The sequence below is a fragment of the Microcebus murinus genome, chromosome 10 (genome assembly GCF_040939455.1).
Source record: "Microcebus murinus isolate Inina chromosome 10, M.murinus_Inina_mat1.0, whole genome shotgun sequence".
NCBI classification, from domain to species: domain Eukaryota; kingdom Metazoa; phylum Chordata; class Mammalia; order Primates; family Cheirogaleidae; genus Microcebus; species Microcebus murinus.
This window is the reverse complement of record NC_134113.1, coordinates 89,189,716-89,260,048: the sequence shown is the minus strand read 5'-3', so window position 1 is coordinate 89,260,048 and position 70,333 is coordinate 89,189,716. Positions and strand designations below refer to the sequence as shown.

Here is a 70,333-nt window from a genome sequence, read left to right as displayed (position 1 = left end):
CCCTCAAGGCGGACAACCCGACCTACCGCGCCGCGCCCCACGCGCTCAGGCGCGTCTCCGAGAGTACGGGCGTGTCGGCGACGTCTACATCTCGCGGGACCGCTACACCAAGGAGTCTCGCGGCTTCGCCTTTGTCCGCTTCTGCGACAAGCACGACGCCGAGGACGCCATGAAACGCCATGGACGCCATGGATGGGGCCGTGCTGGACGGCCGCGAGCTGCGGGTGCAGATGGCGCGCTACGGCCGCCCCCGGGTTTCGCACCACAGCCACAGGGGCCCGCCACCCCAGAGGTACAGGGGCGGCGGCTACGGACGCCGCAGCCGATCCCGGAGTCGCAGTCGTTCCAGGTCCCGCAGCCGGTGGCGCCACCGCCGCTCGAAGTCTCCATCCCGCGCTCGCTCTCGCTCCAGGACGTCCAAGTCCAAGTCTTCGTCGGTGTCCAGGTCTCTCGCTCGCGGTCCAGGTCCCGCCCTAGGGTCCAGGAGTCCTCCCCCCGTGTCCAAGGGGAAATCCACGTTCAGGTCGCGATCCAAGAGTCCCCCCAAGTCACCTGAAGAGGAAGGAGCCGTGTCCTCTTAAGAGCGAGATGTATCGGCGAGCAACGTAATGGCGGACTTGGGGAAAAGGACCGCATTCTCAGTCCGTCAAAGAAGAGTCCTTGGAACAAGCAACTGGCTATTGAAAAGGTTATTGTGTGACATTTGTCTAGCTTTTTACTTGTTTTAAGCTTTGCCTCAGGTGGCAAACTTCATTTTATGTGTCATTTTGTTGCTGTTATTCAAATTTCTTATAATTTAGAGAGGTGAACGACTTCAGATTTCATTATTGGATTTGAATATTTTAGGTAAAGTTTCATTTTTGTTACATAGTGCTGACTTTTTTTTTTTTTTTTTTTTTTTTTTTTTTTGAGACAGTGTCTCACTTTGTTGCCCGGCTAGAGTGAGTGCCATGGTGTCAGCCTGGCTCACAGCAACCTCAAACTCCTGGGCTCAAGCCTGCCTCAACCTCCCAATTAGCTGGGACTACAGGCATGCGCCACCATGCCCGGCTAATTTTTTCTGTATATACTAGTTGCCAATTAATTTCTTTCTATTTTTGGTAGAGACGGGTCTCGCTCTTGCTCAGGTTGGTTTCGAACTCCGAGCTCAAACGATCCACCCGCCTCGGCCTTCCAGAGAGCTAGGATTACAGGCGTGAGCACCGCGCCCGGCCGACTTTTTTTGTTTGAAGTTAAACTGATTGGTAACCTAAAAAAACAAAAACAAACAAACAAAAAAACGAACCCAACTCCTGATCTCCCCTTCCCATCCCACTGCCCCTCAGTCTTCCCCTTCTCTGGTCTTGCAGTTGCTAGGCCAAAAGAATCAACATTTGATTCCTCTTTCTCTCACACCTCACATTCAATTCATCTGCAAATCCTGTGGGCTCTGCCTTCAAAGTAAGTTAAGAATCCTACCACTTCTCCTCACCTCCAGTGCCAGCACCCTAGTCCAAGCCATCATGGATTCTTGCTTGGATCATTGCAGTAGCCAAAAGCTATTCACCACCTCCACAGTCTGTTCTCAGAATAACGAAGTGAGCCCAAGGGACCCTTTTAATATCTAAGTTGAATCAACACTTCTGTGCCCAAAAGCTTTTAAAGTCTTCCTGTTTAACCTAGACTAAAAACCTCTACCAAGTCTACAGAATCTGTTTCTGCTCTGGTCATATGTGACCTCATCTAATCTCCCGCTAGAACCATCCTTTCCAACAATCTTCTTGCTGGTGTTTAAGCAGACAAGGCATGCTTCTGCCTCAAGGCTCTTCACAGCATGCTTTTCATGCTGCCTCCATTAGCTCTTTGCTCGAATATTACCCTGTTACTGAGGCCTTCTCCAACTATCTTATTTAAAATTGGACACCCTGCCCCCCCACTGCCTGTAACTTCCACCCTTCATTTCCCCTCTCCTGTTCTGTTTTTCTCTATAACAGTGATCACTGTCGGACACAGCATACATTTATATATTTTGCTTATCTATTTATCTATCTACTGGTATCTGCTCCCCTGTGTGGCCCACCGATCCCACAAAGACATACACCACGAGGACAAGGATTTTGTCTGTTTTGTCTAAGCTATAATCTCCAGCATCTAGAATAGGGCCTTTCAGTAATGGTCACTAAAATATTTGTTGATGAATAATTTAAAAAGAGAATGGATGAGTGAGTCCCGGAGGGGAAGCAGCTGCACTAGGCACGCCTGCCTTCGCCTTCTGAACTCACTAGTCGGAAAACTCTCAAGATACTCTGGTGCAAATCCCTCCACATGGTGATCTGAAGGTTGGGGAATAAGTGTTCCCCCCAAAAAGGGGAAAATGTAAAAACTTGTTACAAAATGTCTCCTCAGGCCGGGCGCTGTGGCTCACGCCTGTAATCCTAGCTCTTGGGAGGCCGAGGCGGGCGGATTGCTCAAGGTCAGGAGTTCGAAACCAGCCTGAGCAAGAGCGAGACCCCGTCTCTACTATAAATAGAAAGAAATTAATTGGCCAACTGATATATATATAAAAAAATTAGCCGGGCATGGTGGCGCATGCCTGTAGTCCCAGCTACCCGGGAGGCTGAGGCAGAAGGATCACTCGAGCCCAGGAGTTTGAGGTTGCTGTGAGCTAGGCTGACGCCACGGCACGCACTCACTCTAGCCTGGGCAACAAAGCGAGACTCTGTCTCAAAAAAAAAAAAAAAAAAAAAAAAAAAAATGTCTCCTCAGATAAGAGCAGTGTTGGTCTTAAAGATTGGGGAAGTATGGCCGGGTGCAGTGGCGCACGTAATTCTAGCACTCTGGGAGGCCGAGGCAGGAGGATCGCTTGAGCTCAGGAGTTCAAGACCAGCCTGAGCAAGAGTGAGACCCTGTCTCTACTTAAAACAGAAAAATTAGCTGGCCATTGTCATTTGTGCCTATAGTCCCAGCTACTCGGGAGGCTGAGGCAAGGGGATCGCTTGAGCCCAGGTGTTTGAGGTTGCTGTAAGCTATCATGATGTCACTGCCCTTTACCTGGGACAAGGCAGGGAGACTCTGTCTCAAAAAAAAAAAAAAAAAAAAAAGATTGGGGAAGTAGAGGGAAGACTAGTTTCATGTAAAACTCAGAAAAAGAAATAAAGTGAGATGATGATCTGTGTTAAGCAAAATCTCATCTCTAAACAATCCACTTTTAGTCATTAATGCTGTAATAAAGGAAGAAAAAGTAATAACTTGGTAAAAGAATAAAATTCTCAGATCATGAAAACTAAGATATCAAAGAAGAATATTTATGGTAAGAAAGAGGAAAAAAGAAATAAATGAGATTTTATGACCTAGACAAATATAATAAAAAGTAGCTTTTCATATGTAGTTTCTTGAAAAATTTCCCAGAGCCTTCAGTTCTTTAAGGACAATCTCTTGGAAGGAAAAAATAAATAAATAGAAATGAAGGAATGAAAATATTTGTGGTTGCAAAGATAGGGTAATTTTATCTCTCTTGAAATTCTCCCTAGTTTGTGGCTGCATACATCCTATTTGCTCTGCCACTGTGATTACTCTGTTGAAAACTTCAAATATCATCCTAGAGAAGAAAGTAATTCTCACATCAAGCACTGTGTCCTATCAAACCCCAGCTTGACAAACTGAGCTTGCTGCCAAATTCAGAAAGCTGCCAGAAGTTAACAGTGATGAGGTCTTATTAGCTTATCTTGGAGTTAAGATTATAATGCAACATACTTAAGAAATAGTTCTTAAGTCATTCACAAAATGACATTATAGCAATGTGCTTCAAATAAGGAAAGCTGGAGTGTGAATTCTGTAGGAATTAGAAGAATGGATAGTATTTAGCGTGACTGTGTGTTAGGGAGAATTTACTTTTATATAGCATCTCTCTCTCTTTTTTTGAGACAGTCTCACTCTGTTGCCCGGGCTAGAGTGGTGTGCCCTGTTATTCGCTTTTCATGTGACCAACTTCTACCTATTCTCCAGGCCTCAGCTAAACCATCAGTTTCTCATAGAGCCATTTCTTCACTCCCCAGCTTAATGTATGTTCTTTCTGTAATTTTTTTCTCATGGTACTAGGTTCATTTCCTTCATAGTGCTCGCTGGGGTTTGTAATGATATATTTATTTATTGCTGGTTTAATGTCTGTCTCCCCCACCAGACTGCAAGGTCTTTGAAGGCAAGGAACTTGCTGGCTTTGTTTTTTATTTTATTTAGTGGCAGGGCTGCTCTTGAACTCTTGGGCACAAGCAACCCTCCTGCCTCAATCTCCCAACGTGCTGGGATTATAGGCATGAGCCACCACACCTGGCCCTTGTTTATTATCTTGCATCCAGTTCTGTGGAGGGAATGGCCAGGAATGGCCCTGTGAGAAGGCTATAGCCAGAGGACTCCCAGAGTAGGGCACTTGATAGCAAGTGTCAACATTTCCTATTCTGTGCTACAATTCTTTATGGAGATGCAGAGATGAGGTGGCCAGAGGTAATTACTAGAAATGCCAAGTCCACCTAACTGGAGGGATGGGGAAAAGTGACAGGCATAAGGGGTATGTGGAGCATGTACCTACTGCTAAGGGATTCACATGCAGAGGGACTGGGATTCCTGAAGTCCTGCAGCCTGGGTGCTTAGACCATGGCATTGGTATGAAGAGCAGTGGTGAAAGGACTTGAGAATATTTGGATTACATGAATCAAGGAATATGAGCTTAGGAAAAAAGTTTTATTAATTATAAAGCCCCCCCCCTTCTTTTTTCTTTTTGTCTTTTTGCCTAAATGGACTTCATTCTTTTCTCATAACATGATAGTTGTTTATTCTTTTTTTTTTTTTTTTTTTCCTGAGACAGAGTCTCACTCTGTTGCCTGGGCTAGAGTGCTGTGGTGTCAGCCTAGCTCACAGCAACCTCAAACTCCTGGGCTCAGGTGATCCTCCTGCCTCAGCCTCCTGAGTAGCTGGGACTACAGGCATGCGCCACCATGCCTGGCTAATTTTTTCTATATATTTTTAGTTGGCCAATTAATTTGTTTCTATTTTTAGTAGAGACGGGGTCTCGCTCTTGCTCAGGCTGGTTTTGAACTCCTGACCTTGAGCGATCCTCCCTCCTAGGCCTCCCAGAGTGCTAGGATCACAGGCGTGAGCCACCGCACCCGGCCAGTTGTCCATTCTTGAATTTACATTTATACCATAAACATCTAGGGCCATTGTGTAGAGCTAAAAAGATACAAAATTTCACTTTCATTCTTTAAGAACTCAACATTTAGTATGAGAGTTTTAATACAGTAGACATATTTAAAATTAATACGTTAGACATATATTCAAATTTAATATGGTAGATATATTCATATTACAACACATAGCTGCCTATGATAAATACTCTAAGATAGGCAGAAAAATGAAGTGTTTTAGTATTTCAGTTATATAATCGGTGGTACCCTGATTTACGGGCTTTTGGAGCATTACTTAGGATTTAACCAGTGAGCTAGACAAGTAGGACTAAAAAGGCTCAACTGGGGTATATCTAAATATGGAAAACACCTATACTGCATAGGTCCTGACTAATCAGAGCATGTCTGAGTAATCAGCTAGGACTCCCAACCAATTAGAACAAATGTTGGCCGAATATCCCCTACATTTAACACTGAACACCTATCATGAATCAAGTACTGTCTTAAAGGGGTTTATAGTTTGGTTACGATGCGATAGTGAGGCTGGGATTACAAATAGTTCTCAATTTTTAGGCCGAATCAAACTGGCTCCCTGGACAGCAGGGGGCTGTGTCCAAACTCCTGGGAAGGGATGCGATGATTGACATGAGCTGTGGATGAAGAGAGGACAGATTGCAGCACACGTGCAGTGTATTTGATGTTCTTGCTTGTGATTAAAAGACAGAAAAACCCACATCCAAATCCTCCTTCCAGTACTTAGGAATTGTGTAACTTTGAGCAAGTGGCTTTATCTACTTAAGGCTTATTTCTCCTCACTAAAAGATTGAGGTAGTAATTCCTATCACATAGGATTGTTGTGAGACTTAAACAAGATATCTTTGAAGGGGCGACATGGAGAACCCTGTGTGAGAATTCCATTGTGTGGAGTGACAGCTTCTGTAGGATGGAGGTCAGACTCCAGCTCACATCACAGCTGAAGGCAGCGGAGGGCAGGGAAGAAGGGACGAGGAGAAAGCCTAGGAGAGGAACAGACCCAAGCAGGTCATAGTAGTGGGATGACACAGTGATGGGGCCAGAAGCAGAAATCTGGGAGAAGAGATGCATCTAACAGAATTTTCTGTTTTGATGAAACTCCTGACACCTGAATCTTCAAGAAAACTACCCAAGTCACAATAGGCTTGGTCCATTGGATTTTTTTTTGGAAGCTGGCGAAGGGGCTGAGTTTTGGATCAAGATTGGCAAGGGTCCAAAACCGTGCCTTTTCTTGTGGATGGTAAGTGCCCAGTGAAGGGGGCTGTCACCATCCACATTGCTATTACAGGTGCTCTGGCCAACTTACAAACAAGCTAGGATGAGGGCCAAGAGGAAGGGGAGCTCAGCTGGCCTGGCAGGGTCTGTCCTTAATTACACTGTTGTTCTCAAACACATGTTCCAGCCAGAGACTTGTTAAGAAGCCTTTGTTTCACTCTCAGGGCCCAGAAAGCATTTTATACTCTAGACTCTATAAAGTTTTGTAGGCTGGAAGCCTGTGTGAATCTGAGCTGGATGAGCACTTGTGACTTTATCTTTCCCCACATGACACTCTGGGGAAAGATGAACCTGTTTGTCTGCAAGACAAAGTCATGCAAACCCCTGGTCAGCGTTGGGAAGTGAATATACCACTGGTGCACACCCTTCTGGAACGTCCTGATCCAAATGCAAGATTGATTTCACAGGCTCCTAGACATTTGCATTTAACCCCTAAATATTCTTTGCTGGGCACCTCTTTTGCTTTTCTCAATCTCACTGTTCTTGTTATTTGCTACAATATTTTCTTTTTGCTTTTCAAATCTCATACTTATTACTGCTACCTGATCCTATCTCGTTGGCACCACTGTAGCAGAGGGTACTACTCTGAGCTTGAGATAGGTCCACCAGCTAGTTCAGACTTGTCCACACTTTGCTGACAGATGTAGGAACGGCCTCCAGAAATCCATCTGAGGAGGGAGTGAGGAGCCTTGGGGGGGGGGGGGAACTTTACCTTAAACACAGTGGAAAGGCCCTAAGTCAGGACAAGAAGCTCAGTTCGGGAACAAAGCTTTTGTTCCTAGAGGAGAAAGGCAATTCTAAGAGAGCAGTGCCTAACCTCTCTCCCCACCATCAAGAATGCAGGTCTGTAATTATAAAGGCACGGGGTGACTAGCATAGCAGAGGTTGGCCAGACCTTCCCCAAACTCATTTCCTTTTCTTTCCGGGCTCACACCTTGACATACACATCCTATGTCTGAGTTCTAACAAACTCAATGTGAGTAAAACTCTAGGGCTGGCTCATAAAACTTCCTGCATGATCTGGGATGCAAATGATTCGGGGGGAGGACTCCAAGGCCCCAAGGATGAAGAAGCCCTAGACAGGAGTAACCTGGGTCCCTGAATGGCTGGGAGGAATAGAGCACCTGTAATAGCAATGAGAATGGTGACAGCCCCCATTCACTGGGCACTTACCATCCACAAGAGAAGGCACGGTTTTGGACCCCAGCGCAGCCTACCTGCACACCCACCCTGACTGTGACACAGCAGAAATAAGCTATCCCTCTCTAAAATCACTGAAATTTTGAGGTTGTTTGTTATAGCAATGACCTTGCCCTGATTGGCTAAGTAAAAATAGAAGCTCTGTCTAATGAAAATACTTCATTTGACCTTGAGGAATAGGCAGCATAGGTAATTTTCTAATAAATTGTGACACGGAAAGAAGAGGGAGGCAATCTTCCCAAGTTTCCATTGCATTGCACAGCTTTGACATTTTTTTTTTTTTTGAGACAGAGTCTCGCTTTGTTGCCCAGGCTAGAGTGAGTGCCGTGGCGTCAGCCTAGCTCACAGCAACCTCAAACTCCTGGGCTCAAGCAATCCTGCTGCCTCAGCCTCCCGAGTAGCTGGGACTACAGGCATGTGCCACCATGCCCGGCTAATTTTTTCTATATATATTAGTTGGCCAATTAATTTCTTTCTATTTATAGTAGAGACAGAGTCTCGCTCTTGCTCAGGGTGGTTTTGAACTCCTGACCTGGAGCAATCCGCCCGCCTTGGCCTCCCAGAGTGCTAGGATTACAGGCGTGAGCCACCACGCCCGGCTAGCTTTGACATTTTATTTATTTATTTAGACAGACTCTCACTCTGTTGCCCCAGCTAGAATGCTGTGGCATCTGCCTAGCTCACAGCAACCTCGAATTCTTGGGCTCAAGGGATCCTTCTGCCTCAGCCTCCCAAGTAGTTGGGACTATAGGCATGCACCACTGTGCCCAGCTAATTTTTTTCTATTTTTGGTAGAGACAGGGTCTCACTCTTGCTCAGGGTGGTCTCAAACTCCTGAGCTCAAACAATCCGCCCACCTCGGCCTCCCAGAGTGCTAGGATTATAGGCATGAGCCACCGCTCCAGGCCAGCTTTGGCATTTTAACAACACTAAGATACAAGGTGGCATTGACTATGGGAGATACAGTAAGTAGTAGCAGTTTTTGAGAGGCAGCAGAGATAGCCCTGAGCACAGGGAGAGAGGAAAGGCCATGAAGATCAAGCATTGAGATCTGAGGGGCCACAGATGCCATCTACACATGTGCATACGCTGACACGCGTTTATTTATGTGTACACACATGCGTGTGTGTATGCACACAGGCAGTTTCCGCAACTATACAGTTGGAAGTAGTTTTTAATCAAACTTTCAATTGTACAATTTTATTTTACTACAATCACAGAAGAAGGGACTCTCCTGGAATATACTTTTTTGCTAAGAAAAGCAGCCAGATTTCTCTCCTTTCCTACCCCATGTGACCTGGCTGTTCTAGTCTACCCAGACCTTCTCTCCGAAACTCAAGACCCTGTTGTTCTGCAAGTAAAATGGACGTTTTCTACATCATTGTCTCACTTAGAGGTTATTTTTCTTAGTCTTCATGTCTCAACAATGAGCTCCATTTAGCTAATCTGGTATCAGGCAGGCTACTACTGGCTCATTGTGACTTGTAGTGTTCCTTCTAGATGACCTATATAGATGTAAAGTATGGTTTTTAATCAAGCCTCCAGGGACGTGGCAAACAGTTTGGGTATTGTAGAATGCCGAAAGAATTAATTAATTAATTACTAAATCATGAAATTATTGCTAAATGTATTATTATTCGTTACTAAGTTAAAAATTTGAAGTTGTTAAAACATTAATAAATTATTAATAACAAGAAATGTGAAACCTTATAAAACACTAGGTGCCAAGCACTGTTCTAAGTGCTTTCTATGTATACATTTAATTCTCATGACAACTCTGTGGAATAGTAAATGTTTTATCCCCATTGTGCAGATGAGGAAATTGAGGCAGGGAGAGATTAAGTCACCAGCCTCTTGGTCTGGCAGCTGGGAAATAATGGAGTCAGTATTTGAACTCATGATGTCTGGCTCCTGGCTCCAGAGCCAGTGCTCTGTCAGATTGTTGACATTTTTTCTGTGGGAAAAAGGGAGGTGGGGCTGGTTGCTACAGTCTCTCAGATTACTCCCACAGGACAATCCTATCTGCAGTGAGAGGTATGTTGGAACTTTTGTGCTGACACTAAGAAAGCGTGTCACCTTTCTGATCTCAGTTTTCTCTTCAATACAATAAGGAGAATGGAACTAGATAGCCTTTGGTATCTGTTCCAGTTCTAAGACGATACAACATCTTTAGCTTTCCTGCACTAAGATGCTGATCTCTTGGTGACAGTGGGGAAGAAACAAGTCAGTTCCTGCTTCCTAGATCCTTCAAGTTAGTAGTTGCCGGGTAGGGTGCTGAGCAGACACCTAGAAAGAACAGGGAGCAAGAAAAGAAATTTCAGCCTGTACATAACAAACGGTGCCCACTGTGTGCCGAGTTTTAAACAGATCATATAAGTTAGTTCTTACAGCAAGCTTGTGAAGTAGGTAGTATTGTCTCCAGTTCCAAAAAGAAGCTGAAGTTCTTATTGGCCGGGGGCGGTGGCTCATGCCTGTAATCCTAGCACTCTGGGAGGCTGAGGCTGGCGCTCAAGGTCAGGAGTTCGAGACCAGACTAAGCAAGAGTGGGACCCCCGTCTCTACTAAAAATAGAAAAATTAGCCGGGCATGGTGGTGCATTCCTGTAGTCCCAGCTACTTTAGAGGCTGAGGCAGAAGGATCGCTTGAGCCCAGGAGTTTGAGGTTGCTGTGAGCTAGGCTGACGCCACGGCGGCATTCACTCTAGCCTGGGCAAGAAAGTGAGACTCTGTATCCAAAAAAAAAAAAAAAAAAAAAAGAAGAAGAAGCTGAGGCCTCCGGGTAGTGGCTAATGTCTGTCATCCCAGCACTTTGGGAAGCCAAGGCGAAAGGATCGCTTGAGGCTAGAGCTGGAGACCAGCTTGGACAACATAGGGAGACCTCGTCTGTACAAAAAATAAAAAAAATTAGCTGGGTTTGGTGACATGCATCTGTAGTCCCACCTTACTTGGGAGGCCAAGGCAGGAGGATCACTCGAGCCCAGGAGTTGGAGGCTGCAGTGAGCTATGATGAAGCGTCTGCACTCTAGGCTGGGTGACAGAGCAAGACTCTGTTTCTAAAAAAAAATCTGAAGCTTAGACACACCAAGTAACTTGCTCAAAGCTGGGCCAGCTAGTAAGTGATGCAGGCAGGATTCTAATCCAGTCTGGTTTCAGAGCCCACGCGCATTTCACAACCCGCCCCCTTAAATATCTCATTCCATTTTTCACTGCAAGTCTGCGGCGGTAGATAGCATCTCCCTTATTTGGCTGATGAGGCAAGCGAGACTCACTGGCGATGTGACTTGCCAGGGCCAGGTTAGGGCAGAAGAGGCCGCGGCGCGCGCACGTGGGCGTGGCTCCTGCGGCAGGTCGCCTCCCCCCGGCTGCGCGCCCCGGCGGGTCCCACCTTCCCAGGTCGCAGCCCCGCGCGCCGCGCGCTGCGGACTACACTTCCCGGCAGGACGCGGGCGCGCGCACGCGCACCGGGGCCTCCACCATGGCGACCGTGCTGTCCAGGGCGCTCAAGCTCCCGGGTAAGGAGTCGCAGGCTCGCGCCCACCCTGCCCCGCCGGGCCTAGGGAGACCCGGAGACCAGGCTCTGGGGGCGAGGCCTGTCGAGGCCGGCCGGGGCCTGGCCCCAGCCCCAGCGGAGCTGCAGGCGCCCGGGGGCGAGGCGGGCGCAGCCCCGGTGGGCTGGGGGTCCGCGCTCCGCCGGGGGGCGGGAGGGGCGCCCCGCGGGCAGGCGTCGCCGGCGAACCCGGAGCCTCCAGGGGACGGGCCGAGCGCGCGGGGCAGGTGTCCGGGAGCGGGCGGGCGCCGCCGCGGCGGTGAGTGTCGGAGCGAGGCGCCGCCGTCCCAGCGGGAGGGATGGTGAGGGGAGCATCCTTGCCCGAGCGCCGCGGGGACGCCCGCGCCTTCCGTCCCGGGCTGGACCTGGGCGGTGCGTGGGCAGCCGGACGGCGAGTGAGCGGCCCCGCCACTTAATGACAGCAGCGACGCAGCGGGGCAGGTGGGACAGGTATTTCCCTTCCTAGTTTACAGTAGAGGAAAACGGGAGTTATTTGGCTAATTGAATTGTCCAAGGTCACACAAACAGCATTGGGAAAGCCTGGCCTTGGACGTCGGGGGTCCTAGAGTGCTAGATCCATAGCGTTCGATACCTCTTGGTCAGTCTCCGGCTGTCGAGACTGAGCTTGAGAAATGATTTGGCACCTGTAAGTTGCAGATAACGTATGGAATATTCTTTAAGGAAGCTCTGGTGGCGATGACAACTTCAAGAGCTGATTCAGTACTTTGGGCAGCAGCTCCAATTTTCTCTCTCTCTCTCTCTCTCTCTCTCAAATCTCCAGAATGAGACTGTACTGTTAGAAACTTGCTACCTTAATAGAAGTACATTTATTCTGCCCAAGTAAATTTTAAACATTAAGGCCTTAGAAAAATTTATGGCCCTACCTACCAAAGTAAAGTTTAAGCATTAAGCTATAAACATTTGTTTGCTGATAACTTGTAATAGAGGGAAAAGCAGTTGCTTTCGCTGGCATGGTTAGAAAGGGGCAGTTGGCTGTTGGGTGGATAGCCAGTATGGGTTGCAGGGGATTGCTGCAGGGTCCTTGATCTCAGGGAGTTTCCAGTCTGCTACGCTGAAGGAAGCCTTGTGCCTTGGAATGCACTGGGTTGGGTATGAATTTGCGTTCCTGTCCCAGACTTCATCACCTTAGATTACCCCCCCCCCATGGGACATTAGAACATTGGAAGAAACACTGATAATATCTGTCTTGGAATATGTGTTTAGCATTGAGATTAAATGGGAGAGATGTCCCCTTACCTGCAGGATTAATTTACTTTGAAAAGAGTAGCCTTGTATATCCTTTGTGTAGAGTGATATCCTCCCAAAGGGGTAATGAAGTGTCAGACATACTTAGCTTTCTTTCTTTCTTTTTTTTCTTTTAGTGTCCTTGTTTTATTTCAGCATAGGTCATTGCTATTCCCTGAGGATGAGAATGCTAGAAAATCTTGCTTTAAAAACTCTTGAGCTCTTTTGTGTCCTCTTGTCCCGAGGGTGTGGCAATATTACTCCCTGGTGGATTCAGGTGTAGTAACTTGGTCAGCTGATAGGATAGATAAAGGATTCCCACAGCCCAGTCCTTGGGCCTTTTTGGAAGGCAGCTTGGTCCTGAGCAATGAAGTATGCTTGACACTTTTTTAAGCCCAGAAACAGTAAGCATATGTTTTTTTGTGTGTTGTGGGTTCTTTTTTTTTTTTTTTTCCACCACTTGCACTTTTTCTTGTCTCCCTCTTGCCCTTTCTCTTCTCCACCCAAAATATAATTTTTAGCTTTTATATTAGGTAGAAGTGTAATTGGGGCTGTGAGACTGTTATCCTGTTTGGGCTACTGTGTCATGTTCCCTTAGTTAACAGCCTTGCTATTTTCATGAGTGAGGAAAGCAGAATGGAGTGGTGGCTAAGAGCATGAGTCAGGCTCGGGTTCAAATCCAGTCTTCACCTGATTAGTTACCGATCTGTAATAATAGTATTATTATGGAACATTCACTATATGACATACACTCTACTACGTATTTACCACCTAGGATTATTTGGAATAGTAAAAGAGATGGATGGACTAAAGAGGTCTATTAATCTCTGACATGTGAATTATTATCAATAAGTGTTAGCTGTTTCTATCAGTAGCACCATGATCATCTATGAATGTGATACCTGAAGGAAGGCCTGATGTAATAGTGAGCTAATGACAGATCTCAACAACCTGGTGATGAAAGAGCAGTTGCTAGGAATGCATTTTCTTTTTCCCCAAACCCTTTCACTAAGCTCAGGATGGAAAGATATTTGGCTCAGGTACATAAAATGAGGTTAATTAGTAACAAAAGGACAATGTGACATTCATAAAGCCTGTCGTACTTCTTGTCTTGTAATTATGTTTTTTGGGCTGTTTTAAAGTTTGAATGTCAAACACCGAAGAGCTATCAAGAGCATAATGATTTGTTATGGTTTGTTTTATGATGTGTAACTTAGAGTAATTATGTGCTCCTGGATAAACTGATCCATGATATGAATTATTTCCCTTTAGTTGTATAGTGTATAGTATATGCTATAGTATAGTATATGTTTTAGTATATTTTCCTGGAAAAATGTGGGAATGGTATAATTGCATCACTTTCCTATTTGTTTTCCTCTATACCATGTTGGAAATGCCATTTAATCCTCAGTCTTCCTAAGAGGAAAAGTAATAGCTGTGGAAAGCTCATTTATATTGATGTACTATGAAATCAGTGCCTTCTTCCTTATTCTTTGAAAACTTTTCATTAATTAAATATCTTTGGGTAGCAGCTGATGCCCCAAGCTTAGAAGCATGGATTTGGTGTCTAGCTCCTCAGCCTGAATATAACTTAAGGCAGATTGGTGGACTTCTTTATATTTTACTATCTTCTTGTTGTCTTTCTATGAATAGATAGAAAAAAATATATATCATTCAGGATTTCTCTAATCAAAACTAGCAATCTGTAATAATTAAGCTTAGGTTTGTTTTTGCACCATCTGAAAAAATATGTATTAGTGTAGAAGTATTTATTTATTCTCAAAATGTTGGTCAAGAACTGGCCCTAATCTTCCATGATTTAAAGTAAGGCACAGGAGTATGATGGCTCTGAGTTCTTGCATGCTTACCTTGTACTTCCAAGATATCATGACCAGATTAGTCTTGGACTTCACGCCAAATGTTCTTTCTTGGAGGACTTTTTAGACATTGCTCCATTGTCTTTTAGTATTATATGCTACTGTGAAGAAGTCAGCCTGATTTTTGTTCCCATCATCAGTGACTTGATTCTTTGTCCTTTGGCCTGGCTGCTCATAGAATTTCTTTCAAGTCCAGAGCCTGTTCTGGATATGTTCCAGTGTTGATCATTCTCTATCAGTTTTTCCTGGGACTCTGTGTACCCATTTTTCTGCAGTGTTAGGTTTTGCTTTATTGTAAGAACTTTTTGTGTATATCTTTTCTTTCTTTTTTTTTTTTTGAGACAGTCTGACTCTGTTGCCTGGGCTAGAGTGCCGTGGCATCATCCTAGCTCACAGCAACCTCAAACTCCTGGGCTCAAGTGATCCTACTGCCTCAACCTCCCGAGTAGCTGGGACTACAGGCATGCGCCACCATGCCTGGCTAATTTTTTCTATATATTTTTAGTTGTCCAGCTAATTTCTTCCTATTTTTAGTAGAGACGGGGTCTTGCTCTTGCTCAGGCTGGTCTCAAACTCTTGACCTTTAGCGATGATCCACCCACCTGGGCCTCCCAGAGTGGTAGGATTACATGCGGGAGGAACCACGCCTGGCCTATCTTTTAAATATTGTTTTGGGTTCCCTTTTCTCTTCTGTTCTCTTTGGTTATGCATATATTAGCTCACCTTTGTTCTCTAGGTATCTGGCACTTTGTTTCTAGTCTTTTTTAAAGACTTGATTTTTTCCATGGCAGGCACATAGGTACAGACTTTGGAGCCAGATTGGCTTTGAATCCTTGCATGTCAGTTACTCTCTGTGTAACTATGGGTCAGTTCTTGAAGTTCCAAGCCTCAGCTTCCTTGTTTTGAAAATGAAGGTGATAATGTGTCTACCTCAAAGAATTGTTATGAAGATTTACTGAGACAAAACATTAAAAGACAAAACATAATAAGTACTCAACCCTTTTATTTTCATTTTGCTTAATTTTCACTAGTCTGTCCTTTTTGTCTCTATGCTTTCAGCAGTGTTATTCATTTTGCTGATTCCAATAGGATTTGTTTTCTAAAAAATTGTTTTATTATTTTCTTCCCTTTTCTGGAGCCTTTATTTTAGAGAAGACTATTTTCTTGAATTTCTCGGACTCCATCATGAAGTGTCTGTTCATTATTGCTTCTGTCTCGTGGTATAATTTGTCCAGCATTTGTTTTTCTTGAGACAGAGTGTCACTCTTGTCCGGGCTAGAGTGCCGTGACATCAGCCTAGCTCATAGCAACCTCAAACTGCCGTGCTCAGGCAGTCTTTCTGCCGCAACCTCCTGAGTAGCTGGCACTACAGGCATGCGCCACCATGCCCGGCTAATTTTTTCTATAAATATTAGTTGGCCAATTAATTTCTTTCTATTTATAGTAGAGACGGAGTCCCGTTCCTGCTCAGGCTGGTTTCGAACTCCCGACCTCAAGCAATCTGCCCCCCTTGGCCTCGCATAGTGCTAGGATTACAGGCGTGAGCCACCGTGCCAGCCTGACAGCTTGCTCTTGTAAAGATCGCTTGTACTTCTTCTCATTCAATCTTACCTCCCCTTTGACTCTATGGTGTTGAATGGGGCTTGTTGGTGCTCTTGTGACCCCAGACTTTGTCTTTCCACGCAAGCAGTTACTGATTTGGCTATATATTTGTGGAACAGGGAGGTAATATAACTTGTTAGAACAAGTGGACTCTGCAGTCAAATGCCTGGGTTTGAATCCTGGCTTTTCTTCTTGCTAGTTCTGTGATCTTAGGCAACTTACCTCTCTATATTTTAGTTTTCTTATTGATGAAATTGGGATAATAGGGCTGTTATGAGGATCGAATGAATTAAAACATGTAAAATGCTTGGCCCAGTGCCTGGGCTATTGGGCACTCCGTAAATTCCCAGTTGTCATCCTCCTCCTCCTCACTGTTGTTGTCAGTGTAATTAATTCTGTGAACTTTGCTCATTGCTGAAGATCTGCAAGATGCTTGTGCCTGCTCCTACTGTGCCGCTTCAGTTGGATGCAAGTGCCACTGCATTTGGCTACAGTTGCTCATAAATTGTGGTTTGGGAATGTGGCTGTTTCCTATTTTGTTTTCTATTTTTGTTTCTCTTTATTTGTTTTTTCTGGTTTTAGGGCAGAGAGTTTGACAGAAATTCCTACCTTTGCCATCATTAACTAGAAGCATGTAATCTTGCTAAAATGACCGATTCAACAGCAGTTTTTTTCCCAAAGAATGCTTGCAAATTATTTTTATACATTTCTTAAAGACTTTTATAAGTTTCTGTAATATATGCAGCCAAGTTCTTTCCTTTCCTGCCTGTGACAGTATATGATATGATAAAAATGTATTTTCTTTAAACTGTTTTGTTAGGCAGTATTTTAATGATTTCACTTTGGCAAAGGCGCTTTTTGTAACAAAGGTAAAGGTCTGAAAAAGGATAAAATGTATTACCAGTTATCTTAATGGTTTAAGGCTGAAATGTTTGTTGCAAGGTAGAAACTGACTAGTAAGATTGAATAAGTAGATGTCCATGCTAAATTTTTTTTTTTTTTTTTTTTGAGGCAGAGTCTCGCTTTGTTGTCCAGGCTAGAGTGAGTGCCGTGGCGTCTAGCTCACAGCAACCTCAAACTCCTGGGCTTGAGTGATCCTTCTGCCTCAGCCTCCCGAGTAGCTGGGACTACAGGCATGCGCCACCATGCCCGGCTAATTTTTTATATATATATCAGTTGGCCAATTAATTTCTTTCTATTTATAGTAGAGACGGGGTCTCGCTCTTGCTCAGGCTGGTTTTGAACTCCTGACCTTGAGCAATCCGCCCGCCTCGGCCTCCCAAGAGCTAGGATTACAGGCGTGAGCCACAGCGCCCGGCCCATGCTAAATTTTTTACATGGTGCTAAAAATCCAATCATACAATTATAGGATGGCTCAAGTACGTGTTAAAAATGTTTGGGAGTTTTAGTTGAATAAGTAGGTGACATGATGTGACTGCCAAGAATGCTATCAAGATCTTAGGTTACAGAAATTAAATTGTAGTTTGCTGTCTGGACTCAGTAGGACATGGTTTTGCTCTCTCCTTCTCTGGCCATACTGCTCTCCGGGATTGTATCCAGTTCCCGGAACTGTACTTTAAAATGCACTGACATATCACATTGTGTCCAAAAAGTTGAGGAAACCTGAAACAATGCTTCTTAAAGTAATTGGTTGAAAGAGGTGCAGCCGGGTGCGGTGGCTCACACCTGTAATCCTAGCACTCTGGGAGGCTGAGGCGGGAGGATCGCTCAAGGTCAGGAGTTCAAAATCAGCCTGAGCAAGAGTGAGACCCCGTCTCTACTAAAAATAGAAAGAAAATTAATTGGCCAACTAAAAATATATTAAAAAAATTAGCCGGGCATGGTGGCGCATGCCTGTAGTTCCAGCTATGTGGAAGGCTGAGGCAGGAGGATCGCTTGAGCACAGGAGTTTGAGGTTGCTGTGAGCTAGGCTGATGCCACGGCACTCTAGCCTGGGAAACAGAGTGAGACTCTATCTCAAAAAAAAAAGAAAGAGGTGGAGATGTTTAGCTGGAGATGAGGACTGGAGGAGGGCAGGCCGGAGATAGAATGCCAGCAATAGTGGTGGTAATGGTAGTAATAGAAGTTAGAATTTATTGAGTGTGACTATAACTCAGGCACTAAGAACCGTACATATTTAATCCTCATAACAACTATATGAGGTAAAAATAATATTCCATTTCATAAAAAGGGAAAATGAGGCTCAGTAAAGAAATTTGAGGTCTCACAGTTAACAGGACTGATGTTTGATAGATTTGGCTTGACGTTTATCTGATTGTGAAGACCTGAACTCTGAAATACCGTATTATATGTCTCTCATGATTGATACCTTCAATTATTTGAAGGACTTGAATATTGAAGGACTTGATACAGGATCACTTGAATGTGGAAGAGGGGTCCCAGGAAGTAAAACTAAGAAAGATAATTGGCAACTACTCAGAAATAGATTATTGAATCAGTGTAAAGAATAGTTTTTTAGATTGGAGGCCAGTGGATTCCCTAATAATGGTTAAGTTCATTTATATTCTAAGAAATTTGGCCGGGGTGGGCGGTGGTTCATGCCTCTCTAATCCTAGCAATCTGGTAGGCCGAGGCAGGTGGATCACTCAAGGTCAGGAATTTGAGAGACCAGCCTGAGCAAGAGCGAGATCCCATCTGTACTAAAAATATATGCTAAGGAACTGGTTGGTGGGTATTTGTAAGTTTGGAATAAGGGTGGGGTGGGTTATGTGATCTTTAAAGTTTCTTCTAATTCTGAGATTTAGGGATTATGTGATGTTTTCATTTGTCAGGTATATTCTTTCTTAAAAAAATATTACAATTGTGGGAAAATGTACATACCATAAAATCTACCACCTTAATCTCTCTTTTTTTTGTTTGTTTGTTTTGGAGACAGAGTCTTATTCTGTTGCTGGGGCTGGAGTGTAGTGGTATGATCATAGCTCACTGCACCCTCAAACTCCTGGGCTCAAGCTATCCTGTTGCATCAGCCTCTTGAGTAGCTGGGACTATAGGCATGTGCTACCATGCCCGGCTAATTTTTCAATTTTTGTAGAGACAGAGTCTTGCTCTTGCTCGGGCTGATCTTGAACTCCTGACCTCGAGCAATCCTCCCACCTCTACCTCCCAGAGTGCTAGGATTATAGGTGTAGCTACCTTGCCTGGCCCATATTAATCATTTTTAAGTGTATTGTTGAGTATTAAGTATATTCACATTGTGCAACCAACCTCCAGAACTTTTTCATCTTATAAAACTGAAACTCTGTGCTCGCTAAGTAATAATTCACGATTTCCCCTGACTGGGGCAACCACCATTCTACTTTGTTTCTGTGAATTTGACCACTCTAGATAACTCATATGAGTAGAATTACATAGTACTTGTCTTTTTGTGACTGGCTTGTTTCACTTAGCACAATGTCCTCAAGGTTCGCCCATGTTGTAGCATGTGTCAGAATTTCCTTCCTTTTTAGGGCTAAATAAAATATTGTATGGTATGTGTATACCACATTTTGTTTGTAATGTCAGGTGTATTTTAGCCAAAAAACCAAAAACAATCACTTTAAAAAATATTAGTTAATATTATTGTAAAAACCCAGGACTCTGTTTGCAAATTATTATATATAGAGTTATTATATTTGGTATATCCTAATTAATAAATAATTTGTTCATAGAGTGAAAATATAAATTTTTTTCAACTCCTTTCAAGTCATTTTATTTTAATTTATTATTTTATTTTTGAGAAAGGGTCTCACTCTGTCACCTGGGCTAAAGTGCAGTGGTATCATCATAACTCACTGCAAGCTCAAACTCCTGGGCTCAAGCGATCCTCTTGCCTCAGCTTCCTGAGTAACTGGGACTACAGGAGTAGGCCAGGGCGCCCGGTTAATTTTTCTATTTTTAGTTAGAGACAGGGTCTCACTCTCAGTCAGGCTGGTCTTGAACTTCTGAGCTCAAGCGATCCTCTCGCCTCAGCCTCCTGAGTAGCTTGGACTACAGGCACGTACCACAACGCGTAGCTAATTTTTTTTTTCTACTTTTTTTTTTTTTTTGAGACAGTCTTACTCTGTTGCCTGATCTAGAGTGCCGTGGCATAAGCCTAGCTCACAGCAACCTCAAACTCCTGGGCTCAAGCAATCCTCCTGCCTCAGCCTCCCAAGTAGCTGGGACTACAGGCATGCGCCACCATGCCTGGCTGATTTTTTTTTCTGTATATATATTTTTTAGTTGGCTAATTGATTTCTTTCTCTATTTTTAGTAGAGACAGAGTCTCACTCTTGCTCAGGCTGGTTTCAAACTCCTGACCTCCAGCAATCCACCTGCCTTGGCCTCCCAGAGTGCTAGGATTACAGGCGTGAGCCACTGCTCCTGGCCTTTTTCTACTTTTTGTAGAGATGGGGGTCTCGCTCTTGCTCAGGCTGGTCTCCAGACCTCAAGCAGTCCTCCCGAGTTGGCCTCCCAAAGTGCTAGGATTATAGGTGTGGGCCACCGCGCCAGCCTGGCCTCAAATCCATTCCCATTTTAAGACTCCGGTTTTTATAAACAAACAGAAGTCAAGATTATAGTGTACCAGAAGACTCTGATAAGGCAAAGGGATCAAATTCATTGTTTGTAGTAGCCACCTGGCATAAGGACTGCAATGCCTGAGAAAGGACAAAAGATGATCTTCAGTAGGAGCCACCCACCCAGAGCCATAGGAAATCAAAAAGCTCACAAGGGCCAGGAAAGAAGGCTGGAAATATACATTTTAAGAGACTAGTCTGAGGGCCAGGCGCAGTGGCTTACGCCTGTAATCCTGGCACTCTGGGAGGCCAAGGTGGGCATATCGTTTGAGCTCAGGAGCTCGAGACCAACCTGAGCAGGAGTGAGACCCCATCTCTACTAAAAAAAAATTGAAAGAAATTATCTGGACAACTTAAAATATATAGAAAAAATTATCCGGGCATGGTGGCACATGCCTATAGTCCCAGCTACTTGGGAGGCTGAAGCAGAAGGATCGCTTGAGCCCAGAAGTTTGAGGTTGCTGTGAGCTTGGCTAATGCCATAGCACTCTAGCCTGGGCAACAGAGTGAGACTCTGTCTCAAAAAAAAAAAAAAAAAAAAAAAAAGAAAAGAAAAGACTAGTCTGAACCTGTAATGACCCTATGGCATATCCTGAAAGTACTATCTATTTTGAAGTTCCTAATAAGTGGAACTTACAACTTTTTTTTATAATTTGTGCCTTTATAAATATAATCCAGCATGTATGGACAAAATAAATAACTTTGAAAATGAAAATTGATGGAATTTTCTAGTTATTAGAATGCCAGATTACTCAATATCGTCTGTGTTTTTTTGAAAGGTACTTAATGTTAAAAAATAATGGAATGCTCATTTTTTAATCAAACATTTATTGATTTTCTGTGCACCAAATACTAATCTTTATATTAAAGATTTTAATTCCCATATCTGGTCTCCATATAGTGTTTCATTGCTTCATTTCATGAATTAAGCAAACTGTGAATTAAGTGACCTAGAGGCAGAGTTTAGCATTGAGAATTTTTCTTTTTCCCTTTGTAATTAGCTGGGTTATGTTTTCTTTTTATATTTTGAACAAAAGATTTAACAATATAGTTTATATTAGTAACAGCTTACCAGATAATTTCCAAAAAAAGAAACTTTTCTGTGGTTAAAAACTTGGTTATAGCATGAAATAAAGGCATAAACTCATTCAGTCATTGGCAGGGAGGAGGTGTGTTTAGGCCCTGCTGTAATTTGTACCTCTCAGCCACCCCAAAGCAACATTATAGGCAGGGCACAGTGGCTCACACCTGTAATCCTAGCACTCTGGGAGGCCCAGGTCGGTGGATCGCTCAGGGTCAGGAGTTCGAAACCAGCCTGGGCAAGAGTGAGACCTCGTCTCTACTAAAAATAGAAAGAAATTAATTGTCCAACTAAAAATATATAGAAAAAATTAGCCGGGCATGGTGGCACATGCCTATATTCCCAGCTACTCGGAAAGCTGACGCAGAAGGATTGCTTGATCCCAGGAGTTTGAGGTTGCTGTGAGCTAGGCTGAAGCCACAGCACTGTAGCCTGGGCAACAGAGTGAGACTCTGCCTCAAAAAAGAAAAAAAAAAGGCAACATTACAATCTAAGTAAAAACAGGGTACTTGCTGTGCAAAGCAGCTTCAAGACAAGTCCGCCGCCTCTATGTTCCTGCTAGTTCACCACCCCTCCCAGAATATGTGCTCAGAATAGCAGTTTTAGAGGTAAACGCTGTTTACAGAAAGATGTACTGAAACGGCATCGGAATCACAGGACGGTTCTCAGAAGCGAGATTGCAGTACGACATCTCCAAATGACATTTTGTATTCAATTTTCTCAATTGTTTCCGTAGAAACAATTGGGAAGCCATAAATATTGGACTGTGAGAAGCAGTGTCCAGGGAATTGTTCTAAAAGTCGACCAGGAAAGATTAGGACATCACAGATCTAAGAAACTCTAAGCAGTATGCACGCTAGGCGTATGGAGAGCGGACACAGCAGCTGTGGACTTTTTCATGAGTGAGATTCAAACAGGAGAGCTTTCTTGTTTTTTTTAAACTGAAGGTATTTGAAACTTGCTAATTTCTCTGTCTCTTTTTCCATTTTCTTAAACTCACGAAGGCAGTAATCCTGGAACACTATTATCCTTTTTTTCCCCCCTCCTTCCTCCCCTCCCCCCCTCAGCTGGTGTCTATTTACAGATTGCCACCAAGGTCCAGACTTGATGTAAACTTAGTTGTTTTTTTTGTTGTTGTTGTTGTTGTTTTCTTTTCTGTGCATTCTCCTAGGTGTTCATAGTTGCCATGTCTTTGGTGAGGGTTTCTCCTTCCTAGCTCTCCTTGACTCTCCTCTCCTTCTGTCTTTTCAGGGAAGAAGAGCCCAGACCTGGGGGAGTATGACCCCCTCACCCAGGCCGACAGCGACGAGAGCGAAGATGACCTTGTGCTCAACCTGCAGCAGAAGAACGGAGGGCTCAAGAACGGGAAGAGTCCTCTGGGAGAAGCGCCAGAGCCCGACTCAGATGCCGAGGCCGCCGGGGCTGCAAAGCCACACCTTTCGGAAGTTGCCACGGAGGGGTACCCCTCAGAACCCCCGGGAGGCCTGGAGCAGAAGGCGACCTCCTCCCTGGTGTCCTACGTGCGCACTTCCGTCTTCCTGCTGACTCTGGGGATCTCGATGATCCTGGTGCTCCTGTGCGCTTTCCTGATCCCCTGTCCTCCCCGGGACCTGCACAGCACGTGGAGCCGCCACTTGGGCGCCCAGGGAGGTGAGTCCCACGATTTGCAGCCCCAATTCTGTCAAACTTCACGGTGTATCTGATGACCTTGACGTTTTCCCTCAAGTCTGAGGAACCAATGTGTGTCATGCAGCATTTCCTCCCCATGTGTGGAAGTGGTCAGGAGGTTAGGATTGGAAATAAAACAAAAAGATGGATTGATACCCCTCCAGGAACTTGGGAATCACTGCATTGTCGTGTCTGCGGCTTGGTCTTTATTAGACCTAGAGAGGGCAGGGCATTGGTTTGCCCGGTTCCTGCTGGGGAGCCAGCACTGTATCCTGGCAAAGCAAAGCTGCAGGCAGGGCTGCTTAGAGGAAAGCAAGGCTCTGTGCCTGGCCACACCTGGGGCTGGGGCTCTTGTAGGAATCCTCAGGCATTTATTTGTTGGTTGTAGAGGCCTGACCCAATTTACGTTCTAAAATAGTAATTTCATTTCCTGTAAAAGATAGTGGCTGTCTTTTCTTTCTTGCGCCTAGTGGTTAAGAGTGGCACTGCTTGAGTAATAGTGGCACTCCAGCTATTTTGTCACCTTTTGGAGCAGATTTCTTTGGAAGCTCTTGCTCTGGCATGGGGGTTATATCGCGCACACCTGTGCAGAGTAGTCCTGTCGCTTGCAGGCTCCTGTTGTGACCTGAAATATTTACCCCTGCCTCTTCTCTGATCCCAGCTGAGTTTGTTTTTGGTGGGTTCTGTGTTCTCGTCTATAGTTTCTCTTAAGGCAAATTTAATTGACATACGTAATATTTACCTACAGTGTAAGGGTTGGTATGTCTACCACCCAGCTTAAGAAATTGAACGTAGCTGAGACCTCTGCTATCTCTTATGTGTCCTTCCTCACCCACCAAAGGGTTCTGCCATCCTAAATTCTGTGTCAGTTATTCCCTTACTTTTCTTTAAAGTTTTAGGACATCAATATATACCCCCTAAACTATGTATTCATTGATTTGGCCTGTTTCTGAATTTTAGATAAATGTAGTCATGTAGTCTTCTGTGACCTGCTGTTTTGCTCAACCTAATTTTTTTGAAAAAATATTTTTGAGGTTCATCCATATTTATGTGTGTAGCTGGAGTTTATTCATTTTCCCTATTGTCTAACTTTTCATGTATGAATAGCCCATAAGTTATTTATCCATTTTACTGTTGGTAAACATTTAAGTGGCTTCTAGTCTTTTTTTTTCCTAAATGATGCTGTTAAGAACAGTTTTGTATATGTTTCCTGATGCAATGTATAAGAATTTCTCTAAGGCATAAACCCAGGAGTAAAATTGCTAGATTATATATAGGGTGTGTGTGTGTGTGTGTGTGTGTGTGTGTGTGTGTGTGTGTCCATTCTTACTAGTTTATGTTACATTATTTTCTAAAGTGTTTGTACCAGTTTACACTTACGCTAGTCATGTGTGAATTCTCTCCAAATTTGGCAGGCATCCTCTGACTCCACGCTGTTGGGCGGATGGGAGATGGAAGTCCAGGCTTCCCACCTGGCCTCTATTGACTCCATCCTGGTGGGAAGGATGGGGAGGTGCCTGATTAACACAGACAGGTGTTGAACTATATAGTCTTCCCTTGCTTGCAGATGGCCTTAGTCCCTGGGTGAGGGTGACAGTCCTGGCCTTCTCTGACATGATCTTGGGGGTGGTGGTGGTGGTGGGGAGCGGGGTGCCTTGTTACAGCCAGCAGAGGGTGGAAATCTAGGCTCCCCATACAGCCTTGCTACAGGAGTGGGGGTGGGGCTAGGGCCGTGGTTGTATCTGCAGTGTTGGTTGGAGAAGAGCAGTTTATTATCTAAAACTTTTCTGTCTTGCTAGGCTGGCCTTTTCCTGCGCCTTTGGCTAGGGAAGCCAGCCTTTTTTTTTTTTTGAGACAGAGTCTCACTTTGTTGCCCAGGCTAGAGTGAGTGCCATGGCATCAGCCTAGCTCACAGCAACCTCAAACTCCTGGGCTCAAGCAATCCTACTGCCTCAGCCTCCCTAGTAGCTGGGACTACAGGCATGCGCCACCATGCCCGGCTAATTTTTTCTATATATATTTTTAGTTGGTCAATTAATTTCTTTCTATTTTTAGTAGAGACGGGGTCTGGCTCAGGCTGGTTTTGAACTCCTGACCTCGAGCAATCCGCCCGCCTCGGTCTCCCAGAGTGCTGGGATTACAGGCATGAGCCACCACGCCCGGCGGGAAGCCAGCTTTTCTTGGGGCTCTTTTGTCTAGACCTGCGGTACTGGCTTCTCCAACAGGCCATTTGGGATATGAGAGGCCAAAAGAAAACCCGGGGACTTATCACCTTGTCATTCTTAGCTGGCCTGCCTTCTCCTCTCCATAAGAGTTGTCTTGACCGGGTGTGGTGGCTCAGGCCTGTAATCCTAGCCCTCTGGGAGGCCAGGCGGGTGGATCGCTCAAGGTCAGGAGTTTGAAACCAGCCTGAGCAAGAGTGAGACCCCCGTCTCTACTAAAAATAGAAACAAATTAATTGGCCAACTAAAAACATATAGAAAAAATAAGCCAAGCATGGTGGCACGTGCCTGTAGTCCTAGCTACTTGACAGGCTGTGGCAGAAGGATCGCTTGAGCCCAGGAGTTTGAGGTTGCTGTGAGCTAGGCTGACGCCACGGCACTCTAGCCCAGGCAACACAGTGAGACTTCATCTAAAAAAAAAGAAAGTAAAACTTTCCTTTCCAAATTTAGGAACCTTTATTTTTTTATTTTAAATTAAAAAAAAAAAAGAGTTATCTTATTTTTGTTTATGTGTAATGTCCAGAGTGCTTAGAGGTACTCAGCGGGAGGAACCGGAAGTCGGCCCGATGTCTGTGGAGGTCCTGGCAGCAGAGAACTGGTTTGTGGTAACTCACTCAGGACCTTTTTGACTTCTCAATGTATCTGCCAGGTGGGGACCTGTCTCCGCTGGAACTGGCCGACGTGAATGGAGACGGCCTGCGTGACGTGCTTCTCTCCTTTGTGGGCTCCAGGAATGGGAGCGCAGTAGGTAAGAGACGGGCCTTTGCAGGGCTGCTCCAGGGGACTGTCAGCTAGGACAGGCATCAGAGGTGTCTCCCAAGGGGCACTGCACAAGGGTCTGCCATGGACACAAAGTTCCCATGGGTCTGTCATAGACAAATACGCCTGATCAGAAAGTTCCTGCCTGTAAATAAAGCTCAGTCCAAGAAACAGAGTTACAGCTGGAAAGAACTTTTTAGTGGTCGCCCAGGCCAGTGAAGAAACTGGGATCCAGAGAGGAAGTGACTTGCCCGCACGCCTGTAGTGAACGTCCTTAGTACTTAGGTTTTATGACTTTCCTCCCAATTTTCCGCTGCCTCTTCGATTATAATGAATGTTCACTCTATCCTACCCACCCACTCCTGGCAGAAAGTGCCTGTCCCTGTGTTGTGTACACATCTTTGCACACACACCTCTTGGCCGGGGTCTTTGGTTCCCCCTGCAGTTTACTCTTCCAGGTCTGCCCTCCCTCCTGCTGTCTGCATCGGGAGGCTGGTCTGTGTGCATGAGCTCACAGCCCCCGGCCTGCCGGCCGCCTTCCCGCTGGGCTTGGCCCACTGGGGGCACCGGCGGGGAACTGGAGGGGATGGAGTGTGATGAGGGGCATTTGTTCCCCTGGCTCCCGCCCCACTGGCGTCACTGCAGGGTGGCTACACCCTTGACCCTGGGTCACAGCTTGTTTCAAGGTGGCCCTCTTAGAGGACTTTCTTTTTCTGGATCCCAGTGATTGCTTCCTCCTCTTGTCTCTTTGGGCCTGGAAGCAGTAACAGTTCTGAGAGACTGTTCTATCACTTGTGGTGTCCCTATATCCTGGCCACATCTTTGTAAATGGTCTCCTTATTAAACCTCCCAGAGCTTACCCTAATTGAGGGTGCTGTTTCTGGAAGCCCAGCTGTTACACATGTGAACTGCAAAAGAATAAAAGGAAGGAAGGAAGGAAGAAAGGAAGGGAGGGAGGGAAAGAAAAATCATCCATTTTTAGCACAGGTACAAAGGGACTTTTGGTGTGTCCTGCAGCCTCCACTGAAGTAGAGTCAAACTGCAGTCTGTAAGCTGATATAGGGCCTCCAGTTTGAGGCTGAAGATGTCCTAGTAACTGCTTTTTATTATAAATCGTTTAGGCCCTGGGGCTTAGGTGTGTTTTAGAGAATCCTAAATTGCACATCTCTTTGACACTATTTTTTTTGAGACAGAGTCTCACTCTGTTGCCTGGGCTATAGTGCTGTGGCATCAGCCTAGCTCACGGCAACCTCAAAACTCCTGCGGTATCTGGGACTACAGGCATGCGCCACCATGCCCGTCTAATTTTTTCTGTTTTTAGCTGGCCAATTAATTTCTTTCTATTTTCAGTAGAGATAGGCTCTTGCTCTTGCTCAGGCTGGAGTTCTGGTCTCGAACTCCTGAGCTGAAGCTATCCTCCCGCCTCAGCCTCCCAGTGTTCTAGGATTACAGGCATGAGCCACCACGCCCGGCCTCTTTGACACTATTAGAAATGACTTTCTGAGTCTGGGTGACATGTAGAAGCAAGACTGTAGAAGCAGAGGAGATTATCCACAGTCTGGGCAGAGATGTGTTACAGAGAGAATCTCTAGCTTAGCAGTAGATTTTCACGTAATTGAAACTTAAGTACATTTTTGCCTGCCTGTGACTTTTGAAGTAAAAATTTCCCCCATCCCCTTTTAGATTTCGAGATGCTTTTAGTCATTTGGTGTCTTACATGGTTTGCTACATATCAAGACTCATAATGGTAAGACCCTGTGGGCTTGGACACAGTAGGGACCAGCCTGATTTGGGCACAGATTATAAAAACAACAGTACAGCTGACATGTGGTGCTTTCTATGTGCCATGCACTGTGGTAAGCACAGCACACATATGAACCGATTTTTCCCCAACACAGTCCCATGAGGTAGGCTAATATTATTATCTCCCTTTTGCAGGTGAGGGAGTTGGGAGTTGACATACGCTGAGGTTAGGGAACTTGGTATGCCTCTAACCCTCATGCCAAACTGCTGTGCCCATGACCCACAGAGCTCTGTGCTACTGGACATGAGAGGGATTGAGGTTTTTATTTGTGTGTTCACTTGTTCCTCTGTTCATCCAACAACTGTGGGTCGAATGCCGGCCGTGTGGCGGGCACTGTGCACCTTCTCTAGAGTTGTGCTGGTCACACTCCAGGGCTGAGCAGGCAGGGCCTCTCATGCATCAACACTCGGGAAAAAAGAGTCCGAGCATTGCCACAGTCGGTAGGCTTCTTGAGAAGGAAGAACAGCAGAGGAGATTACCCACGGCATTGTGGAGACGTCTGCGGGTTAACTCGTTACCACTGTTGGTCATAGGTATCTACTTCTGGCAATGGGTCTGGAATGGTGAGCCACAGTTTGTCACTTGTTTTTAGGTTGTATATTTAATCAGTAATACTGAGGAATAGGTAGAAGGAAGCTCTGAAACTTTCATTTCCTTATCTGTAGTAGTTGTTGCTGGAAGTAGAAAGTACGTGAGATGAGTCAAGGTGTCCCGTCCTGAAAGTGAATATAAAACTGGCAAGAGACAAATTTGTGATTCTGACATGTGAATATAGTGACATAAATTACTACAGAGATGGCTACTCTAGGCCCTTACCAGCTATCCCTGGACCTAGGTTATTACGTCTTCCCAAGTATTCTTTCCCAATGGGAGCCAAATCAAGTGATTCCGTGGAACTCTGGACCAGTAAAACCTACTGATCATTGCTACATGTACTTTTCAGGTTATTTTTAAAAAATATTCTTTTTCTGCTCTCAGGGAGCATTTGCTAGTGATGAATAAAATTCAGATATTTGCTCCCTGCTCTGTATAAATACTAGATCAGTCTAATTTTACCTTCTGGTTTTTGTTCATTTTTTTTTTTTTTTTCAAGAGAGTCTCACTTTGTTGCCCCAGCTAGAGTGCCATGTATATATATAGTGTATGTATATATATATATATTAGTTGGCCAATGAATTTCTTTCTATTTTTAGTAGAGATGGGGTCTCTCTCTTGCTCAAGCTGGTTTCAAACTCCTAACTTTGAGTGATCCACCCGCCTTGGCCTCCTAGAGTGCTAAGATTACAGGTGTGAGCCACCATGTCCAGCCAATGACTACTTTTTCATATTCTTGATTTTGCTCTTGTCTTTTCTTAGGCAAACATCTGGTTGCCAGAGGTGCAAGGCATTTTGCAAGGCATTGAGGAGGCAGGGATTAACGAGGTAGTCTTTCTCCTTACGGATGTCACTATTTCGTGGGGGCTGGGGCGCAGACATGTAAGAAGTGTTAGGAAAGGTGCAGAAGTGGAGATATATTTGAGGCAGTGGAGGAGGCCACAGCCCTTGACTTACGTGAGAAGCGTGTCTAGCAGGAATGGCAGGCACTGTGTGTTCAGACCTTGTTGCCAGGAACGTGGGCGGGAGCTGGATACGTGGTGTGCGTTGCCGCCTTACCGCCATCCACGTTTGGTTTTCTGGCCTCCTGCTCAGCTCCGCCTCTTATCTCCTCTGCCTGCTTTCCTCTCTTATCTTTCTTGTGTGCTTTTAGGTGTCTCAGGACCAGCTGCTAATCTTGTGTGCCTTTCGGGGATGAATGGCAGCACGCTGTGGTCGAGTCCCCTCCCCGAGGAGGCCCGAGATATCACGTGTTTGGACCTGGTGCCAGGAGGTTTGGCTGGAACCGTCTGCCTGGTGACAGGAACTCACAAGATGCTCAGCACCTTCAATGCAACGTCAGGTAGAGACCACGGGCCGCAAAAGGGCTTTGCTCCTGTGAGCCATGATTTGGATTAGAACAACCCAGCAGGGAAGGGAACTTTCTGCTCTCACATGGTAGAGAGTCTGACTTACTGCTCTGGCAGGTGGTTATTCAGGGAAATAAGAGACGTGATCTGGATAGATTGAATAAATAGATCCATGGTTCAACTTGCTTGGTGATAGGATGGGGCTCAACTGAGTTATCCAAACAGAAACTACCCTGAGACCTTGGGTATATAAATAGTCTCCCTACTCTGTTCTTGTACAAGAGACAAGTGAGCTCTGTCTCTTCATATTTTATATACACGAGTCCACAGATATTAAACTTGGACATTAGCTATTTATTAAATAAAAATATGGCAGTGAAGAAACTGAGCTTTGTTGAGGCTTAGGGATTTGGCCTTTTAGCTTCTTGTTGCATTCAGACATACATGACAAAAGGAATGAAAAAGAACCATGATGAAGGTTCCTTACAGAGTCTAAAGTGTACTGCCGAGATGCTCGGTACCCGTCTGGACCATGCACTCAAGCGCAGCTGAATAAATACCATCCTTCCTAGGATTGGAGGGTGGAGTTTGTTAGCGGGGTACTTCTGAGTGAAAAAACAATTGGGATATGGGTTAACTCTAGAACCAAAGTCACCTTGAAAACCTCCTATGATTTCTCAGGTGCTTACTTCTGTGAACATGTGGGAGAAGGAGGGAGGGTGGGTTTTCTGGTCGGCTGCCCCTGGCTGGTTCCTTAATAGTCTTAATAACCTCTAGCCGGTCAGCGCTCCTACCCCAGACCAGTGAGCACTCCTTTCTTGGAAAGACTTTGGCACCTCCATTTTGTGTAAGGAATCTAGGTGTGAAGTTAGCGCATGGATTTGTTAGCCAGATAGTTAAGGATTTCAGACCACACTCTCTGCTCCTTTCTTCCTCAGTAAGATAAGAGCTAAAGGAAAGAATAAGTAGGAGTTGCTGCTGTCTGTTGTTCAGACAGCTTTGTGCTTTGTTGGCTTGGGGACATTGCACCTGCCTTTTGCAGAGGCAGAAAGCTGTGGCAGTGATCAGCCTACTTGTCCTTCCCCAGGGAAAGCCATTTGGACTTTAAACTCAAACTACTTATCCAACGGCACCTTGGCTGCCCCGGTCGTGGTGTTGCCGGACTTGGACGAAGATGGCGTTAGAGATCTTGTGGTTCTGGCCATTGGAGAATTGCAGGTATGATCTTTATGAAGTGATTTTTGTTTCTTCTAGGGAATGCTTCAATTTTATCATAAATGCTGCTTGAAACTTTCTTTTTTTAAGGGCTTAGGTTTAAGTAAATTCTCTTTGTAAGATTAAGTGAATAAATGACCATTATGAATCTGTTTTTCCCTGCAGTCTCACTATGGTTCCATGTGCTGTGGTGTAAGGAGCTTTGTAGCCAGATAGGTCTGTGTGTGAATTCCTTGGTAGCTTTGTAGACTTTGTGGCCTTGGGCAAGCCATGGAGCCTATTCAAGCTCTGGTTTATTCATATGTAAAGTGGCAATGTTATATCTACTTGTAGGATTGTTATGAAAGTTAGAGCTAACATTTAAAGTGCCTATTTTTTTTTACCATGTATATGTCTTGTTAATTTTACTATATTATTTATATATATATATATTTAAACTTAATTTCAATTATAAAACAATGGGACAGACTGATAGAAAGTTCATAAAATATATATAGAAAAAAATCAAAGTCAAGCCATAATAACAATGAGCAAAGAAAGCAGAGTTGTGATCTAGGCTGTGACGTGTCAGGCACTGATTCCAGGACAGTGGCCTTTGATTATGGCTCTAGAATATGCTTTGCTGGAACTTAGTATTAAGTTACTGAAAACTCAGCCACTTGTCCACAGTGAGGCTGAATCAGTGGTTTGGGGAGGAAGGAAAGAGTTTTTTGCCAACAAAGGAGGAAAAATGGTAGACCTTCTCGTTTCAAAATCCCAAATTTCCCCAACATGGGCAGGATACAGAGCTTTTAAAGGGAGGGTTCTCGGCTTCAGGCAATTACTGTGGCTAACTATTCTTTTTTTTTTTTTTAAGACAGAGTCTCACTCTGTTGCCCGGGCTAAAGTGTCATGGCATCAGCCTAGCTCACAGCAACCTCAAACTCCTGGGCTCAAGCGATCCTCCTGCCTCAGCCTCCCAAGTAGCTGGCACTACAGGCATCCGCCATCATGCCTGGCTAATTTTTTCCATATATTTTTAGTTGTCTGACTAATTTCTTTCTATTTTTAGTAGAGACAGGGTCTCGCTCTTGCTCAGGCTGGTCTTGAACTCCTGACCTCAAGTGATCCTCCTGCCTCGGCCTCCCATAGTGCTAGGATTACAGGCGTGTAGGCCTGTGGTTAACTATTCTAATCCTCCCATCTCTGCCAAAGACAAAGGCTGTGAACCCCCATCCACCCACCTGGGGGCTGGCCCCACCAGTGAATTTTAACAAAAGACTTAATCCGCCTCAGGGATGCAGGCCAGAATGCAGTTCCCAAAAAAAGTGGGGGAAATTTTGAGGAGACAGAAAATCTCTTTGCCATTTGTTTTTCCTCAGGCCATTCCCTTTGTTACAAGTACCCTGGAACTATTTATTCTGTATACTGATAAAATAAGAGTAGTCTTTCCGCCAAATCACAGGAATGAATACATTAATGAATAGAATTGTCTTAATTTTAAGTTTTTATTCCTGGAGCTTTTCTCAGAGATTTCGTCAAAGTTTCTCTGAGACTTTCTCTCAGACTTCCTAGTGTGAGTCTGCTTCTGCACAAGAGAATCGAACAATTGGCAAAGAATGTCTGTGGAAAAATGTGGAGCTTATTTTAATTTTAACGGACTTTATGTTTGCTCTTGTGAGTTTCGTGTTGCATATATGGAGTAGAGTTATAAATTCTGCAGCTAAAATTATGTAGAATGGAATTAAGTCTGTTGATATTTTGTGGCTTTCTCCAAGAGCACTGCAGACTTGAAATGCTCCACCAACCACAAGTTGTGAGAAGCACTGCTCCAGGACACCAGGTGATGCCTTGTGTTTGTGAGAGGAGAGGAAAGATCAAGAGTGAGCTAAATTTCTGAAGGCTGCCTACTTTTGAGGGTCCTTTCTGTTAGTTTTCTTCAGGTAGCTGGTTGGTGTCGAAGTGGACCTAAAGCAAGAGTTCAGGAACTATCCATGTAATTTTTTTTTTTTTTTTTTTTTTAATCCCAGCCATTTCGAATAAGGAGACTAGTGACCAGGGACAATTGCAGGTATCACCTCCAGCAGGAAGTGATGGTCTGAAGGTTCTAGAGGGAAAGTTTGGGGAAGTTTCTTTTTAATGGCATTACAGTCAGCAGAGGTATGGAACAAGTTTATATATCCTGAACAAATTTAAGAATTTTGGTCTTACAACCCCATCCAGCCTCCTATGAGCTGGCGGTGGGTGGTGGGACTATGGTTCAGGCCCTCAGGGACCCTCCGTAGTAAGGAGGTCTCTGTTGGAGGAACTGGCTTCTTACCTATCTTCTTCTGTGCCCCCCCCCCCCCTTTTTGGTCTCTACCTAGTGTACTGCTTATCTTGCCTCACAGAATTTACTCATTTCTACAATAGGCTTCAGGTACCGAATAGTCTCCATTCTGTCTGAAAAGTGATAGATAGTTCTAGGAAAATCTTGCAGAGGCAATGGGTGTATAGCAGCAGCTTCAGCCTTTATACTGACCACTTTTGACCTCTACACCAGCAACAAAGAACCCAAGGAGTTTGTTTGTGCCCCTGAGATGGAGGGCTCTCTCTTCACAAGGAAGGAAACATATTAAGTCTATGACTTGAAGTGATTGCATTCTTAGATCTGGGTTTAGAGTGAGGTGGGCTTGGAGAACTGGCCCTGGCTTCAGACTAGAGGAACTGAGCTGGTCTAGAACATTAGTGGGAGGGACGCTGAAAGCTGTGAGGTTGACCTCCTCACACTGTGCCGTGGTCTCTGACTCAGCATTCCAGGCACACTGGCACCGTGCCCTCCTGGAGTATGCCGGCTGTTGGGAACATTGCTACGCTGTGAGGCAGTTCATTTCATTTTTGGTCAGCTCTAGAAAATTCTGTCCTATTGATGAGAAATCTGCTTTCTCACAACTTCTATTCATTGTTCCAGCTTCAGTGACATAGAGCTACTCTGAATGGTTCTAATCCCCTTTCTGTAGGAAAGCCCTTTAGCCATTAGCCTGCTTCCTCTAAGCCTGCAACTCTCCTGGCTAAACACCCCGATTTCTTCTATTCCTCATGCAATAGGAGGTCAAAACCCCTCTTTTTCTTGATTTCTTTCCCTTTGCACTCCAGTTTGTCCATGTCTCTTTTAAAATGTGGCACCCATATCTGAAAGTAGCATTTTATTCATAGTCTATTGAGTTGTATCAACCTAAGGAAATTGTTACTCCTTTTGATGGAGACTCTGCATTTCTACTTTTTCAGCCCAAAGCTGCAATAGCCTTTCTAAGATTTGCTTTTTGTTTACAATCAGTTAAACTCACATATCTTTTAAGTAATTAATTATTAATAGACCAATTTCTTCTGACAGATTTTGACTCCTCTTCTAGCCTAAGGCCTTTTTGACTTTTGAGTTTTCCATTTAGTTTCTTAGCTATTCCTCTCAGCCTTGTGATAAACTTGAATTCTAGTCATTCAGGTCTTTGATAAGAATGTTTGATAGGAATGGGGCAACAGCAGAGTGCTATGACATTCCACTAAAAACCTCCTTCTAGGTTTTATTGACTTCATAAAATTTCTTTTCTGAGTATACTACAAGCCACCTTTATGTTTTCCATAGAATTCTGATAATAAACTTTATCAAAATCTTTACTGAATTTAAGATATTGATACAATCCCCATATTTCCCAACTGATGACTGTATCCCAAAAAGAAAATCCTCTAGGTTGGCAAATTATAACCCATAGGCCAAATTTGGCCCACTGCTTGTTTTTATAAATAAAGTTTTATTAAAACATAGTTACACCTATTCATTTATGTATTGTGTATGACTACTACTTTCATACTAGAACAGCCAAGTAGAGTAGTTGCTACAGTGATCATTTGGCTGGCAAAGTCTAAAGTTTATACTCTCTGGCCCTTGATGGAAAAAGTTTGCCCATCTCTGACAGTAAAGCTGACAGTGGCATGTCCAGACATCAGATGTTCTGATGGGAGAGAACTGCCTGGATTTATTCTAGCTGGGACCAAATGTTACTGGGGATTTCTGGGTATGGGAGTAAAGACTACTATGGAGCCATCCTGTATTTAGCTGTAGTCAAGGACTCTGCCCCAGGAGACTATTCATTCAGTCATCAGCAATTGTGCTTCAGAGAAATTGGAGTACCATAAAGATGCCCTTTGCATGTATTTAGTAAGGGAATAGGAAATAAAATAAGGGAAATAAAGTGAAGCAGGTTTGGCTTTGTGCTTTCCAACTTTTGGGAAGCATTTCAGAACCTGTAGCTAATGAGAAAAACTAGGAACTGTCTGGAGAAGCTGTTTGATTTGGAAATGACAAGGGCTTCTATTGAATGCACCCCTTTCTTTCACTTCCTCAGCCAGATCTGTGCTTTCTGCTGGTGTCTGGCCGGACAGGAAGTCCAGTGGGCCGACCTGTGAAGTACAACATCGTGGGTGTTGGGAATCTGATTGGCCCCCAGGTTTACATCACCACGAATGGGGCTGTCTACATCCTGTTTGGCTTTGGTAAGAAACAAGGCTAGTTTTCTTCTGTTCCCCACTGGTGCATGTGATTCAGCCTCCCTGTGAGACAGGGTGGGAGCTCAGGAATTGCTGACACCCACCCTTCCGAAGCCCCCTACTGCAGGGGCCTCCCACTCTCCCCATCTATTGCCAGTGATTAACTTTGCTTTCCCTGGATGCCTCCCCTAAAGAGAAGACGCTTTGTCCAGCATCCATGTCATCACCCCCCCACTCATTCCATGTTGGACTAGCCTGGGCGGGCTCTGTTGGACCCATCTGCTCAGGCTCTGTGTCTCCAGCTCATATCCTCACCCCGGGATAGTCCTATTAAATTCAGCTTCTCAGTGTTGGTTCTTCCTGTGGTGCTAGGAAATATACAAGCTGTCGCCCTGCGGGACATTTTTGTTCAGGCCCAAAATCGAGACAGCTCACCACCTTCTCTGCAGATAGAAGAGCCAGAATGGGAGAAGCGAAGATCCATCAACCTGTCTGAGCTCATTGACGTGTACAGGTAGGGCAGACATCTGTCCGTGGTCACAGTGAGGTTTTCTGTAAACTCACGTGCCTTGGAGTCTCTCAGTTTGGTTGGGTTGGTGGATAAGTGGGCAGAGGTTTAGGGGGAGACAGTGCTAGCCTTGATATCCCCTCTTATGGTCTGGTTAACATGTGTGAGAAATGTTCTTTTCTTTTTTTTTTTGAGACAGAGTCTCGCTTTGTTGCCCAGGCTAGAGTGAGTGCCGTGACGTCAGCCTAGCTCACAGCAACCTCAATCTCCTGGGCTCAAGCAATCCTTCTGCCTCAGCCTCCCAAGTAGCTGGGACTACAGGCATGCGCCACCATGCCCGGCTAATTTTTTCTATATATATTAGTTGGCCAATTAATTTCTTTCTATTTATAGTAGAGACAGGGTCTCACTCTTGCTCAGGATGGTTTCAAACTCCTGACCTTAAGCAATCTGCCCGCCTCGACCTCCCAGAGTGCTAGGATTACAGGTGTGAGCCACCACACCGGGCCAAAATGTTCTCTTGATAACAAAATGTGTTGGTGACCATCCTGTAGGATCATGTCACATGCAGGCTACAAGGAAGGATGTGTGTTAGGGTTCTGAGTCCAAGTGGGTAGGGAGGCAGCTTTACTTGTTTGGGAAACTGTGCTGAGGATCAGACCTCTTTCCCTATATTTTCTCTTAGTTGAAGCATCGTTTTGACAGAAGCAAGAATAGCATCCATGGAATCTTATTTTTGATTCTTACTTCCTAACAGCATGTAGTTTGGCCACATGCAGTAGATGTTACCCATTTAACCTTGAGCCTGGGTAATAATTTTTTTTTTTTTTTTTTTTGAGACAGTCTCACTGTGTTGCCCAGGCTAGAGTGCTGTGGCGTCAGCCTAGCTCAAAGCAACCTCAAACTCCTGGGCTCAAGTGATCCTCTTGCTTCAGCCTCCTGAGTAGCTGGGACTACAGGCATGTGCCACCATGCCTGGCTAATTTTTTCTATATATTTTTTTAGTTGTCCAGTTAATTTCTTTCTATTTTTTCTTTTTAGTAGAGACAGGGTTTAACTCTTGCTCAGGCTGGTTTCGAACTCCTGAGCTTGAGTGGTCTGCCTGCCTCAGCCTCCCAGAGTGCTAGGATTACAGGCCTGAGCCTCCATGCCCGGCCTGTTTTTTTTTTTCTATCAAAAGTTTCAAATCATTTTCTAGCATTTTCTTAGGCAGTATCATGTTGTTTTGGTGACTGTGACAGGTATTAAATAGCATGGTCCCCGTGGTACAGAGAAAGAAATAATTCCATGAAGCATATGCCAGGAGCTGCTGCTCAAGCTTGTTGACAATTTCAGGGCTCCCGTCCAAATCTCCTTCTGTCTTCCCTGCCATTATCCTTGGCTCTGTTACCTTTCTCAGAGCATCCAGTGTGAGAAGCATGGCACCTGTGAGTTCCTTTTGAACTGACATGCAGTGTTCTCAGGATCCTTGGTTTCTACAGGTCAAGAAAATAAGATTCTGGAACAACAGAGTACCCCACTTGTTAAGATGACAGTGGGACACAAATACAAGAGTATGTACAAATGTGTGTACACTGTAAGAAAAAGCCAAAATAAATGGCTCAGGAGTCTCATCCTGGCCAGAGAGTAAACTGTCTTGTTTAATTCAGTGATGGTGTCGAGCTGCTCCAGATGGTGAAGGCGCCAGATTCCAACTGCAGCAACCTTCTGATTACAACCAGACAAGGCCTCGTCCTGCTTCGGGGGCAAAATCTTACACCGTACTGGACAGTGAGCCTTCAAGGCCTGCACAGGTTTGCAGCGTGCTCCTTCTCGTGTTTGCTGTTTTGATCACTTTTCCGTCTTTAAAAGTTGCCTAGAACGATTGCTTGGTATGTGGGGTTGCTGCGAGAGAATGGAGGGAAAGAGTTTCTAGTTTTCCTCATTTGCTGAGTGCTTGCTTTTCTTTGTCTGCAGCCAGCCCACTCCTGGGTATTTCACCGATGATCACACGCTAGACTTCCTTCTGCAGATACAGGATGGAGTTGGGATGAAAAAGGTAAGATTTTGGGACTCAAATCAATCAAAACTTGTGTAAACTATATACTTCGTGTCCAGTCTTGTGCTAGGCACCGTGAGGAATAAAAAGAACCTAAAATGCAGTCTCTTCTTCAAAGAACTCAAAGGCTAGGTGAACAGACAAAATAAAAACCCACCGTTCAGTGCTACAATAGATAGCAGTGGGAGCTGTTCTAGGATAATGTCCTTCCTGTGTGGGAGTTCCTTCTTCTGGGTCCCTAACTTACAGTTAGTATTAGGAGCCTTCTGAACTCTCCTGGTGGGGAAAGGCAGGCGTAAATACATTTAACACTTCTACCTAAGATTTCAGGGAAGGTAGGGTATCTGTGGTTGCTGGGTTTTTATGGAAGACTTCATACAGGAGGAAAACATGAGCAGAGCCTTACAAGCTGAATTGTGTCTATGTGGCCAGGAAGGCAAGCCAGGTCAGGAACACCACCGGCAGAGGCCCAGCGATAGAAATGGTGTGGCGTGTTCCAAGGCACCCAGTAGATCTTTCTGATTTTACATGAGGTTGCGTATTGTGAAGATAGAATAATTGGCTTGACCATTTTCATTCCTTTAACATTACAGGCAGAATTACAGAATTTTAAAAATCGCCCTAGCGTTTTGGTTTATCTTCACCATGAAATATATATTGATACATGCACACTGTTCTCTGAGAGAGAAAAAGAATTCAACACTCAACTTCGTCACCACCTCCATGTATGCCAAGTTCTGTGCTAGACTCTGGAGACACAAAATTAATGAAGGCAGGGCCTCTGCACATGTGTAGTTCTAGTTCACTGGGCCACCCAGACTGCACAGCTCTACCAGGTCATGGGAGGTGCTATTGTGGAGGTTTGCATGCACGGGGGGCACAGGGAGCGGATACCGTGCTCACAAGCTGAAGGGCCAGGGAGTCAAGAGATGCCTCCTGTCTGTCAGGGGTTGTGTGTGCAGCTTCGTGAGAGCAGAGGAGAGGTTTGCTCAATGGATGGATTCACGAGCTGAGCTGCATTTCCTCTAGAGAGACATCAGAATGAGGTCAGCTTACAGAGGGCCCCGAAAGCAAGGCTGCAGAATTTGCACGAGGTGTTGGAGGCGGTGGGGTTGTTTGGTCATGGACAGAGGACAGATCCAGTAATATGAGCATCACTTCAGGAGGAGCCTTCCCACAGTGCTGTATGGGAAGGAAGCAGTGTGTGCTTGTAATTCAAGGGACTCTCAGATACGCACTGGAATTGTCACTGGTGTACCTGGGAGGATTAAGTGAGAGAGTTGGGTAAAAACCGAGATACTGAGAGTTTTAATCTTACTGGTGACCTTGGTGACTTACTGGTGACCTTGGGCAAATTGTATAATCTTGTCTAGCTGCAGTTTCTGAATTTATGAAGCACAGATAATAATATTACCTGCCTTCATCGGGTTATTGTGACAGTTAAATGAATTATTATACGTGTGTAGCTGGATAAAACTTTTTAGTGTGGTGGCTCAAGATTTCTTTTTTCCACAGGACTACCAAAGGGATCTTTAACTTCGAGTCTGTTTTTTCCTCTCTGCTCATTCAGAGGAGTTTGTCTCTGCCACGTTGGTTCCAGGACCTTTTGTGGTGTGGAGTTCGAGTAAGGGCAGGGAAGGGCAGGGCTCAGGAAATGGAAAGAACAGGGCGAGTGACTGTGCAAAGAGGTTACGGAAGCACAGAGGCACTGAGGGCAGAAGGAGTAAAGGCACCTGGGCTGGAGGTGGGGGCAGGGGGAGCTTCCTGGGGATTTGGCAAATGGAGGCCCTAGACCTGGGAGGCAGGAGGTGTTTGATAAGCGCCGCTGGGGGCTGTGAACATGATCCCCTTCATTAGCCTTAGAGAGATGCAACTAAGGAACAGAATTCCTGTTTTTTCTTTGCCTGTTCAAACTGTTCCTTTAAATGTGAGACTACTCTAGAGATGAACTGCCCATGCCGTGACACCAAGAGTCAACTCCATAAAGCTCGTAGGAGGGTGCACAGGGCAGTGTTGACTGAATCCTTGTTTCCTAGGTGGTGGTTGCAGCTGTGGGAGTTGCAGGGGCAGTCAGGTGCTGCAGCTGGCGTCTGTGGAGTGGCTGCGCTCTCCGTCTGAGGACTGTCCTAACCTTGGGCAGTGCACGTCACTTTCTGTCTCTGTGCCTCCTTTCCTCATGTGTCACATGAGGGGGACTAGAGGATTTGTAATGTCCCCTTCCCACTTGAGAGCTCTGCAGGACGTTAAGCTCTGTTCAGCGGGACCAGGGCTACAGAAGCTCGGGTCCTGGGCCCCGGCTGTTATCCGGTGCTCTCTGAACACCCAGTTTGCCTGCATCTCAGAAGCTCAACCTGTTAAGATATGTGTCGCCTGAGTACTTGTGGGGTCCTCTTTGTCTTGTTTCTTGTTTCCGTGTGTTTTCTTGGCCTATTGCTTTTCCCAGGCTGGCCATGTTCACTCTCTGTGTTCTCTTTTGCAGATGATGGTGGTGGATGGTGAATCTGGCTCCATGGTTTGGAGTTACAGCGTTCCGTGTCATATGAAAGAAACGCCAGCCACTTCGGCAGTGACCTCAGACCAGAAGTCTGTCTTCCTCTTCTGGGCGGAGGGGCTGTTAGCCGCATCTCCCAACTCCGTGAGTGAGCCGGGGAGGGTCCCTTTCTCACCTTGTCAGCTGGCAGCTGCTCTGCAGGGCTGCCTGGCCAGTCACCTTCCAAGACGTTAGGGGTAGAAACAAATCAGCGCTCACTGGAACAGCAGGGCCCTTGTTTCCGCCTGAGCCACGCTTCCCTGCCTTTGCCTCTCAGCCGAGAACGTGAACGCTGACAACAGCCCCTCACTACTGGCTCCGGCAGTGGGAGGCTCACTGAAGAATAAAAAGTCCTCCCAAGATACGAGATCCAAATTTGCAGATAATTCCTATGCGCTGTAGTTGTTGAGGAGGAGAAATCACTTTGAGTGATGTGGAGTGAGCAGAGACAGCTTCATGGTGGGGTGAGGCTGGGCTTTGAGGGGCAGTTGCCGAGAATGCAGGGACAGGTGGGGAGGGCTGGCCAGCAGTTGGAGAGGGACATCGACCAGGCAGGAGCTGAGAGGTCCATCGGGGAGATTATGGGAGAGAAGGTCTGACACCTAGAAGGCAGATTTTAGGAAGACTTAAATGTCACACTGCAATATTTTAATGGGGTTGACGAAGCAGGGTGCCACCCATAGTAGGTGCCTGGGAGTCGTTAGTGAGACCCACCCTGACTTAGTTCAACGAACACATGTTGACTGAGCACCTGCTGTGTGCCAGGCACTGTGATCTCCACAGGGATGTAGGGTGAACTGGTGGCAGTCCTGGCCCGTTGGAGAAGGCACACAGTCCATGAGTGATCAGGGACCTGATGGCAGTAGAGTCCTGAATACACCAACCAGGTGCTCGGGACAAGTTACTCAACTTGTCTGAGCCCCACGTTCTGTATCCATAATAAAGATGCTAATATAGCCCCTCACTTTGAGGATCAGATTTACCTGAAATCTAGATTATTGTGCCAACTCTGCCACGTCCTAACATGTGACCATGAGCAGTTCACCTAATATTTTAACTTCCTAAGGGTATTGAGCAAGGTGACTCTCACATGTAAGCTTCTGTAAATAACTGCAAAGCAGAGGCATGTTACAAATGCTCTAATAGAGTTACAAATACAGAATTTAGATGGAAGTGCAAGAGGAGGGAGATACTAAGGGCGGTAAGGGAGCTTTTCATGAAAGAGAGGGGAAGTGTTTTATTTATTTATTTATTCATTTATTTATTTTGAGACAGAGTCCCACTCTGTTGCCCAGGCTAGAGTGCCGTGGCATCAGCCTGGCTCACAGCAACCTCAAACTCCTGGGCTCAAGCAATTCTCCTGCCTCAGCCTCCCAAGTAGCTGGGACTAGAGCCATCGTGCCCGGCTAATTTTTTCTATATAATTTTAGTTGGCCAATTAATGTCTTCCTATTTTTAGTAGAAATGGGGTCTCGATTTTCTTCGGGCTGGTCTCGAACTCTTGAGATCAAACGATCCATCAAACGATCCGCCCACCTCGGCCTCCCAGAGTGCTAGGATTATAGGCGTGAGCCACTGAGCCTGGAGGGGAAGTGTTTTAATGTGCCGAGATGGGGTAGGGAGGATGGTTAGACAGTCTCGAGGGGAAATAATAAGATTGGTGATGGTTAGAGCAAAATAAAGCATGTGTTTGGGGCGATAAGCAGACATTTGCACAGCATGGGTGGGCAGGTAAATCATTGCAGTTTAAATCTGAAAAAGACAGAGTTTAGTTAAACGGTGCAAAACTTTGGTTTTCATGCTAAGGAATTTGGGCTTCGTTCTGTAGGCAGTGAGGGAGGCGTTTGGTATCTTCTTGTCGTGTTAGCTGAGCCCGAGATCTGTCCCTTCATCCCCGGGACCCTAAGGGTATGTGGACGGTGCCCTCTTTTGCTTTGTGGCCACGTGGTGGGAGTGAGGCAGCAAGTGTCCTTCCTGAGCCCCTCACGTAGGGGACTGCTTCTTCTCATGCCGAGATTATGGAAGCGGGTGATTTGCCTCCCTCAGGATTTCCCTTGCCTCCACCAGGGGGGGAGAGGTACTTGGGGAGCTCAGTGAAGCAGCCCTTTTACTAACCCACATGGGAGCACTTCTGTGCTGTAACAGCTGTGTGGCTGCACACACATGTACCTGCCAAGCCCCACGTCTCCTCCCTGCGCAGCAGTTGTACGGAGAAAGATGGTCCCAGTGTGCTTTTCTTCTGCTGTAGAGAGCAGACGGACACTCAGGCCTTGGAATTTCTGTTGATTTGTTGATTGATGCTGTGCTTCTGTCTGGTCAATGTTCTGTTCATGTCAGGAACTGTTACGATTTTTGTATTTTTTAGCGTGATACTTGCCATTGGTTTTGATATCCAATGATAAGGAAAAGCAGGAAGTGTCTTTGGCTTTACTATGTTTTCATAAATAGATTTCATCTTCACAAAGCCCCATCTGTCATAAGGGATGAACCAGTATTCCATTACTTCCATGGACAGAAGACTGGGAAGTCAAGTCTCTATATCAGATTCCTCTCTTGGGGAATGCACATTTCCTTTTATTTTTATTATAAGGGAGAAAGCATTTTCTAGCTATAGACAATGGTTTGAAGGAGTTAGTGATTAGTTGGTGTTTTTAGCTCTTTGAAATAATATGTCTCTTGCATATGAGAGTTTCTTTCAAACACATTCTTGCAGTTGGGAGCAGGTATCAGCACCTCTCCTCTGCCTTTCTTCTAAGGACCATCACACGTGGGAATGTAGTCACCTTTGTCTTCCTTTTTGTGGCTCATTGTCAGGATGGCATCCTAGGGACGGAGCCACCCAGCCTTTACCATCTGTACCTCCTGCACCCAGCCTTCCCTTCCATCCTCCTGGATCTGGCCAACACCACGGGCACAGTGACGGCTTCGCAGGGTGAGTCCAGGGCCAGTGGGCGGCTGTGTACCCAGGTGAGGGGAGAGTGTGTGCTGGCTGTGGGTGAAGAGACATTGCCCCACCCAGGGAAGGATGTGTGCTTTTCAGACGACAGCAGGAGCATTTTCCCTGGTGGCCCTGTGACCAGGGACACTGCCACAGTGCTCCTTCTGGCTGGGAGCACCATGCTCACTGCGTGAGAACCCACATGCTCTGCATGTGCTGTGAGCTGAGGTGAAAGTGCATTTCCCATTGCAAAAGGGTTCTGCGGTGATGATTCATGTAGCCACTCCTTCAGCAGACATTTATTGAGCATCAGCTGTATGCCAAGGCTGCACCACATGCTGGGAATACAGACAATAATAGTTTCTTGATGCTCTCGGAGCTTAGGATTTGAAATTAGCCTTGGGGGCATGATGAAGGTAGGATATGTTTTGTCAGGGTGTTTATTTTTATTTTATTTTATTTTATTTTTTTGAGACAGAGTCTCACTCTGTTGCCCAACTAGAGTGCCGTGGCGTCAGCCTAGCTCACAGCGACCTCAAACTCCTGGGCTCAAGTGATCCTTCTGCCTCAGCCTTCCGAGTAGCTGGGACTATAGGCATGTGCCATCATGCCCGGCTAATTTTTTCTATATATATTTTTAGTTGTCCAGCTAATTTCTATTTTTTAGTAGAGATGGGGTCTCGCTCTTGCTCAGGTTGGTTTCGAACTCCCGAGCTTAAATGATCTGTCCGCCTTGGCTTCCCAGAGTGCTAGGATTACAGGCGTGAGCCACCTCGCCCGGCCTTGTCAGGGTATTTAGTCAAGACTTTTTTTTGAATAGTAAGTACTCACATTGCACAGAAATTAGAGGAAGGGGAAAATATCAAAGGAAAAAAATTGCCCATAATCTGACTGCTCGTAACCACTGTTAACATTTTGGAAGTGTTCTTCTACTTTATGTGTCTGTCTAAATAATACTGTAGAGCAAAATGCAATCAGATATTAGAGCCCTTAATTCAGGAAACCCAGGCCCTGGAGACGTAGCCTCTGTTGCCCGCTAGTCCGGATTGTCTGTAGATCTCCTCCCCAGAGATTTCTTGCTTCCTAATCTGCTGTTTCTGTAGGGGATTTGGGGAGTAGGAGAAGACCAGACTGGCCACATCTCCTCTCATTATTTCTTTCCACATTCTTTTGCCACTTGGGGACTTGGCTGTCTACTTACAAACTCCTTTGCCTTGGGTTGCAGCTAGTGCTTGTGGCTCTCGATTTATTTGGAAGAATAGCTCATCTGGAACTGGCAGGTGCACTGTCCAGTGCTGGGGAGTGGGTGGAGGGGGTGTCAGTCTGCAAAATCCTGTGATAGGATCTAGGTCAGCTAGTTTTCAATATTAGTGTAAAATATTCTTCAGTGAACATTAAATAACGGCAATTAAGTATCTTGCAACCATGCTTATTACTTACAACTTCTGTTTTAAAGATGAGGCAGAATGAACACTGGTGAGGTAAATAGCTTATGTGACCTCACACTGACAGTCTAGGAATTCTCAGGGTTCCTACTTCGTTGGGCTCACATAACTACTGAATTCCTGCTGGGAGTGGGCACATTCTGTCATTTCTTGAGTTGGGGCTTATTTTGGAAATATCTTCAGAAGAGTAAAGGTGCAGAGACCAGGAAGGACGTACTGTGGTAGCGGCCCCCAGTCCCTCAGCTCCCTGCGCCTGCTGTCCCTGCCTTGTTCATTAGGTGCATTTCTTGTGTGAACTAGGAGTAAATGAATGAACGTGTTGCTGAACCAAACCACTCTCTTGTTAGTAGTAAAAGGCATGCGTTGTTAACTGCTCTTGTTTTTGTCCTTCCTCAGTTGGAATTAACGACCTCTGGAAAGATGCCTTTTATGTTACCAGGACAACAGGACCAAGCTCCGAAGGCCATCCCGCAGCCCTGGTGGTCAGCAAGCTCAGTCTGCGGTGGGCACTGATGGAGGGCCAGGTGGCCCAGCTACAGGAAACCACCCCCAAAATTGGCCGTGGGGAGTTGCGGAGATTTCTCTCTAGGATAAAGTTTGTTGATGCTCCCTGTGAGGTGACTAGCTTCTATTTTTATTTTTTATTTTTTTGAGTCAGTCTGTGTCCCTTTTTTTTGAGACAGAGTCTCACTTTGTTGCCCAGGCTAGAGTGAGTGCTGTGGTGTCAGCCTAGCTCACAGCAACCTCAAACTCCTGGGCTCAAGCAATCCTTCTGCCTCAGCCTCTCGAGTAGCTGGGACTATAGGCATGCGCCACCATGCCTGGCTAATTTTTTCCATATATATTAGTTGGCCAGTTAATTTCTATTTATAGTAGAGACGGGGTCTCGCTCTTGCTCTGGGTGGGGTCTCGCTCTTGCTCTGGGTGGTTTCAAACTCCTGACCTCGAGCAATCCGCCTGCCTTGGCCTCCCAGAGTGCTAGAATTACAGGCGTGAGCCACCGCGCCCAGCCCTCCAGCCGTGTCCTTTATAAACCAGGGACAGTGAGGAGCTTTCCTGAGGGGATGAGTATCCAGAACCAGTTGTTTTGGATCAGCACTGTTTCCCAGGGGTGCTTTGTGACCATGGAGAAATGGTTCATGAGTTCATTGTTTTCAGCTGGAAATTGTTCCATCTCCCTTAGGGGACATTTCTATTGTGCCAGTGACTGGGCAGGGGCGGAGGGTGGTGGATACCACTGGTATTTTCTGCTGGTGTTGGAGCTGTAATGCTAATGTCATGGAGGGCTTGTAGCAGTTAGGTACTATGAAGAATTATCTTGCTCAAAATGCTAATGTCCCCCTACCCCCACCCCGAGAAATGCTCTGATCTAGTTCATAGTTCAGGAGCTTATCACGGAAAAGGACAAAGTCTCTGGGGCTTTCTGGGAGGAGGAGATACTTACAAACCATTGGGGCTGAAGAAAAGGACAGGGAAATAGAGGAATGTGCTGACTTCCTTTAGGTGTCGTGTTTCTTTAAAAATCTCTACCAGGACAAAAAATTAACGTCACCAATACTTCTGCCCTTTTCCACAGATCTAGTCTGATGGAATCTTCGGTTTCAGAAGATGTGAACAGAATGGAGCTCTCCTGTCAGTATAAAATCAGTTCTCTGGAGAGAAGGAAGAGTGTTCCAACCTCATGTTACCGCCTCCTCCCGACTGCTGCAAAGCACTTTGGAAGGCGCTTTGGAGTTCTTTGATAACAGCATGATCCATTCGGCTGGGCGTCTTACCCACTACCTTCTCAGTCCCTGCATTAACTCCCTCTAGGAACTGTGTTTGGATAGTTTGGAAATGTGAATCTTGTAAGTGTTTTGTTTTTTGTGCGTGTCTAATTTATAACGTCTTGCTGGGAAATCCAGTGAAGTCTACGACTAGGAAACCTCTTATTTTGCATTATGCCGTGTTTGTGTGTTTTTAGTGTTGTGGTGAAGTTATTTTTCAGATATGTCCTAAGCTTCAGGGATCCCATTTCTTGTCCTTCTGAAATATATTTGGTTTGTTTGGCCATCTTGAGACCTCCAGGTGGCCCACCTCTGATTTCAGGGGTCACTCCTCATTTCTCTCCAGGTTCCCTCCCCCTCCGTGCTGTGGCAACTTCCCAGCTGTAGACGGCAGGGAGAACTGGCAGCTGAAGACTGAGCTAGCCATCCCAGCATTTTATCTCTTCCTTGAGTATCCTGTTTCCTCAGGCTTTCCATCTGTATCTGTTTAGTGGCCACAAGAATAACCATATTCCTATCACAAGGATAGCAAGAGAAACATAGTTTCAGTGACCCATCTCCGACCAATTCCATCTGTTACACGTGGCTTGGATGGTTCTGCCAGTCGTGATCTTCCTCCATGGTGGCGCAGAAGCGTGCACGCGCATGCCGTCTTCACCCCAGAGGGGAACTGGACGTTGGGGAGCTTCGAGGCTGCCGTCTTCCCTGGCTTCCTCTCTCCTCTGCTTTCTTTGCATCTTTTTCTGTAGGGCATCCTCTCACCTCCTGTCCTTTGCTTTCTCTCCTATTCAGGGATATGTTTCTGGACTTCTGCTTTTGCTGCTTGAGTCCAATATGCAGCCACTTTGCTCTGCACTTGTTCCTTGTAGAGCCTTTGGAGCATTGTATTTTGAGAAAATTCTTATGTAAATACTATGACTTTTGTAAATGATTAGGTTCTTTAGAATTATCTCTAGTGCTTACTTTCCCCTTCTCCTCTATAAATCTGTTACTTCTGTTACATTCTCCACGAAACTTCTAGGTCATTATTTACATAGCAGAAAATCTTATGTTAGCTGATAGAGAACTACTTTTCTTCTTGAATAATTTTGATAGGTCATCCCTGACTGCATCTCAGGCTCTCTCTTTACTTGGGCTTGTATCTGTTTAGCTTGTGGTAATAAAGGGATTCTAGAAACTTATGGATTCCAAATTTAAAGAGATATCCATTAATTACCCACTGACAGGCATTATGACATAGCAGGAGGTTGGTAGCAACAGATCCAAGTAGGCATGTTGTCTGGCCTGCAGACTGGCCTTGCCAGGTTTCTGGGTACCTCTGCCTTAAGATGCTGAAGGCAAATTTGGTTTCAACACTTTGGAAGTTGTGTGTGGGTCCAGCTTGATTTTGAGGGGACAATTCACAGGATACCCCAGAATATGGGAATGATTCCAGATTCATTTCTAGGGTTTGAATCTAATTGGCTATAAGGGCCCAGGATTTAGTTTGGTTTAGGATAGAATTCTAAGGATTAACTTATAGTCTACTGAACAGCCCAAACTGGGGTGCTGGTCCTGTGGCCTGGCTGAGCCGTCCAGCATACCCTGGTTCTCTACTGTGTTGAGGTTTTCTGGGAAGCAGCCACTCTAGGCATGAGTGAAGTGCAAGGTTGTTCACTGAGGACCTGTTTTGATAGGATTGTTTTGGCAGAGGACTGTGTTTATGCAGGGGTGAATCCCAGAAAAAGAAAAGTGAAAGCTAGAGAAACAACATCCCTGAACTCTTCATGATGTATTTGCAAACTAACTTAACATGGATTCTTTTGACTATGAGAAGTTTGAATCTCTCCTTGCTAAACAATTGTAAGCTCTAGGTTTCTTCCTCCTTCTGCAGCAAGTACAGAAGGGTATAAGTGGTGGCTGGAGACTGAGGAAGCTTCATCTGACCAATGTGGGTGCTAGTCTCGTCTAATGTGTCTCTAAGCTTCCTTATTTTGCAGGCAGCCACCCACCCAGACAGCCAGGCTAGGAAGTGCTTTCTTTCTCCAAGCCCAACATAGGTTGCCAGCAAAGCCAATGTGACCACTACTTAGAAATAGTAATGACTTCTGCAAAGGCAAGGGTTCTTCCCCTCCTCCTAGTCTCTTTCCTTCCTTTAAAAACCCTCCCTTCTACCCTAAACAGCATCCTTGCCACCCCCAACTGTGTGGTGTGGTGATACTAACCCCTATGAATGTGAATTCCTATCCTTATTGTCCTTTTAAAGAGGAGCCAGCTGGTATACTGTCAGGAAGTACTATTTAAAATGTGAACTGTTACAGAATAAATAAATATTGTGTACAGGAATATACTTGTGTGCTGTTCTCCTTCTTGGCCATCAGGGATGGTTAGTTTTCCCTTATGGAAAAGAGAAAGGGCAAGTGGATGGCATCTTTATGGAGAAAATAATAGGGATAAAAATGTGGGGGCCCAGAGAGGAACCTGTGCCCTTGCTGTGTCCACTGGGGAAGTCCCCCTGTGATTCTCCACCGGGGGACCACAGTCCCACCTGATAGCCTCAGTCGGCCATTTCTAGAAGTGAACCTGACCCTGTGTGCTGTAGGAGCCGTCTCATGTTATTCCACTCCCGACAGCTCCTAGGATGATCACATTTAGCAACACTTTCATTGGGTGCCTACACCATGTGGATGCAGGACACTGTCATAGGCAGTGTGGAGGATGCCTGCGCTATGTGTCAAAGTACTCAGTGATGCCTCCCTCTTCCAGGCAGTGACTTCCAGAAAAACTCAGGTGCACCATGAAAAGTTGAGCCCCAATCAAACTACCATGAATTTGCTCTCCTCCCCTTCTCCAATTTCCAGATAGATAAACCAGCTCTATAAGACCCTTACGGGCAGGAACTGTGTTTTACTCCTCTTTTTATCTCCATTGTTTAGCCCAGAACCTGGCACAGGAGTGATCAGTACAGGAGAGAAGGGAATTTGGGATGATGCACGAGGTTGGGCTGGGCAGAAGGAGATGAAGCTGTGGAGGAAAAGGGTGCCTCTTTGGACTTGTACTTTTAAAATGTACCCTTATTCGTAGCCTCTAAAAATCATGCTCAGGAGACAAACTTTGGCTTAAGCACGTGTTGTTGATAACAAATGAGTAAGGTAGGGCTCAGCCTGCTCTCCAAACCCACTTAACTCCTAACACTGCTCCTCCTCTACAGATGACCTAACCGCTTCTTCCAGCTCCTGGCCAGCACCTTGTTGAAATTCCTTGTTCTGTAGCTCTGAGTAGAAGTCAACTCCTTCAGAGACAGACCGGACGGGCTGATCATGGTACTGGTGGTAGCCGGTCAAAGGACCTGCTGGGCGTGCGGCACATGACAGCTGCTGAAGGAAACACTGGTGGTGATGAGGCAGGCAGTTCGGGTTTCCTCTGAAGCTCCTATTGTGCTTGCACTTGAACTCCAGCACCATCCTGGTGTACGTGTTGAAGGTGGTGACGGCTGATGCCATGCAGCAGGTAAAGGAAACCCAGGCCGTGCTAGGGACAAATGTGCAAGAAAATTGGACATTGAGAATTTGACTTCCTTGAAAGAAAAATGCCATGATCTCTTCCTACTAGTAGCCTAGACTAATGCCTCTTAGGTATTTAGGGCTCTGAGTGTGCTAACTTCTGCCATGTTCTAGGTAAAGAACTGTGGGGGCGAGAGAGCTTAATTTGGTCAGTCTTAGTAGACATGTTCTGAATGCTTTGGAGTAAAGGAGAATGACCCATGTAGTAGTACTAAAATCAAACAAGCTTAATGGGCTTGTTTTCACTAAATTGATTAGTCTTCTGTGCCATGCTCTTTTATTCCTGCTGTGCCTATTTTATGTGTGTGTGTGTATGTGTATATATTTGGACATCTGTTTCCCAAGCTGCAGTTACCCTTGTAAAATCTCTGAGATTCCATAGCCTTGTAGCTCAACTGTATGCAGTGGACACGGACTAATGTACTCCCTGCCTTTCCCATCCCAACACACACGCCCTGCCACTCAGATCCCCGGAGGAATCATCTCTCTCCACCTTCCTTTGTTTTGAACTCAGCAGTCTTAGGGTCCACAGAGTTGAGTGTCTGAGAGAGTCATTCAGGAAAACGCCTACTGTAAATCTGGAGGTATTATAGGTTGCCCTAGTGGAATTTGCTTCGTACGAAAACAGTGTGGTTCTTGGCTGAAGGGAATTCATAATGGATGGGAGAGAAGCTAGAGATTAAGAGAAGCTGGATGGATTCAAGAAAGAAAAAAAAGACACCAGGGAACTGTATCAAACACATTCCTAAAAACTTGGAAAGTCAAACCCCTAAATCTCCCCACGGTTCTGGGAAGCTCAGGAAACAGGAAGTTTTGTGAGGTTAGGGAGGGATTTCATGAGGCCAAGTGATGGCTGATGCCAGGCCACACGCTGGCGCTGTCTGTTCCTATCTGCTGCCTCTCACAGACTGAGTAGGTTCAGGCTGGGACGCTTCCGGTGGCGGTTGCCTGAGCATTACAACTGCTGTAATGCCACAAACGGCCTAAAGAGAGGCAAAGGGTGAGAAGCGGGGGGCCTGGGAAATGCACTGAGCTGATGCAGTGGCTGGTGGACCAAAGATTCCGAATCAACATATGTCCCAACATATGTCTCGTGACACACAGGGGCAGGTTTCCATATTGCCTTCTTAGAATGGAAACGTGAGCCCAGCGCTGTGTCTCTGCAGTGCTCTTAACCAAGCATTCATCCTGGACAGTTGATGTCAGTACAGGTTTGCCCTGAATAAAGAGCGATTCTCAAGGGAGAAAGTAAGGAGCTTCTAACCAAAGGGAACGTTTAGCTCGAATGTGTTTGCTTTGTCACGATTGCTGCGTCTCTCTTTTTAAGAGAAATCTAAAACGACTGACACCTTAGTTCTTTAAGGGGTAGAGAAGGATGGTGGTAGGGAAGTTTTATTTCTAACACAGTTTGGTAGACTAAGAATGGAGATAAGAGGAAGAAGTTACTCTTCATTGTAGAAGAAGAGTGAGCTGTTCACTGGGAATGGAATTCAATCCAAATTTCAAGACTAATGCTCCATTTTTCTGTCCTCCAATATATTGAATCATAAAATTAAAAAAAAAGCATCATTTCCATAAGCCATACAAAATCAGTCTCATTTCCCAAGGGCAATCTGTGCATCAGGTGAAGAAGCAATTGCCACAGCTGACCAGCCAGAAAACCGGACAAGACAGCGTCCTCCCCAAACAGACCAGAGGGACGCTCTGTGCAGCTTCTCAGAGGCGGGGGAAGAACAGATGTGTCCTGATGCCCCAGGCCTGTGTTTGGCTGACAGACTCCTGGGGTGAGGGGTGAGGAGGAGGCAGGAAGACAGAGTAAGCCTCTAGTTGAGGGTGGAAAGCCTAATGAAGGCTGGCTGGGCAAGGGGCCAGCAAGGTTCAGGAGGTAACAAGCACTTACTAGAAGGCCCAGCCATAGTTCCAAGCGTGTGGTCTCCAGTCTTCTGGACCCAAGTTGACAGTTGCCTGGAAGACTTGTGAGAACATCATATGGGCCACCATCCCCAGAATACCTGTGGAGGGAACAGGAATGCAAGGCCCTTAGAGAGAGGCTGTCTCGCCAGGAATTCTACCAGGATTCTACCAGGAATCTCATTTCAGAGCAGGCTCATCATCTGGCGTTGGGTATAGCCTATGTTGGGGCGTCCAGTACCCTCACATTTCTCAGAAGACTAATCTGCAATGGGGGCTTCTTCTTGACTGTCTCTGCAGTGGGTTACCCTGGACTTCAGGCTGAGAGCCATGGAAAAATCTGCACCCAGAGCACTGTGCCCTTTTGTTTATCCCCCCATGTGCCCAACGTTGGCTTAATTCTTCATCTTGTAGATACATCTCTCCCTCTACCAACAGAAACCACTCTTGGAAAGCTGTGTGAATGTCACAACTAAAAAGTAAACCAAATAATAGATTTTACACATTGAGAAAGCTTGCAAATAAAGGAACCTAGAGGTATTTTGTAAAGTACATAATGATCCAATACACAATTTCATGTTATTTAAATTTAAAATTAAAGGTACCTGTAATGTGTCTCCTACCTCCACCCTTTATACCACCCTGGGGCTCCTCCTTCCTCCAGCTAGTGCTCCAGGGTGGCTGAGGACCCCTCCCTCTTCCACTTTGGAGTCACTCACCTGACAGGACAGAGGACACGGCAGCAAAGGCGCTGAGCTTGAGTCCACAGCCCGGGTTCCCCGAGAGCAGCAGGTCGGTCAATAGCAGGAGGAAACTGATGAATTGAAGTCCGATGTAGGTGATCTGGGCTCCCAGTGACAGCCATAGTATTTCTGTAGAAGCCAGAGGAAGAAGGAACTCTCACCCTGATAGTTAAATGACTGGACAAGTCAACATACAATGCCCGTAAGAGGTAAAAGCCTAGTGGCATCAAGAAAGGGACTATGAGGCAAAGCTGAAACCAGTTAGGGACATCACTTCATTTCTGGTCCTTTGACGTCACCCACAGCTCCCACTCTGCACCCAATATATAATCAAGTATATTTGCCTGACTGTAAGTATTAATACTGTTAAGGAGATTTGAGAAGAAATCATCTAATTTTCATAAATCCTATACAGATGTAACTATCATTAATTATCATTTTTGTCTCTCTTTCCTCATTTCATTTCGGGACAGTTTTGTTTCTTCTCTCCTTCTTCTCTTTTTCACTTTCTTCATTTTACAGAAAAAAAACATGGAGGAAAGGGAGGGAAAAAACCTACGCTTTTCAACATGGTTACTTGGCAACAGGAGTAAGGTAGAGGCTCTATTTGTGAGCCTCATTTACCCCTGCTGCTCGGTATTTGCATTCCTGCATATGAATGACAGTCACTCTAGCAGGAATCCATGTCACCCAGGGGGCTCAGTAGAGGAGAAAAGCGGGAGATCACAGTGCTGTGTAGATCGTAAGGGAAAGAGAGAGGGAGAGCCCCAACTCAAGGTAACTACTGTGAATTTGCATCAGACACATACTTGCCACAAGCCCCAAGGGAGGGTGGGGGAGGACAGCCTTCTCCATCAACCGCTTCCCTCCAGATCGGAGAGCGGGGTGACACAGGCCTTGCAGCGTGGCAAATTCCAGTAGTCCTTTCTCACCTCTCTCGGTTGGTGGTGTGAGTTCACTGAAGCTTCGGCACCTCTCGCCTGAAACAAACCAGGTGAAACTTCCTAGAGCCTCGTCCTCCGACTGCTGGCGGGAAAGCCCCCCACCCCTGTGCTGAGTGGGGCAGGCGGTCAGTCTGTGTCCCTTTTTTTTTGAGACAGAGTCTCGCTTTGTTGCCCAGACTAGAGTGAGTGCCGTGGCATCAGCCTAGCTCACAGCAACCTCAAACTCCTGTGGGCTCAAGTGATCCTGCTGCCTCAGCCTCCCGAGTAGCTGGGACTACAGGCAAGCGCCACCATGCCCGGCTAATTTTTTTTCTACATATATTTTCAGTTGGCCAATTAATGTGTTTTCTATTTGGAGTACAGACGGGGTCTCGCTCTTGCTCAGGCTGGTTTTGAACTGCTGACCTCGAGCAATCCACCCGCCTCGGCCTCCCAGAGTGCTAGGATTATAGGCGTGAGCCACCATGCCCAGCCTGTGTCCCTTTTTGACAGCAGGAAAGCATGCATGGGTGAATGGATGGCACAGGTGACAGTCAGCCCAGGTTAATTGCTCTCGTTAGTTTCTGATGAAGACAAAGATGTTTCCCTAAGAGTGCCCCCGCACAGGTTAGTGACCAGAAGAGTTAGTGATCTTAGTTTAAATAATACCTTTTGCTGCCGCTGTGACAGCTGTGACACTGGGCCGAATGGGTCTAAATTGTTTCCAGGGCTGGGGATGGAGCAGTGCTAAGTGGCACAATAATAAATATAAATGTAAATACACACACATTGTTATTCCTCATCCATCTCCCTTTTCTTTTAGCCCAAGTCTGGAGAAGTAGCAAAAAAGGGCATTAGAAAAACCTCACTACCAGGTGCTCTCTTCCCAGGCCTCAAGGTGACCTTGCAGGGCTCTGAGCAGGGAGGAGGGTGTCCTCAGCGCCCGCTTTGCTAGTGCGACACTGGGTGGCAGGAGACCTGAGAGGAGACGGGAGAGGGCCTGCCTTCGCCTCCTCGAGGGGCCTTCCCTGATCTATTACAGTCACCCTCTCTGGTTTTACTTGCCCCACTTTTTTTTTTTTTTTTTTTTAGACAGAGTCTCGCTTTGTTGCCCAGGCTAGAGTGAGTGCCGTGGCGTCAGCCTAGCTCACAGCAACCTCAAACTCCTGGGCTCGAGCGATCCTTCTGCCTCAGCCTCCCTGGTAGCTGGGACTACAGGCATGTGCCACCATGCCCGGCTAATTTTTTATATATATATCAGTTGGCCAATTGATTTCTTTCTATTTATAGTAGAGACGGGGTCTCGCTCTTGCTCAGGCTGGTTTTGAACTCCTGACCTTGAGCAATCCGCCCGCCTCGGCCTCCCAAGAGCTAGGATTACAGGCGTGAGCCACAGCGCCCGGCCTACTTGCCCCACTTTTAAATGCAATGATAATCTTTAGGGTGAGAAAACACTTTGGGGCAGGGTTGGGGGGGGAAGGGGGAGGCCGGAAGGATGATCTGCTGTGGTCCTTCCATCTCACAAAGGAGAAAATCAAGGTCTATAGGAATGAAGTTATTCATACAAGGTCACCGTTGAGCAGAGCTGGGACTTTTTCTACAACATTCCTTTCTCTTTGTTTCTAAACGGCCATTCTAGCTCACTAGACTGGAAGGTCTCAATGAAACTTTTAAGGTTAATGCTATTTTACACATGCTATTTTAAACCAACTGGTCTACTAAAGAGGGAGGAGGTGAAAAGCCAGAAGCACTTCTGACCTTATTAAAAGTGGACCCCTCTGGAGAAGGGTCACAGGCAGAGGTGGAAGGTGTTGAGCTGGCAGGAGGGGGCACTGCTGGGCTTCCCAGGGCTTCCTTGCCTGCCTAAGATCCCTCCCCTGTCCTCCACCCTAATTCTCCACCCTCAAAAATCAGGCAGATTGGGGGTGGGGGGCAGGAGGCTACCTGGTTCTTCCACGGTTTCCTCGCAGGATAGCCACATGCCACTCTGGAAGCTAAGGAAGGAGAACCGGTCATCTCCGGCCTCCCAGTTGTAGTGCACCACCTCCTGGGTTGATGTATTGGTGAGCCCCCCATCCAGGGGCATCGGCATGTCAAAGCATTTGGCTGCCAGACTTTTTCCGCACAGGGGCTTGGGCACCTTCTGTGTGCCCACAAACCAGGAGCTGCTGAGCAGGGATACTGCGGAGAGGCTGAGTGATAGCAGGCTGAGGAGGGCAGATAGGAGTGTCCGTTGCCCAGAGAAGCCCTTCGGGAACTCCATCTGAAACAGACAAACACGGCGGGGGACGGGAGCTCAGGGCACGCCAACACCGACAGGCACAACCCGAGTCTCCTCCGGGGCCCTGGGGAAGCGCGGCTTCAGCAGCAGCAGCCTGGAGCAAGAACCTACAGTCTCAGAAAACAGTACCCCAAAATGAAGGCCCCACACAAGTGGCTCTCTCTGACCACCTCTGACACTCCGGTCTCTGGGCCTTCATTCCCCCCCAAAGCTAGCCATAGAAACTAGAATTCCTCTTCCCAAGGCGGGTCATAGAAACCAGAATTCCTTTTCCCCAAAGCCAGCTATAAAACCTAAAAATACCACCCTAACTTTCCTCCCTCCTTTCTGTGTAAAAACTGGCCATAAAGAAATTGTCCAACCCATCTTGTCTGTAGGCCATAAGACCCCCCCTTCTACAGAGCACCCTGCCCCCCACCCTGAAGGAAGAAACGCTGTGCAAAGAGGCCAAGAAGAATGCAGACAGACCTTGCTGGGTCACCCTACTCAGTCTATTAGCACTAGACCCTACCCTTTTTGTCCAATCATATTTCTACATGGCTGTCCGTACTTAGTTGAACTAAGCATAAACATGGACAATTTCCCCTTATCTTTGGGTTTTCATTCTGAAGGCTCCCGTGTCATGTAAAACTATGATCCAATAAATTTGTGTGCTTTTCTCCTATTAATCTGCCTCTTATCAGTGACTTTCAGGGAAACTTCAGAGGACAAAAGGGAAGTTTTCTTTCCCTTGGCCTCTGCACACCTATAGCAATGACGCTTATTCGAGTTGGACCTTGTGTAGTACCTACAGAAAAAAAGTAGTGATTTTTCTTAGATTGAATAATGACAAGGACTGGACTCTGGGCATGTTATACAACAATCCACAGAAGTAGGGATGATAAAGGTGGCCCACCAGATAAAAAACAAATTACAATGAGGGGTGTAGAAGTCAGGATGACCTGGATGTGACCATATGGAAATCTTTCATTTCTGTCTCAAGAGGTGAGAATGGTGTCTACGTGGCCGCCAGCTGCAATCCCTGGGGCGGGTGTGGACGTGTACCTTTGTGGAAGATGCCATAATGACCCTACCGACAGCACCTGCTCCAAGCGGCAGCGATGGGCATGCCTGCAGCCACTAACTGGCACCTTGGACCGACAGGGACTGAGCGAGAGAGCGTGAGGGTGAATCACTGCTAACACTTCCATGGGAAGAGAGGCTTGGAAGGGCTTCAGTTACCCTCAGTGTGAATTTCCTCGATGGTGCATTTTTCACATGTATTTGTGGTCATGTCTTACTTCCCCTCCAACACTTCAAACTGCCATTAGGTAGCAAGTGTGTCTCTGTCGCTTTTGCCTTTCCCACAGGGCCTAGCACAGTATTTTGCACATGAGACACTCAATACTCAATGGCTTATTAAATCAAGGGTGGCCCAAGTAAGCATCAGACAGCAATGACCTCGGTCAGAATGTGGTGAAGCCACCAAGGCTCCGACACACAAGGTTCAGGAGGAGAATTGGGAGTGCTCCGAATGCTTTGGCGGCAATCATTTTTGGTTTTGTCTTCATTGAAAGGTAGTAGCAATGACTTGCTGAGGGATTTGCTGTTGTAACAAAGTGAGTTATTGGTGGCCTGGTCCTGCGTTATAGGTTCCTCTGAAAGGCATCTGGGGGCTGGGGCCATGGAAGGAATGTTAAACTGGAAATAAAGCCCTGGTGGAAGTTTCAGGGCCTTGAGGATAAAAAAGGGCAGTGGACCCACTGGGATGTGGGGCTAGCAGACACCCTAGGGAGGAGATGGGACTTATGGTTCTGGGACAGGCAGTGACCTGGGCCCTGCTTCGGTCCACTGCCACCGAGATGACAATCTCACAAGGGAGGTGGCCACGTGGTCCCCATGGGGGCTGGACACCAAGATCACAGCCATGGAGCCATGGGAGGGGTGCCCATGGCCAACCCCTTGGTCACTAGGGAGGGACCTGGAGGTCATCTCTCAGTGTGATGCTGCAGCAGTGTCTGCCTCACAGCAGGAACGCAACCGGTGGCAGCAGAAAGAACCATGGCCCACGTGGCTCTGGTAGCAGCCACCACTCACCTTGTCATCTTCAACCTAAAAGAAGAGAAGGGCGACCTAAAAAATGACCGGTATTAGAGATGCCAACTTCGTTGAGTGGTGGCTTGGAGCCAGATTTAATTTGATTTAGAAAAATAAAGAAATTGGATGGCTGGTGCACTCTGGGTTACACAGCAGTCTATACACCCTATTAATACTGTTATATGAATACAGACTGAACAGAAAAATAATCCGTGCTTAGTTGCTGACAGATGCTTCTTAAAGTTAACCTTCTGGAGCTTTCCAGGCAATCCCTCATATCAGAATTAATCAGACCTAAATCTGCTTAGCTTAAGAGTCATAAATAAAACCACAGCTAAGTGGACAGGCCCATAAATCTGCCTTTCCTATCACCCCCTGCTTAACAGTTTCTACATTTAACAGAGAACTTTATCTTAGAAATACAACAGTTTGTTCTTTAGAATTTCCAGGGACTAAAACAGCATATACCACAGAAAAAGTACATATTATTTATGGCAGTAAGAAATACATCAAATGTACATAAAAACCAATATACAAAACATATGATAAAAACAGCTTCTGGAAAGCAATCTGCTAAAATGATTTTTTTCTTTTTAAAGCACTCAACAAATTAACTCCACCAAGAATTTAAGGTTTTAGTCATTGCTCTGTTACTAGGGGTTATCCTTTTCAATTATTCTTATATCCATTGCTCTAATGGGAAATGGAATTCCAGGCAGAACATCTTCACATCGATAACTATTCTGCATAAAGATTGAAGTAAAGATGTAGGCAATTCTAAATTTTGTAACCTTAGGGTTCATTTTCAACAACTATTTTCAATTGGTTTGGAAATTTGTCTGCTATAACATCACTTCAGAGTCTAACTCGACACCCAATCCATTTTCAAGTTACCCATATATTTGCAAGTTATTCTCCAGCTTACTCAGAGATAAGAAAGAATAATGAACCCCACACCAAGGTACGGACACCTGTGGCACCCCAGATGACAATGAATTTAAGGAAAAGGTGATTTGAGAAACAAAGGATGAAAAATAGCTTGGACTAAAGCTCGGAGAGGCTCCTACAGAAGGAGTGTCTACCAGGGACAGGGACAAGGAGCCCTACATTCAAGAATTATCTTCATGATCATCGAATGATAATCTTACTTATGAGCCTTTTCAAGAATTGCCTTCCATGCCTATAGGGCCATGTCCTTCATCCCATATTTCACCCATTTTCCAAAACATGCCTTTTCTCTCTAGGATCCAGATACCTCTTGAGTTGGAAGAACAAATCTAATTTTGTAATGGTTTCCTTAAAGTGGTCCTGAAGAAGTAATGGCCACAAGAAAGGCTATATCTTTGTAGATACTTACCGGCGTCATGCCAAGGCGACCCCTTCTTCTCTAGAGAAGGGACAGAGTGGTTTCTCTGAGACTCAGGGGCTTAGATCATTAGGAAGTGCCTGAGTGCCAATATTCTCAGCAACCCTTCCAACAACATATATTACCAGAAAAACTCAGAATTAGCATAGGTTAGTAAGGACAATAAATTGAAAGAACATGCCTCTGAAAAGAACCAGGTGCAGGTAGCTGTGAAATCTATCTCTTGACCAACAATAGGGGAAACTAGTTACCTTGGCCATGGTCAGCATCTTGCAGCTCATCTGGAAGGACTGGAGGATGCCATCTGTGCTCCGGGTCCCCTCGGTTTAGTGTCCAGAGGATGAAATCTGCCTTCCCACCCTCCTCCTGCTCCTTCCTAGCCCTCCCCTCCTATCCCACATTCACTGAGTGCTCATGATTAAATGCTGCCTTACAGGGAATTCGGGCATTTAATAATCGACAAGGCAATCATGGCCCAGCTGTTCTGGGAGATTACTCCAGAGAGCTTGCCAATGGGGATCTGGGATTAAGCACAAAGGCACAAGGGCCTGCATTTGCAGAGGAAAGTCTCTTTAGAAAGTAAATGAAGGTTTGGTTTCCATCTGACTGTGTTGTTCTCTATGTAACTGGTGCGAATGCGTTGGGCTTGATTTTAAGGCACACACAGAAGACACGACAGGGTCATCATTACTATAGAAGTTCCCATCCCCTTGGATAGGGTTTTCCATCCCTTTGAAAAAGCTCTGTTCTCTGCAATGTCAAGGCCTCTTGGAGCCATGGACAGGAGGAAATAGCCTCCTCGTCCCATGAGTGGTCACCCCCTTCTAGTTAGCAACATTAGAAAGGATTATGAAATGCCTCCCTCCACACACAGAATGCAGAGAGGGTGCTGGTGAGGGGGATGGGAGAAGATGCAGATGGAGTAGCACTGAAGAGAAATGAATTCTGGGGTCAGTAATGCTACAGCTATATGACCATTTTTCTCCCAACCTTAAGGCAAAGGAATGAGAACGCTTTATTTTTCAAAAAAGACTTTCTAAAACTTTAAAAAAGTAATCAACTAATTAACAAATCAACACCAACAATCAATAGGGGTTCATTACATATCTTCTTGTCGCCAGTCACCCGGAAGTACAAGTTGTTCCTTCTGTCCTCAAAATTACTGGGTGACAAAAAGATCCAATGACACTCTACAAAAAAGACACCTGCACTCGAATGTTTATAGCAGCACAATTCATAATTGCAAGGCTGTGGAAACAGCCCAAGTGCCCATCAATCCAAGAATGGATTAATAAAATGTGGTATATGTATACCATGGAGTACTATTCAGCTCTAAGAAACAACGGTGATGTAGCACATCTTATATTTTCCTGGTTAGAGCTGGAACCCATGCTACTAAGTGAAGTATCCCAAGAATGGAAAAACAAGCATCACATATACTCACCAGCAAACTGGTATTAACTGAGTAGGACCTAAGTGGACACATAGGTACTACAGTAATAGGGTATTGGGCAGGGGGGCGGGTATATACATACATAATGAGTGAGATGTGCACCATCTGGGGGATGGTCATGCTGGAAACTCAGACTTGTTGGGGGGGAAGGACATTCATTGAAAACTTAAAATCTGTACCCCCATAATATGCCAAAATAAAAAAAAATTACTGGGTGACATTCTGCAACTGCCTCTGATTCCTTAAACGCTCCCTGGACTTTTGTCTTCGTGCCTTTCCTGATATTCTTTCCTTCTGTCTGGAATGCCTTCGATCTCTTTTTACCTAGTGAACTGCCTGCCTCTCATCCTGATTCCTGTCACAAGCCATTCATTCTTTGAAAATGTTTCTTTTCCCCCTAAAATGGACAGTTTCTTCCTATCTGTCCTTGTCGCACTGGTACCTCTCTCACCACCCTTTCTATATTCCATTATAATTACTATAGTTGTCTGGATTGTAACTTCCTCAAAGGCCTCTCCTTCATTCTAGAGCAGTTGTCAATTCTGACCAAGCATCAGAGAGCACAGCATTTCGGGAAGCTGAAACAGGAGGATCGCTTAAGGCCAGCAGTTCAAGAGCAGCCTGAGCAACATAGTGAGACCCCTGTCTCTGCAACAAATAGGAAAACTAGTCAGGTGTGGCATGTGCCCGTAGTCCCAGCTCCTCGGGAGGCTGAGGCAGGAGGATCGCTTGAGCCCAGGATTTGAGGTTGCAGAGAGCTATGGTTGTGTCACCGTACTCTAGCCCAGGCAACGGAGTGAGACTTGGTCACAAACCAAAAACAAAATCAAAAACAAAAAGTGTATTTTTTTTTTTTAAAGAACAATCTCTAGAAGTTTGGAAAACATTCAGATTCTTGGACCCCACCCTGAGATCTCAGAGAAGGGCCAGGAATCAGTAATTTTAGAAAGCTCTTAATGTATACCCAGAGAATTCACGTCAAATAATACTTGCTTCGCTCTTTCTGAGCTTACATTTAATGGAGCCCTCTATATCCTGTCCTGCCCTTTCTCCACCTCTCCAGATTAGCCTGGAAGTCACGTTCTTGCCATTCTATAATTGTGTAGCTATTTGGGGACTCAAAAAGGCAGGTTCCCTTTAACTCAGAGTGTTTGAATTAGTTGGTGTCTCAGCTACATGAGTCCCTTTCGATCCTACTTTTGTCACTCGATATATTCTCTGCTCTCCTCAGACTGATGCTAACAAGCACATTTGATACAGATGTGCTCAGGTCCAGGCGTGTTTGCAGCTTCGCCCAAACGACCCTTTTATTCATTGTGACAGAACTCACTCTCCTTTGGGAGAAGGAGCAGGAATTGTGGTCACTTTTTATGTTGACCAGGCCGTTGGCTCCGTAGCCACGCAGTTTCATCTCAACGCTGGGTGGCGCTCTGCCCTCAGGGTTCCCTTTCTGTCACGTGCCTCTCCTGCCAGTCAGCAACGTGTGAGTGGAGGCGGCTGCCCCTCCCTGTGGGATTCTTTTTTTCCTTCATCTGGCCTCCTCCCCGCCTGCTAATCTACAGAGTGCCATGTGTCAGCCTCATGGAATCCAGGGCTCAGAATGGAATTTGGGGGCATCCAGCCACTCCCTGGAGGACGTCTTGTAGGATTGTTTCCTGTAGCACAGTTTTTTTGCAGCCAGTTCCAGTTTCCAGTGACTCAGTAAATACTTCCCATGGGAAACACGACACCACGGTATCAGACAATACAGTTAGTCGATGTTTCCCGATGAGTTTTTGTGCACATTTTTCTTTACTTAATAGTATCCTCATTCTCTTCCACCCCAGAACAGTGAGCAATTCTTTTCCCTTCTGTGCGCTTACACCCTTCAAATACTTGCAGACGCTTCTCACATCCCGCTTGAGTCACCGTTTGGCACAGCCTCATGGTCTTCGGATTTTACTGCCTCTGCTCATAAACCGCGCCCTCGATGCCTTAATGGCCTGAAGTCCGCCTTCTCCAGGGAAAAGGGGACGGGAGTGGCCGTCTTAAAGGGTGTTACATGAGGAGGCTCAGAGGTGGCTTGAGAGTGAAGCTCATGAAACTTCAGCTTCACGGTCCCCCACTCCCTTGGCCCCTTCCAAGATCCTGTTACCTAATTTGTACTTGTAATGTTGTATTATATTTCTTAAAGGGGGCCTCCAACGTTATATTATTTTAGGTCTCCACAGAGCCTGGACCCACCCTTTAGGAGGCTGTCTGTTGAGTGTACGTGTGCTCGGCTGGCCGTCTGCTGGATGTGACCAGGCTCGAGTCCGCTCTCCCCAAGGACCCTGGGCTACAATGTCTAATTTCCTCTTTTTGACAAAACATGAGTTTCTCTGCCTGGCCACAAAAATCAGAGCCCAGCATCCTACTCACTTCCTTTCATTGTAATTTGGGCATGCTAATATTTTTTTCTTCCCTTTCCTCTCTTAGAACAGCAAAAGTAATTGCTGGTGTCAATGCAACATAAATATAATTAGGCCAGGCCTAGAAGCTCATGACTCAGCACAGACACGAAAGATTCCACTTCTCAAAACAGTATTTAACTTTGGTATGTTGGACTGTTAACCATTTCAAGATGACCTCCGCAAGGATATGGACGCGCCTCACCGTTTATGACATCACAAAGTCAAGGGTGGGGCCTAACTTATACTTGCTAAGGCCCTCAGTCACTATTCCTATACTCTACAAAATCACATTTGTAGGTGTGCATAAAGAGAAACAATGGTCTTGGGACACCTACACATACTTTGTAAATGGGAATTCAATTTATTGTTTGGTGAGTACACTGGAGATTGGAGGTGACTAAATGATGGGTAAGACCGCTGGGACAGAGCAGGTTGTGCCCTACGCCACTTCCCTAACACCAGAGCCCGGGGCTAAGGCCTCCAGTGGGATTTTTTTCCTTGTTATCTATACTGGCATCTTCTTCCAAGAAACGTTTGTTTGCCTTTCCTGGATCTCTGTCCTTCTCCCAGGAGCCAGAGTTCTGATCTGCAGCCCATTCATTAACTCCTTTCTGTCACTCAGTAGACAAAGGGCTGGAGTGGAGTGTACATGTTTTGGCCGTCCCTGGCTGTGAGCAACACGCCCCTGTTCTTTGCACCTGCATGTTCTAACTCATCACTTGTCAGTTATGCTCATTTGACTTAAAGTTGCTTGATAGAATACCAGTTTTTTATTCATTGTTGATCATCAGAGCCTAGCAGTGTTTTAATATCTAGGAATGAATGAACGAATGGATTTGAGGTTTGTAACGCAAACAAAGCTGGCAAGACACAATCAGGAAGCCTAAGGGTGAAGATGTGAATAAAGGAAGTGTGTCCAAACAGCCTTCTGTTGCTAAGGGAGACAGGATTCTTCCTGATTCACATCTATAAGAGCAGTGAGAAACTACAGAGGGGTCCACAGGTCCACAGGACACACCCTAAGCCCTTCTGCACAGATACACCCAGAGTTTCATCAAACAGACTCTCTGCCAATACATTTCCTCTCACTTGTGAAAACATTCCTGCTTTTCCATGAGCAAAGCCCAGAAAACAGCAATGATCTCATGAACCAGTATTATCTTTAGTTCACAGAGACCTGGGGACAAACAGACGGCTCAAAAGCCAGTGACAGATTGGAAATGTTATGTCTTTTTCCACGCTGGGTGACTCCCCACCAATCAAAGCCCTTTTGGATGATGGATCTCAAACTTTCTGAGATTTTTGCGGCTCTCATTACTACATTTATGTGAGTGCCCGATATTTGACTCCTTCACTGATGGAGATAAGGAAAGTCTCCACACAGGACATCTTGACTTTTGCCTCCCAGCCTGAAAGGAAGAGCAATGCCACCAAAAATGCCTGTGCTCAGTGTCTAAAATGTTTACAACAGTCCAGGATGCCCAGCTTGGGATTTCCTAGCTTTGGTTTAATTATTCTCAGCTGTAACCATGTTTAAGGGCCCACCTAACTCCAAATACACAATAAAAACGACTCCAGTCTTCCTAACGTGGGTCCAGAGTTCTGGGAACACTGCTACTTATGTTCAGCGGGAAGGACCAAAGAGAAGCATTTTGGGGGCCTCGCTCTCGCCTTTCCCTTTCCGCTTTCTGATGGGATTGTTTGAGGGCTTTTGCTAATGCAGTCATTTCCAGAAGAGGAAGCCGCCTTTCTTGCAGGCCCCAAGCAGCTGGAGTGAATCAGAGGGGCAGCCACATCTGCACATCCTGTGGGGCAATCGCTCACGCGCGGGTGACGGCGCCCGCGGGCGGCTGGGGCGGGGGCTCCCGGGGACCCCGGGGCGAGGCAGGAGGGGACACTCGGGGGGCGCCGGCGGGGGGCGGCGGCGGGCACGCCAGGCGCCCCGCCTCGTCCCTTCCCTTCCTGCCCTCTCCGCGTCTCCCCAGCCGCGCCCCCGCCTGCTCTCCTCGGGCTCCCGCCCGGTTTACTACGGCGCTCCGGTCGCCTAGCAACAGCGCGCGTTGCCAGGGCGACGCGCCGAGCGTGTTTTGCATTGTTTGGTTTCTTCCTGTCCCGCCCCTGCGCGGGCTGAGCGCCGCGGCCCGCGGGCCGCCCAGGGCGCAGGCTTCAGGCGCGGGCGGGCGGCCCGGGGCCCCAAGGCGTGCGCCCGGGAGCCTGGTGGCGGGGGGCCGCGCCACTGCGGCCTGGCAGGGCTTGGCAGGAGGGAGGGGAGAGACGACATTGGACAGATCCCTGGCATTCAGGCCCGTGGGCCCGGGGTCAGGGGCTGTGGGGGTGCTGGACTCCAGGGTGAGGCATCCCCGCCCCGGCTCCTAACGGCCCCCAGCTCCTGCTCTAAAGGAAGGGCCTCTGCCTCATTTGGGGGGTCTAAGGGGCGACACTAAGTGACCGCGACCCCTCAGCAGATCTGAGTTCTAGTAGTGCGGCTCTCCCCACGCCTCGACGGACGATTTTGGCCAAGTTAACCTCGCAGAGCGTTAAATGTAAATAAACGTGGGGAAAGAGTGGTCCTCCTTCACGGTTCTCCTGAGGAGATCAAAAGAGGTAGAGGAAGAGTGCCTCTCAGCAGAAATGAGGACCCTTCACACACGGCCTGTAGTCCTCCCAACCGGCCTGAAGGAGAGAGAGGCGGCCTCTCCCTCCTGCCGGTGAGGGTTCAGACTCCAGGCCTTTGACTTGCTCAAGGCCACTAAGCTAGTAATGGGGGAGTCAACATTCACAACCTCGAAAGACCGCAAGGGTGACTCACCACCGGGCTGCCACTCAGGAAAAGGGAGGGCACAGTCACCTTTAACAAAAGTCACAGATTGCAGGCTAGATTGTGGAAACTCCCACAGAAGGAGGCAGTGGATTAAGCGGACTTTATACCCCTCAGGTATGTATTAGCAAACAGACTCTCCCAGATTCCCCCATGGGTCTCTTCTAGAAAACCAACAATAATAAAAAAAAAAAAAAAAAAAAACCACAATAAAATCTACTCTAAATCCTGACTGGCTTTTTCTGCCTTGTTCACATCCACTTCTTTCTGATCTATTCACTCTGGGCTTCTTCTGAATCCGGGAAGCCACCCGAACCCACACTCGCATGGCTCTTCAGAGTCACCAGCTCTGTTCCACAGCCCCAGAAGCGCCTCTTCCTGGGGTTATCCTGCCTTTCTTCCGAGGTCTCTTAACTTCCCACTGCTCAACTGCACACCACGTTGCTCTCCGTGTCCAGCTGTGTGTGTGTGCCCACTTTAGTTTGCTGGCTAATTGTAAACGTCATTTTTCTCTCCTGAGAAAATCAAGATATTGAAGAAGGAGCCCTGTTTGCTGTTTTAGTAACCCTTTGAGCTAAAAGTTGGCGGTTGTCAGCATGAAGGGAGCCTGGTCATTCTAGAGGAGGGGCCCATCCTAAATAAGCAAGACTTCTCTGCAGACTATGAGGGTCTGGAAGGATCCCTGAATTCTCTAAGACCTGTCAGAGCCTCAGGCTGTGTTCTCCTTCCCGGTTCCAGCCCAGAGCTGGCTTCCAGCAGGACCCTGGCGATGCTTCTTCACTCTTCTCAGGCATAGAACTTAACGTTTGCTGTCTTACTTCACTAGGGTGACATGTCTCTATCACTGCCACCACCACTGGGTCTTTGCCAGGGACCAGATTTTGGCAACAGGAATTATGCAGATGTAAGGAAAAAGGAAACGAGAGGACTCTAAACAGCCCTGGGAACAAAGAGGGAAAGGAAGATGAAAAGGCAAAGGAAGAAGAAATGGAAGTCTAAATGAAGGAAATGAAAAAGCAAGAGGCCAAGGTATGGACACACCAGGTTCATAGGTAAAAACTGGGTGAAAGTAGCACATTTTGTATAATCCTACAGTGTGTTCTCAAGCTCCTTAATGTGAGCATGTGAAATAAACTGAATGGATGAATTAGGATAACCCATGTTAGAAACCCAACCCTAGGGGTACAATATATACGAGATGTGCACGAGATTTCAAAAATCAATGTACTTACCTCCTGGGTGAGGTAAACATTTTCAATCAGTTGAGAGGGACTGCTCATTCACTTTTGAAGTGCAGAGGCAAAGAAGTTTCAGTTCTCTTCTGCTCTGTCTTAGTCGGGTAGAATGGTGTTATGTGTGAGGATGAATCAGGTCCCCTCTTGCCAGCAGAGGGGGGAGTTGGTGTGAATGGCTTGGAGAGGATGGAAAGGATGTCCTGAAGGCAGGACACCGGCCTGGGCGGGGTCTGGTGACCTAGGGGGTTTACTCTGTGATGTCACAATGGCAGGCAGAGGCCTCCTGCCCCCAACCCCAGTAGGATGGGGGCATGCTAGGCACCTACCAAAGACTGATGTCTTCTCTGATCCTCCATGTCAGTGCTTCTCTTATTGCGCATAAGAATCCCCTTGGGAGCTTATCAAGTGCAGATCCTGACGATCCCATTGGGTGTCGTGAGGCTCTAGACCATTGCTGTCACAGAGAAATACAATGTGGCCATGCATATCATTTACATTTTCTATTAGTCAGGTTAAAAAGGTAAGATGGACACACACATGCTGCCATATAACAATAATATCTTGCACAGTGCTATAGTTAGAGTAAAATGTAGCCCTTTCAAAACAAAGTTCGATGGGAAAATATTTTATATAGCTTCTGTTTTAAAATTTAAAAATCAAAATTTAATGAGTTAAAATTAAATAAGACATTCAGTTTCTCAGTTGCACTATCCGTGTCGAGAAGGGCTGCACCACATGTGGCTAAAAGCCGCTGCATTGAACACACAACACGACTCTAGACCACGCCCTGAAAAGGTAATGGTGTGCAAATTACCACTCTAAATGGTCTCTGGAAACCTAGCAGACATTCACTAGCATAATTTTCATGAATACGTAATTAGGATTTTAGAACTATTAACATTAGAGGCATCACTCTCTCAGGCTTAAAGAGAGGGTTATTGCTTTTCTCAGGAGTCGGGTTAAGAGCCTGGCTGGGGGCCCTCTGCCCTGTGAAACAAGTCTCACTCAGGCCACCTCTGAGCCCCTGCCAGCGTTCCTCCTCGCTGAGATTCCCTCCTCCTCCTTGCTGTCCCACCTAAACCTGCACAGTCTTCAGGGCACAGGATTCCAGTCTCAACGCATTATTATTCCAGTCCTCATTACTCTCCCTTTCCTCTGAGTTCACATAGCGTGTGTGGTCTCGCTGTACAACAGGGAGTGTCTTTACTTTTTTTTTTTTTGAGACAGTCTCACTCTGTTGCCCGGACTAGAGTGCCGTGGCGTTAGCCTAGCTCACAGCAACCTCAAACTCCTGGGCTCAAGCCATCCTCCTGCCTGAGCCTCCAGAGTAGCTGGGGCTATAGGCATTCACCACCATGCCTGGCTAATTTTTTCTATATAATTTTAGTTGGGCAATTAATTTCTTTGTATTTTTAGTAGAGACAGGGTCTCGCCCTTGCTCCGGCTGGTCTGGAACTCCTGACCTTGAGCGATCAGCCCACCTCCACCTCCCAAAGTGCTAGGATTACAGGCGTGAGCCACCGTGCCCGGCCTACATGGGGTCTTGAATAGATGGCTTTACTAATAGGTCCGGTAGTGTGTTTTTCCTCATGAAATTCTAAGCTGCTTGAGGACACAGCCTACTGCTTTACTTCTGTAGTACTAATATAGTGTCAAGGGCATAATAGCTGCTCAATAAATGTTTATTATTCTGTTTAATGACATAAGTTATGTATGTAACATTTAAGAGAGAATATCAGATCTAAAAGTGTCAATAACTTGATCAAATGGAATAACGTGCCTTGCTTTTGGCATGTCTCAACTTGATCAAGATGGCAGTACTTCCAAAGTTAATTTATAAATTTAATGCAACCCCAATACAAGTACCAATGAGTATTTTTAAAGATTAAGGCAAGTTGATATTAAAGTTCATGGGGGAAAAGTGCCCAAGACTAGGCAGGAAAACACTGACAAGAAAGAGCTCTGAGGTGGGACTAGCCCTGAAAGATATTAAATCATATAACAAGGTCTCTGTGACTAAAACAATGTGATACTGGTGCACGACTAGACAAACAGACCAATGGGATAGAATAGGAAGTCTAGAAATAAATACAGCTACATATAGACTTCCAGTTTAGGACAGAGGGGATATCTGTAAAAATGAGGACAAAGATGATCTTTTCAGGAAATGATGGGACAAACTAGGTAGCCATTTAGCAAAATATAAATTGTATTCATTTTTTCATATCATATGTAAGAATAAACTCCAGGCCGGGCGAGGCGGCTCACGCCTGTAATCCTAGCACTCTGGGAGGCCGAGGCAGGCGGATTGCTCGAGGTCAGGAGTTCAAAACCAGCCTGAGCAAGAGCGAGACCTTGTCTCTACTATAAAATAGAAAGAAATTAATTGGCCAACTAATATATATAGAAAAAATTAGCCGGGCGTGGTGGCGCATGCCTGTAGTCCCAGCCGCTCGGGAGGCTGAGGCAGAAGGATTGCTTGAGCCCAGGAGTTTGAGGTTGCTGTGAGCTAGGCTGATGCCACGGCACTCACTCTAGCCTGGGCAACAAAGCGAGAATCTGTCTCAAAAAAAAAAAAAAAAAAAAAAAAAAGAATAAACTCCAAATGGACTAAGAGATCTGAATTCTTAAAATGAT

At 45.9% G+C, this 70,333-nt stretch overlaps 2 protein-coding genes and 1 pseudogene across 4 annotated transcripts; 2 read left to right on the top strand and 1 right to left on the bottom strand.

Annotated features, from left to right (window-relative positions):
* Nucleotides 1-581, top strand: part of LOC105876713 (serine/arginine-rich splicing factor 2-like) — a 603-nt pseudogene extending 22 nt beyond the window's left edge.
* Nucleotides 582-11,036: 10,455 nt separating this feature from the next.
* On the top strand, nt 11,037-47,967 carry FAM234B (family with sequence similarity 234 member B). Its single transcript, XM_076007643.1, has 13 exons — nt 11,037-11,178; nt 22,829-23,227; nt 26,117-26,215; nt 29,778-29,966; nt 31,061-31,191; nt 35,550-35,697; nt 36,064-36,205; nt 37,849-37,992; nt 38,156-38,237; nt 40,717-40,872; nt 43,582-43,699; nt 45,547-45,767; nt 46,727-47,967. Exons 1-13 carry the CDS (start codon nt 11,142-11,144, stop codon nt 46,730-46,732), a joined length of 1,872 nt encoding a protein of 623 aa, XP_075863758.1. The 5' UTR covers nt 11,037-11,141; the 3' UTR covers nt 46,733-47,967.
* Nucleotides 47,968-50,008: 2,041 nt separating this feature from the next.
* GSG1 (germ cell associated 1) lies at nt 50,009-67,949 on the bottom strand. Of its 3 annotated transcripts, none has more exons than XM_012774418.3 (7): nt 67,694-67,947; nt 55,980-56,298; nt 54,705-54,782; nt 53,922-54,092; nt 53,089-53,241; nt 52,359-52,470; nt 50,009-50,426 (listed from the first exon to the last, which is right to left on the bottom strand). In XM_012774418.3, the coding sequence occupies exons 1-7, from the start codon at nt 67,739-67,741 to the stop codon at nt 50,084-50,086; spliced, it is 1,224 nt and encodes a 407-aa protein (XP_012629872.1). In that variant the 5' UTR covers nt 67,742-67,947; the 3' UTR covers nt 50,009-50,083. The 3 variants fall into 3 exon arrangements, with proteins under 3 accessions (XP_012629872.1, XP_075863759.1, XP_075863760.1); XM_076007644.1 differs by having other exon boundaries at nt 50,148-50,426; nt 52,355-52,470; nt 53,918-54,092; nt 67,694-67,949; XM_076007645.1 differs by having other exon boundaries at nt 50,208-50,426; nt 53,918-54,092.
* Nucleotides 67,950-70,333: the final 2,384 nt, after the last annotated feature.

Bases quoted from the DNA above. Each gene is read 5' to 3' on its own strand.
- GSG1 (XM_012774418.3), bottom strand. From the start codon at position 67,741: ATGAGCAGTCCCTCTCAACTGATTGAAAATGTTTACCTCACCCAGGAG. The intron at 54,783-55,979 runs GTAGCCTCCTGC...TGTGCCACTTAG, and splicing joins GGAAACCGTGGAAGAACCAG to CACTGCTCCATCCCCAGCCC. The intron at 50,427-52,358 runs GTAAGTGCTTGT...ATTTGTCCCTAG, and splicing joins AACTATGGCTGGGCCTTCTA to CACGGCCTGGGTTTCCTTTA.
- FAM234B (XM_076007643.1), top strand. From the start codon at position 11,142: ATGGCGACCGTGCTGTCCAGGGCGCTCAAGCTCCCGG. The intron at 23,228-26,116 runs GTGAGTCCCACG...TGTATCTGCCAG, and splicing joins CCACTTGGGCGCCCAGGGAG to GTGGGGACCTGTCTCCGCTG. The intron at 38,238-40,716 runs GTAAGATTTTGG...TCTCTTTTGCAG, and splicing joins ATGGAGTTGGGATGAAAAAG to ATGATGGTGGTGGATGGTGA.